This window comes from Triticum urartu, chromosome 6A (assembly GCF_056163025.1).
Source record: "Triticum urartu cultivar PI428250 chromosome 6A, HENAU_Tu73, whole genome shotgun sequence".
Taxonomy (NCBI): domain Eukaryota; kingdom Viridiplantae; phylum Streptophyta; class Magnoliopsida; order Poales; family Poaceae; genus Triticum; species Triticum urartu.
The window spans coordinates 111,213,114-111,285,202 of NC_141878.1; the positions used below are offsets into that span (position 1 = coordinate 111,213,114).

The following is a 72,089-nucleotide window of genomic DNA, read 5'->3' on the forward strand; positions in this document are numbered from 1 at the left end:
TGGCATGGCATGGATGTGAAAGTGGAACCCTCAAAATGCTAAGGACAAAGGATTGGCTCAAGCTCAAAAGCTCAAGACTCTTCATTTTATATTTTAGTGATCCAAGATCACATTGAGTCTTTAGGAAAAGCCAATACTATCAAGGAGGGATGAGGTGTTGCTTAATGAGCCTTTTGCTTCATGTGCTTAGTGATATGCTCCAAAACCCTCAACTACTTTCCCATATCCACATATGACCTAAACCCTAAGCCAAACTCGGTCCTACCGATTCTTTCTATCCGGCGCCACCGAGTTTCACTTGTCATAAGCCACTGCCAAACCCTAGCAATTCGGTTCTACCGATAGGGATCTCGGTCTCACCGAGATGGGATTGCAAACTCTCTGTTTCCCTTTCGTAACTTTTCGGTCTCACCGAAAGAGCGAATCGGTCCCACCGAGATTGCAATGTAAACTCTTTGTTTCGTTTTTGTAACTTTTCGGTCTCACCGAAAGTGCAAATCGGTCCCACCGAGTTTACCTGACCAACTCTCTGGTTAGCTTATTACCAAACTCGGTCTCACCGAGTTTGTGTAATCGGTCTCACCGAGATTACGTTATGCCCAAACCCTGACCATATCGGTCCTACCGAGTTGCATGTCAGTCCCACCGAAAATCTCTAACGGTCACTAGGTTTACCTTTTCGGTCCGACCGAGTTTGTTGATTCGGTCCCACCGAGATTGGAAAACTGTGTGTAACGGTTGGATTTTGTGTGGAGGTTATATATACCCCTCCACCTCCTCTTCATTTGTGGAGAGAGCCATCAGAACACATACACAATTCCAACTCATATGTTCTGAGAGAGAACCACCTACTCATGTGTTGAGACCAAGATATTCCATTCCTACCATATGAATCTTGATCTCTAGCCTTCCCCAAGTTGCTTTCCACTCAAATCTTCTTTCCACAAAATCCAAATCCTATGAGAGAGATTTGAGTGTTGGGGAGACTATAATTTGAAGCACAAGAGCAAGGAGTACATCATCAACACACCATTTGTTACTTCTTGGAGAGTGGTGTCTCCTGGATTGGCTAGGTGTCACTTGGGAGCCTCCGACAAGATTGTGGAGTTGAACCAAGGAGTTTGTAAGGGCAAGGAGATCGCCTACTTCGTGAAGATCTACCGCTAGTGAGGCAAGTCCTTCGTGGGCGATGGCCATGGTGGGATAGACAAGGTTGCTTCTTCGTGGACCCTTCGTGGGTGGTTGCTTCTTCGTGGACCCTTCATGGGTGGAGCCCTCCGTGGACTCGCGCAACCATTACCCTTCGTGGGTGGAGCCCTCCGTGGACTCGCGCAACCGTTACCCTTCGTGGGTTGAAGTCTCCATCAACGTGGATGTAGGATAGCACCACCTATCCGAACCACGGGAAAAACATCCGTGTCTCCAATTGCGTTTGAATTCTCCAAACCCTTCCCTTTACATTCTTGCAAGTTGCATGCTTTACTTTCCGCTTCCAATATACTCTTTGCATGCTTGCTTGAATTGTGTGATGATTGCTTGACTTGTCCTACAATAGCTAAAATCTGCCAAGAACTAAAATTGGGAAAAGGTTAAAGTTTTTATTTGGTCAAGTAGTCTAATCACCCCCCCTCTAGACATACTTTCGATCCTACAAGTGGTATCAGAGCTTTGGTCTCCATTTGCTTTGATCTCCATAGCTTTTGGTGGTCATAGCCTTGGTTTCACAACCTAGGAGAGTATGGCGTCTAGCAAGGGAAATTATCACCGTAGAGGTCCTTACTTTGATGGTACTAATTTTGCTAGTTGGAAGCATAAAATGAAAATGCATATTCTTGGACATAACCCCGCCGTTTGGGCTATTGTGTGTGTTGGTTTGCAAGGTGACTTCTTTGATGGGAAAGAACCAAACCGTGAAGCTACCGCGGATGAGTTGAAGATGTTGCAATAAAATGCTCAAGCTTGTGATATTCTCTTCAACGGATTGTGCCCCGAAGAATTCAACAAAATCAGCCGTCTTGAGAATGCAAAGGAAATTTGGGACACTTTGATATGCACGAAGGTACCGACTCCGTCAAGGAATCCAAGTTGGATGTGCTTCAAAGTCAACTTGACAAGTTCAAAATGAAGGATGGTGAAGGTGTCGCTGAAATGTACTCTAGGCTTGCTCTCATCACAAATGAGGTTGCCGGCTTAGGAAGTGAAGAGATGACCGGTAGATTCATCATCAAGAAGATTCTAAGAGCCTTGGATGGAAAATATGATACCGTGTGCACATTGATCCAAATGATGCCAAATTACAAAGATCTCAAGCCAACAGAGGTGATTGGAAGAATTGTTGCTCATGAGATGTCACTTAAGGATAAAGAGGAACTTCACAACAAATCAAGTGGTGCCTACAAAGCCTCATGTGAAGCCCCTACATCATCAAGTGAGAAACAAAACTTCAATGAAGAATTGAGCTTAATGGTGAAGAACTTCAACAAGTTCTACAAGAGTAGAAGCAAAGATAGAAGCTTCAAGTCAAGGTCCTACAATGACAAAAGATCTTCTAGTCGAGAGCGAAACTGCTACAGTTGTGGAAGACCCGAACACTATTCCAATGAGTGTACGACTCCCTACAAGAGAAGAGAAGATTCTCCAAAAAGAAGAAGCAAAGAATCACCACCAAGAGATAGAAGGAGTAGAGATGATCGTTATGAACGAAGATACTCACGGAGAAGCAAGGATTCGGAAAGGAAGGAAAAATCATCAAGGAGCTACACAAAACGAAGACATCAAGCTCATGTTGGTGAATGGGTATCTGGCTCCGACTCCGACAGCCACTCCAAGAGAAGTTATCACTCCGACTCCGAAGATACTCAAGATGAAGGTGTTGCCGGTCTAGCACTTGTGTCAACCAACTCCTACGACATATTTGACTCACCAAATGAAGGAATTGGAAGATGCTTCATGGCCAAAAGTCCTAAGGTAACACACCCCGAGTATGTTGATTTCAATAGTGATGAAGATGACTTGTTAGGTGATGATTTGCTTGTTGACAACTCTAGTGATAAATACTATGATGAAACGTCAATTAATCATGCTAATCAAGATAAAACGAATGACAATGATAAGGAGAATATTGAGGCTCTAACTAAAGAACTAAACACTCTTAAGTTAGCTCATGAAACTATCTTCGAAGATCATCGAGAACTTTTAAGAGCTCATGAGAAATTACGCTTTGAAAAGCTCAATCTTGAGCAAGAGCATGAGTTCTTAAAAGCAATCAATGATGATCTCCGCAAGAAAAGTTCTTCTTACATTGCCAAGCATTTACTCTTATCCACTTACATGCCTCAAGTCAAGTCTAGTAACAAGAACAAGAAAGATTCTTCCTCTAGCAGTAACAATGATCATGCTAAATCCAATATTGTTGCTTCTAGTAGTTCTCTTGATTCCACTAATGATTCTCTTAGCCAAGTTACACTTGAGCAAGAAAATAGCTTATTGAAGGGAATTATAGAGAAAGGAGTGTACAAAAGCCTTGCCGGGAGTAAGCAATTCGAGGAAATTGTGTGCAAGCAAGGAATGCACCGGAAGAATCAAGGTGTTCGTTTTGAACGAAAGTTCAATGCCAATGGAGTTGAGTGGGAAGAAGATCAATACCCCAAGACAAAGTTTGTTCCTCAACAAGAGAAGTATGATACTTCTTTCAAGGGGACACAAGCTCAAGATGATCTTCCACCACAAGACTACAAGCAAAAAGGCAAGGACAAGCTTCAAGAGGAAATTGATGCATTTGAAGAAGCTCCTAAGACCTTAGTCAAGTGGATTCCCAAGACTACTTCAAGTTCCACTTCATCAAGTACGACTACAACTCCAAGGATTCCCATCAAGATGGTGTGGATCCAAAAGAAGAAGAACTAGAGAGTTCTTGAGGGTGACTCCGCCAACATACTTCACTCTTATCATTTTGGCAAGAACAAGTGCAATCAACTTCCACATCTTGCACTAGTTCAAGGAGTCACAAACCCTCTTGTTGGTAAGACAAGGGACAAGGTAACCTAAAAGTTTTCATGGACATCATCTTGTGTCTGCATCACTCTATGTCTATGGATATCCTTGTTTGTTCCTTGTGGGACTAACCCATGTAGCTATTGAAAGTGCAATTCACTCAAATGGATAGCTCCAAGTGATCTACATCAACATTGAGCATCCACATCTTCAACATCTACATGAAGTCATCATCGACAAAACCCGAGGTTAGTTCATCCCTCTAAGGGGGGATATCACATCTAGGGGGAGCTTTACTCTAAGACTTGAGCTAAAGCAACTCTAAAGGTGTGAACACAACAATGCTTTATGTAAAAGTGGTAACCCCACTTAAGCTTAAACGATGAGTATGACCTATGATCAAGTGTTCTCACTTGACTCCTAAGTCAATATACTCATATATAGATGACCTTGTCATCGCAAATTGCTTGATAGATGCTAGAATTGGTTGTGCATGCCTTGTCACATATTTCATTTGCCATCTTATTGTGTGAGCATGCTGGTTGCATATTTTACTCATTCGAGGACATCCACTTGTTGTTTTGATTTTTTGGTTTTATTTCCTTTTGCCAAGTGGATGGACAAGAATGCCTAAGAACCTCCTCTAGCTATCTATGCTTTTCTCGTCTCAAACTCTATTCATGCTACATCACAAAATTTGATCAAGTCAGATTCGAACCACTCTGTGTGAGGAGCGCTCGGAGTCCCCGATTCGTCATAGACTTAAACTTCCAAAACCTCTTTATGATTCTCGGTCTGACCGATACCCTACTTTTGGTCCTACCGAGATCATTAAGTTGATCTAGGTTTTCGATCTCGGTGCAACCGATTTGAACCATTCGGTCACACCGAGTTGCAACAACTGTATACAGTTTTGCATCTCGGTGCCACCGAGTTGTTCCACTCGGTCACACTGACAGGGTCGGGCTATATACAGTCACGGGAAAAAATTTGGAAATTTCTTCGAACCCCTTCGCCCGCACGATAGCCTGCTCTGCCAACTTGGTCTCCGGATCATCTCCTTGCCGCCAGCTGCCTCCAGTCGCTGGTCTCCGTCGCTGTCAACGGAAATTCAACCCCGCCGTTGCCGCCGTAGCGAGTCTCTGCCGAACTAGGGTATGGACTCGATCTTTGTGCTATTCCCCAATCCGATTCTTAGCACATTGTGATCATCATGATTCTTGCCACGTTTGTTAAACTTCTATCCAGTCAATGAACTCGTAGATTAGGTTTAATTCGAAAATTTTAGGGTTAGGTTTCCGCCGAAACCATCTCGGACCCACCGAGTTGAAAAACTCGGTCCCACCGATTTGGCTTATGCCATTGCACAAGTGAGACTCGGTCTGACCGAGAATTACTTATCGGTGTGACCGATTTTGGAACTCTGTGAAACCCTAGCAGTCTCGATGCCACCGAACTGTGACTCGGTCTGACCGAGTTCACTAGTTTAGGTGCCAAAACTGCTTCAGTATCACCGAGTTTAGAAATCGGTAGATCCGAGATGCTTTCAGTGGGAAACTAAAACTAAGTTTTTGAATTATTCTTTTGCAAAAATCTCTGCATTTTGTGATGCTTATCCACTCTATCTCATCTATAACCTATTCACAGGGTCATCAATCAGAGTTTGCATCATGTCAGACCAAAGTGATAGCCAGAACTTGTCAGAGTAGCAAGTGCAGATGAGTGAGGGCACTAGTCCCTCAAGTTCCTCAGATGATGGCAGCAGGAGCACCCCTAGCAATCTGCCTAAAGCTGCCACAAGACAGAGAAAGAAGAGAACCTCAGACTCAGAAGATGAGGATTATGTGGCAGAAGAGGAAGCAACTTCCAAGAGAGTTGAGCCAGCACATGGCATAAAACCAGGGATGAAGATCAAAAGGCCAGCAGGCAGGCAGCCTATGTCAAAGGCCAGAGCTTCAACTGAGAAGCCCACTTCCATTGAGCCAGTTGCTGCTGAAGGCAAGAAGAGGAAAGAAAGGGTGAAGAAAACTGTAGCCAGAGTGCTTGGCAAGGCTTCCATCATGGAAGATGAGGAGGAAGAAGAAGAGGTAGTTGCACCAGTACCTAAGGCACCCAAGCTAATGGGTGATGCCATAAGAACAGGGGCAGCTGCTTCCAAGGCCAAGCCAGCTCCAAAGCCAAAGAGGAACACAAGAAGCATCCCAGCTACTGAGAAGAACAAGGCCCCAGTGCCTGAAGCTATAGAAGAAGAAGAAGAGAATGTTCTTAGAAAGCTCAAGCCCAAGATCCCAGACCACAACGATGCTCATCCTGTGGCTGAGGATATGAAACTCAGGAGAGATTCAGGGCTCCGGAAGTGGAGAGAAGCAGACCCGTATGCTTCAAGTAGAAGGACTGTAGTTGACTACAGGTTTCACACCAAGGAGCAGCAAGACTTTTATGAGACAGTGCTGCTATACAAGAAGCCAATTGTTTGTGATATGAGATGGGTTGATTGGCAATACATCAAGGACAACGAATAGTACTACCCTGGAGTGCAGGACAGCTTCAAGGCGTGTGGAGTAGAGGACTTTGTTGGGCAGAAGCTCACAAAGTGGAACGAGGAACTCATCATGCAGTTCTACTCCACAGCCCATTTCTATCCAGATGGCAGGATTGTATGGATGTCAGAGGGTACGAGGTACCAGTCTACAGTTGCTGAATGGGCTCAGCTGATTAATGCCCCAGAAGAGCATGACGATGACTTGGACATTTATGCCAAGAAGAAGATGGACCACAACTCAATGTCAAACATGTACAAGGAGATTCCAAATGAAGCACTTGATACGTTCAAGTTTGGCTCAGTACACTATCTTCTGTCAGGGCTGCCAACCATCAACTGGATTCTTAGGCACACCCTATTGCCCAAGTCTGGAGATCACAAGATGATGAGGGGCCACGCGATCAACTTGCTTCATATCTTTGACGTGCCACAGAAATTCAAAGTCATGAGCCTTATGATTGAAACAATCAAGAGGACAGCAGTAGACCAGAAGAGGAGCTGTGGATATGCCCCACAGATTCAGGAGCTCATCAACTCTAAGATGGGCACGGGGATATACTTATTGGACAAGGAACACCTGCCCATCCGTCCAGACTTTGAAGATAATCAAGTGGTCATGACTGAGAATGAGCCATCATCTGCCCAAGCACAAGCCAAGAAGGAGAAGGCAAGGAAGGAGAAAGCTGCCAAGATGCCTACTCAAGAGGAGGCATCTGAATATTTCCTGAAAACCAAACAAGAGCAGATTGGTTACTTGATTGCATCCACCCTGCGGATTGAGCAAGGACTAGCCACCCTAACTCAGAACCAGGCAAGCTTAGAGAGGATCATGGAACAAAAGTTCTATGACTTGGATGTCAAAGTGACAGAGATTCAGACTGCAGTGGAGCGGCTCCAGGATGACATGCAGGAGAGGAGAGGCAAGACTACAACTGATGCCTTTGCCAGAGTGCCACGAGGTCCGAGGTCGTCTGCAGTGCCAGTTGCTGACCCCAGAGCCACCACATCTGCACCAGCTACAGCCTCAGTTCCACCAGCTCCAGCGTCCACTTCAGCCTCGACTCCGACCACGTCTACAGAAGGCTTCGTCCTTGGAGTGCTCCGGACTCCACCACCACCTGAAGATCAAGCCTGAGTGTCGACTTAGCACTATGCATTTTCTAGGAACTTTTTGGTAACTTGTTGCCAAAGGGGGAGAAAATGTATAGATCATAGGCTTCGAGAGAGAGTGTTGCTTTTAGTGTTGCTTTTATTCTCTCTTGTTTTATTTGGTGGTTTTTCGAACTTTGTTTGCTTTTGTGTGAGATACTATGTCATTGCTCGTGAGACATTGATGATCATGTGTTTGATCATAAGCTACACTTAATGTTTGCTTAATATTATCATCTTATCTATCTTATGTGATCATTCACTATTCTTGGTGATGAGCGCATGTATTTCATTCTTATCATTTTAAGCGCTCCACCAAGATGTATGTGACATGGAAGAGTAACCCATGACTCTAACTCTTTGTGCATTTGCAGTCCAAAGCAAATTTTAAATATGCACAAAATTAGGGGGAGCTCTTACTTGTCACATACTTCTCAAAGCGACAATATATTTCATGCTTATTATCATTTCTCGAAGCTTTGATCTATATGTTGTCATCAATTACTAAAAAGGGGGAGATTGAAAGTGCAACTATCCCTAGGTGGTTTTGGTAATTCATAACAACATATAGCTCATTGAGCTTATGCTATTCCAAGATGACTATTTCAGGAAAGCTCAATGATTGGCATGGCATGGATGTGAAAGTGGAACCCTCAAAATGCTAAGGACAAAGGATTGGCTCAAGCTCAAAAGCTCAAGACTCTTCATTTTATATTTTAGTGATCCAAGATCACATTGAGTCTTTAGGAAAAGCCAATACTATCAAGGAGGGATGAGGTGTTGCTTAATGAGCCTTTTGCTTCATGTGCTTAGTGATATGCTCCAAAACCCTCAACAACTTTCCCATATCCACATATGACCTAAACCCTAAGCCAAACTCGGTCCTACCGATTCTTTCTATCCGGCGCCACCGAGTTTCACTTGTCATAAGCCACTGCCAAACCCTAGCAATTCGGTTCTACCGATAGGGATCTCGGTCTCACCGAGATGGGATTGCAAACTCTCTGTTTCCCTTTCGTAACTTTTTGGTCTCACCGAAAGAGCGAATCGGTCCCACCGAGATTGCAATGTAAACTCTTTGTTTCCTTTTTGTAACTTTTCGGTCTCACCGAAAGAGCAAATCGGTCCCACCGAGTTTACCTGACCAACTCTCTGGTTAGCTTATTACCAAACTCGGTCTCACCGAGTTTGTGTAATCGGTCTCACCGAGATTACGTTATGCCCGAACCCTAACCATATCGGTCCTACCGAGTTGCATGTCAGTCCCACCGAAAATCTCTAACGGTCACTAGGTTTACCTTTTCGGTTCGACCGAGTTTGTTGATTCGGTCCCACCGAGATTGGAAAACTGTGTGTAACGGTTGGATTTTGTGTGGAGGCTATATATACCCCTCCACCTCCTCTTCATTCGTGGAGAGAGCCATCACATACACAATTCCAACTCATATGTTCTGAGAGAGAACCACCTACTCATGTGTTGAGACCAAGATATTCCATTCCTACCATATGAATCTTGATCTCTAGCCTTCCCCAAGTTGCTTTCCACTCAAATCTTCTTTCCACAAAATCCAAATCCTATGAGAGAGAGTTGAGTGTTGGGGAGACTATAATTTGAAGCACAAGAGCAAGGAGTTCATCATCAACACACCATTTGTTACTTCTTGGAGAGTGGTGTCTCCTGGATTGGCTAGGTGTCACTTGGGAGCCTCTGACAAGATTGTGGAGTTGAACCAAGGAGTTTGTAAGGGAAAGGAGATCGCCTACTTCGTGAAGATCTACCGCTAGTGAGGCAAGTCCTTCGTGGGCGATGGCCATGGTGGGATAGACAAGGTTGCTTCTTCGTGGACCCTTCGTGGGTGGTTGCTTCTTCGTGGACCCTTCGTGGGTGGAGCCCTCCGTGGACTCGCGCAACCATTACCCTTCGTGGGTGGAGCCCTCGGTGGACTCGCGCAACCGTTACCCTTCGTGGGTTGAAGTCTCCATCAACGTGGATGTAGGATAGCACCACCTATTCGAACCACGGGAAAAACATCCGTGTCTCCAATTGCGTTTGAATTCTCCAAACCCTTCCCTTTACATTCTTGCAAGTTGCATGCTTTACTTTCCGCTGCCAATATACTCTTTGCATGCTTGCTTGAATTGTGTGATGATTGCTTGACTTGTCCTACAATAGCTAAAATCTGCCAAGAACTAAAATTGGGAAAAGGTTAAGTTTTTATTTGGTCAAGTAGTCTAATCACCCCTCCTCTAGACATACTTTCGATCCTACAAAAAGACGAGTCCTGGGCGGCATTGGTGGATCTTTGGTGTGATGAGGCTGGAGCTTGGGCGGCTATGAGAACCAAAAATAAGGCTAACCGAGGGACGGAGGGAGTACATGCTCAGGGAAACCGAAACCACTATCTCCACAAGGTAGTTAATGTATGACTAACCCCATTAAACATTATTCTTCTTCTATTTACCATCACTTTCTTATGTATGACTAACCTCTGTTTGGTGGTGCAGGAGGAGAAACTGAAGCGGCTGCTCTCAGACATGCAGGCGTGGGAGATCGCCCATACACGGAATGACTCCAAGCCTGGCGAGCCCAAGTACTATGACAAGAAGACCGCGGGGAGGAAGAAGGCCTACTCCACAGCGTATCTGAAGTTACATCCTGACACACCTGACCCCATTGCGGCGCCTCTGGACGAGAGGGCGGTGGTGAGCATGGGGCCCAAGGAGCATGGTCGAGAGGCGATTCTCGATGCTGTGATCACTCCTAGTATCTCCTACACACAGCTTCGTCAGATCGACCCGAGCCTGAGCCAGCGCACGAGCCAGCCAGTAACCAGTGCACAGTCCCTCTTTCAGGAGCAACAATCTGTAAGTATTTTCCCTCTTATCTTCATTGCTCACTTTATTTTCCGCATTTAGTAGTTTTATGAGTTCCATCATGTCATACCGTAGGCCTACCTGGAGTACACACGCCAGGAGACCATGGCGTGGCATCAGAGGCTTTATGAACACCAAGTGCAGAGGGATAGCCAGATGCAGCAGGCTTTTCAGAAATGGCGTCCAGCAAGTGTCCTCAGTTCCCTCCAGCACAATGCCCTCCAGCACAACCAGTGATGCTGAGCTTTGAGGAGTTTGTGGCACAGAACGCCGGCCCCTCGCCGGTTAGTTCATCCCCAATCTATTCACCCAAAGCATGTCATGCCTTTCAACACAGTCATATATCCCGTTAATATGTCTTTTCAACATCCAGGGAACAGGTGGATCTACCGTTGGCGGTGGTCTTCGCAGCACTTCGGAGACACGGAGCCCGACCACTCCGATCCACGGAGGCGGAGGCGGAGGTGGAGGCGGTCTTGGCGGTAGCGCTGCCGCTAGCAGTGACGACCTGGGCTTCGGCGCTCTTGGCGGTGACGACCTCCGGGGTGCTCGATTATACTTGAGATGTGATGATGATGCTTGAGATGACTTGTGTGTGGTGATGATCATTTAGATGACTTGTGTGCTTTTCTATATGCTTATGCTTATGTTGGTTGTGATGATGATCATTTAGAGACTTGTGTGTGATGATGCTTATGCAATTATTGTTGTGATGATGCTTATGCTTACGTTCGTTGATATGTGCTGCTGATATGTGCTGGTATATATGTGCTGTTATTTGAATTGAACTGATTTGAAAACAAACAGAAAAAAGAAAAAAAAATCAAAAGCAAACTATGCCGACGGCTATGCCGTCGGCATAGGGCTGGCGTGAGTTCCCAGTAGCTGACACGTGGCACCTATGCCGACGGCATAGCCGTCGGCATAGTTTCAAAGCTATGACGACGGCTATGCCGTCGGCATATGTGCCACGCATCAGCTGCTGGGAACTCTGTATGAAGGGCTATGCCGACGGACTGAAACTAGGCCGACAGCCTAGCCGTCGGCATAGCCCTGGTCCATGCCCAACGACAGGCCGCCACGTGGCACACCTATGCCGACGGCTAGGCCGTCGGCGTAGGTTTTGACTAAGCCGACGGCTAGGCCGACGGCATAGGTGTGCCACGTGGCGGCCTGTCGTTGGCCAAACTTGACGGTGGCCGCCGTTAGGCGCGATAGTTGCCGACGGCCGTGGCCGTCGGCATAGATGTACGGCCCCCGTCGGCGTAGCATATATGCCGACGGCTTTTCTATGCCGACGGCCTCCCTGGCTGTGCCGACGCATATGTTGCCGACGGCCCTATGCCGACGGGGGCCGTCGGCGTAGGCCTATCCCGACGGGACTCGGGGCTATGCCAACGGCCCTGGCCGTCGGCATAGGGGGAGATTCCGGTAGTGTATGGCCGAATTGGTTCAAGCGTCATTTGAAGACTTCTCTGGTGAGGATTATTCCGAATACTCGGGAGAAAGGAAACTCGCCTGCAAGCCGGAGCCTGCAGTCATGGGCCACGGGCGGCCGGCTCCGCCATGGCCGTCGGCTGGTGGAGTTAGCGGTGTGGCCGGATCCGCCATGAAAATCTCACATGATTTTAGCTCCCCCAATCGGACATGAGCGCTTTCGCTCCGCGTGTGTGACCAGAGGAGATATCACCGACGATTTATCTGGGTCGTGTGTGATGGAACCCCCTATCGCCGACCTAGACAAGGCGACAGTTTAAAACTGTGTCACCGAAAGGGGGTAAAAACCGTTTGTATAGACTTGTCTAGACTAGTGTTAAGCAACAAGTTTCAAATGACGTAACTTGAATAAACAAATAAACAATTAGTATGGAAGAAAGAAATTTCAGAAACACCTAGTGTATTGATCGGTGTGGTTGAAAGAATGGGACAATTACATGGTCGGTGAAGCATCAGAAGGATCAGATTGGTGAATTTGAATCTGTGGATTTGTGAAAGAAGTTCCTTCGGAAAGAAAAGCATGTTCCCCACTTGCCGATGCAGAATCATGTGACGAATGAAGTACAATAACATCCAAATCATTTTCACATACTTGAGGCAGAACAGATGGTAAAGGTGACGTTCCATCGGTTGATCTAAAGTCCGCTAATCTGCACGGATAAGATGGCAGGTAGAAAGATAAGACAATGAATGTGGATTAACCAAGAAAGGTAGGAGAAGAGAAAGAGTAAAAGAGGAAATCACCTATGAAACTGTAACTTCAATTCACCAAACTCTGTTCGAAAAGATCCCATGTTGATAGCAGAAACAAAATAGGCAGTACGTCAAGCACGAAGGAAATAAATTATGTGAACAAGAACACAGTAGAAAGGATAGGATTCAAAGAGAAATGGAGAATGTGGAAGAACAATGTGGATAAATACAAATAAGAACAAATTAAGAATGCAAAAATGGAAGTAAGGAGATGAACAGGAAGCACATAAAGTGATAAACATATAAGGTCCACCCGTAGTCAAGAACAGGAAAATACGGCAGTACATACTGTTGAATATATGGTTCGTGCATGTATATTGTATAGTCTGGCCACCTCATAGTTTTTGTATAGTTAAGATTATGGCCCACCTTGTACTCCATATATACGTGTGCTATGCACCGATCAATACATCGTGAAGCATTGCCAAACTCTCGTTTCCAATATGATATCATACCTACGATCCTAACCCTAATCTTGTGCCGCCGCCGCCCAACACCGCCGCCGCCGCCACCCCCCGTCGCCGTCGCCGCCGCAAACCCCACGCCGCCGCAACCGCCGCCCCGTGTGCGCCGTGCCCCGCTTCCGCCCCAACCTGCCGCGCCGCCCTCGTCTCCTCATGGCCTCCCCTGGCTCCTCCGGCACCACCCGCAGCCGCCGCACCAACCCGTTCGACGGCCCTGACCCCGTCGTCATCCGCGACCTCAACATTCTCGCTCGGGTTCCCGTCGTCCTCGACCAACTCACCTCCACCTACTATACGTGGAAGACGTACTTCTCCCTTGTGTTCCAGGAATACAACATCCGGGATCACATCGATGGCACCATGGATTCCCGCTTCATGGAGGACGATGAGGAGTGGATGTCCATCGAAGCCACCCTCATGAAGGACCTCTTCCACACGGTGATCTCCGCCGACGATGATGCTCACGCCGTTTGGACCAAGCTCAACGGCCTCTTCACCGACAATGCGCTCCAACGCAAAGTTTTCTTGCACGACGAGTTTTTTGGGTGCCAGCAGCTTGACTTGTCTGTCGACGATTACTGCATGCACCTTAAGAAGCTTGTTGACGAGCTCCGTGACCTTGGTGAGAAGGTCTCCAACGAACTCATCCTCAGCACCCTCATCACCGGCCTGAGCGACGAGTTCGGGAACGCCTCCTCCAACATCCCCCTCATCACCAACCCGACGTTCCCTAAGATCATCGCCTACCTGAAGTTGGAGGAGAAGCGGATGCGGATGTCACGCGCCCGGGCCACCCACACTGCCCTCACCGCCGGTACTCGCGGCGGTGCGCCGCCCTCCGCCCCGCCAAGGCCCGCCCCGGGCCCCTTCCCGGCGCCGCCGCCACCCAGGTTCCCCTACCCGCAGCCGCAGCCGGCTCCTCCGCCACCTCTTGCCGAGCATTAGCAACAGCAGCGTCGTGGGGGGCGCCGTGGCCGCGGCGGCCGCAAACAGCAGTAGCTGGCTGCGCCCGGCGGGGCGCCGCGCCAGCAGCAGCCGCAGCTCCCCCCGGCACCTTGGCAGGCCGACCAGAACCCCTGGACCAGGGTTGTGCATGCATATTCCATGCCTATCCCGCATGCCCCCGCTCCTGGCCTCTTCGGCGCCTGCCCGGCCGCTCATCAGGCGCTTCACGCGGCCCCTCAAGCATACCATCCCGTGCCGCTCTACGGCCCCTCTGCGGCCTATGGGTTGCCTCCGGCCGGTGGGTTTGTGGCGCCCCCGCCTCAGCCCGCACCGTCCGCCCCGGCTCTCCCACCGGCGCCTTGGGACCCCGCGCTCCTCGCGACCCTCCACACCGCCCCCATGCCGCAGCAATACACTGGCGGTGGCGACTGGTATATGGACACCGGAGCTACGGCTCACATGGCTGCCAACCCCGGTAACCTTCTCGCCGCTCATCCCGTTCACACCGCTGCTCGCATTACCGTGGGTGACGGTTCTTCCATTCCTATTACTCATGTCGGCCATGCTGCTTTTCCTTCTAACTCCATGCCATTATATCTTTCTAATGTGCTTGTTTCTCCTGACATCATTAAAAATCTCGTTTCCGTTCGTTCTCTTACACGTGAAAATCCTATTACCGTTGAATTTGACATGTTTGGCTTTTCTGTTAAGGACGCTCGTACCCGGATGGTGCTCCACCGATGTGACAGCCCCAACGAGCTCTACCCGTTCCACTCCTTTACCTCCTCCATCGCTGCACCCATGGCACTTTCCGCCGGAGTGGACCTTTGGCACGCTCTTCTCGGTCATTCCAACACCGCCACCCTTTGTCATATTCTCCGGAGTTTTTCCTTCACGTGTAATAAGATCGACGATCACACTTGTCATGCATGTCGTCTCGGCAAACATGTCCGTCTTCCTTTTAGCACTTCCTCGCATGTTGCATCATACCCGTTTGAGTTAATTCATAGTGATGTTTGGACCTCTCCTGTTGCAAGTAACACAAGCTATCTTTATTATCTTGTCATACTTGACGATTTTTCGCACTATGTGTGGACCTTCCCATTGCGGTGAAAGTCGGACTCTGTTGCCACTCTCACTGCCTTTTACTCCTATGTCTCCACGCAGTTTGGACGTCCCATTCATGCATTGCAAACAGACAACGGGAAGGAGTTCGATAACCTTGCGATCTGCAACCTTCTCGCCTCACATGGCACGATCTTTCGTCTCACTTGCCTGTACACTTCGCAACAAAACAGCCGTGCTGAGCGTGTGCTTCGCACTCTCAATGATTGCGTTCGCACCCTCCTCTTTCATGACAACGTCCCACCACGTTTTTGGCCAGACGCGCTCGCCACTGCGTCACTACTCATTAACATTCGTCCTTGTCGCCCTCGCGGGAATTTTGCACCTCATCACCTCTTGTTTGGCATGCCACCTTCCTATGTTGAGCTCCGCATTTTCGATTGCCTGTGCTACCCCAGCATCGCTTCCACTGCTCCTCATAAGCTCGCCCCTCGGTCTGTGGCCTGCATCTTTTTTGGCTACCCCCCCAACACCAAAGGCTACAGCTGCTATGATCCTATCTCACATTGGGTGATCACTTCACAACATGTTTACTTTGATGAGATGGTTTTTCCATTTCAGCAGGTACCTTCGGATGTTGCGGCTTTGCCCGCTCCAGGTGACGGCCACTCCCGTGCCTCTCTTGGGACGCCTCCCGGCTTTGAGGGTGCCCCCCGCGCCACGGGTCGAGTTTCTCCCCGGTTGGCTGCCCTAGGGGCCGCACCTCCCTCGGCGCCCGTGACGCCCCTAGCGTCCTCGGCCTCGCCCACTCCGGCGTCCTCGCCCGCAGCGATCTCGCCTGCCGCCTCGCCCGCCATCTCGCCGGCGGCCTCGCCCGCGGCGGTCTCGGAGGAGGCGGACTCTTCTTCGTCGTTGCCCGTCTCCACTCCGGACCCGCTGCCCCGCCCGATGACTAGCTCTCGAGCTGGCACTCTCCGACCGAGCACGCGGTACCCCATCGATGAGTACCTTCTCACTGCTTCCGTCTCTGAGCCGTCTCCTCTCCCATCGTCAACTCGAGCCGCCCTTCGGGATCCTCATTGGCTCGCTGTGATGCAGAAAGAGTTCGACGCTCTCCAGCGGAACCGTACCTGGCAGCTCATCCCTCGGCCGCTCCGTGCCAACATCATCACGGGCAAGTGGGTCTTTCGGCACAAGACTCGTCCGGATGGCACTCTCGAGCGCTATAAAGCTCGCTGGGTGGTTCGGGGATTTCAGCAACGCGCGGGCATGGACTTCACCGACACATTTGCCCCGGTTGTTAAACCGGGCACGATCCGCGTCATGCTCCAGCTAGCCGTGTCCCAAGCTTGGCCTGTGCATCAGTTGGACGTGTCCAACGCCTTCTTGCATGGCCACCTGGCTGAGCAGGTGTTCTATGAGCTTGCTCTCCCGTTCTCTCTACGGGCTGAAGCAGGCGCCTCGGGCCTGGTACCAGCGCATCGCCGCCTTCCTGCAGACGCTCGGATTTACATCGACTTGCTCCGATGCGTCCCTCTTCGTGTATCATCACGGAGTTGACACGGCCTACTTGCTGTTGTACGTCGATAACATCATTCTGACGGCATCCACTGTCGCGCTCCTTCAGCGGCTCACTGCTCGTCTTCGCGATGAGTTTGCCCTGAAGGACTTGGGTCCCCTGCATTACTTCCTTGGCATTGAGGTCGTTCGGCGACCAGATGGGTTCTTCCTGCATCAGCAGCGCTACGCCCATGAGCTTCTCGACCGAGCTGGCATGCTTAACTACAAACCCGCTCCCACGCCCGTCGACACCAAGGCCAAGGTTTCCGCTTTGGAGGGTTCGCCTGCATCTGATGCAACATTCTATCGCTCCATTGTGGGCGCCTTGCAGTACCTGACCCTGACGCACCCCGACTTGCAGTATGCTGTTCAGCAGGTCGGTCTTCACATGCATGCTCCGCGCGACTCTCACTGGACTCTGGTGAAGCGTATCCTCCGATACATACGCGGCACCCAATCTTTGGGACTTACGCTGACGGCCTCCGGCTCCGCCGACCTCGTCGCCTATTCTGATGCGGACTGGGCCGGCTGCCCGGACACACGGCGCTCCACCTCGGGGTACTGTGTCTATCTTGGGCCGTCCCTGATCTCTTGGTCCTCCAAGCGACAGCCCACTGTGTCTCGCTCGAGTACCGAGGCTGAGTATCGAGCAGTGGCTAACGCCGTTGCTGAATGCTCTTGGCTCAGTCAGCTGCCTCAGGAGTTGCTTTGTGATGTTCACAAGGCCACGCTTGTCTACTGCGACAACGTCTCCGCCGTCTACCTCTCCGCCAACCCGGTCCATCATCGTCGAACGAAGCATATTGAGCTCGATATACACTTCGTTCGTGAGCAGGTGGCTCTTGGGCGCATCCGGGTCCTCCACGTCCCGACGGCACAGCAGTTCGCCGACGTCATGACGAAAGGACTGTCTACTTCTGTTTTCGAGGAGTTTAGGTCCAGTCTTTGCGTCTCCGGCGACGCTTTGAGTGCGGGGGGTGTTGAATATATGGTTCGTGCATGTATATTGTATAGCCTGGCCCACCTCCTAGTCTTTGCATAGTTGAGGTTGTGGCCCACCTTGTACTCCATATATACGTGCGCTATGCACCGGTCAATACATCGTGAAGCATTGCCAAACTCTCGTTTCCAACACATACGACATATTTGTATGACAGGCGACCTGTATATCGGAACTTTTTCATGTATTCATACCGTACAAACATTATCTGTCCTTTTACCTATTTTGAGGTCACACAAATGCACGAATCACGGCGCAGACGGGTGACCGGACAGGTGCGTGGCCCTGCGAGTTTGCCCTGCATGACACCTGTGAAAACATTTCTAGCTGATCGGGACTGCTATGGTTTCACATCCAAAGAAAACAGCATGCTCTGTACCCATCCAACGACTTTGGACATTGCCCGTCAAAGACGGCAGCGAAACTTCGTGCCCCATCCATGAGATGTGTAGTCAGTCTCACATGTTGTTGTCGAGAATAGACGAGTATATTGATGAGCAGCAAGGACATGGTAAAAGTTAGACTAAGTGACTCCCTTTGACTAAGGTTCATTTTTCTCTTCTGCTCTAAAAATGGGACATAATACATGAAGAGAACATGTAACAAAGAGCTCTAAAAATGATCTATATGTTTGGTTAAATGAGACATGATACATGCAGAGAACATGTAACAAAGAGCTCCAAAAATGCATAAAATATAGAGCCATCAGCTGTCCTTGCCCTTGGAATCGCCCTTGACATCTTAGAGCATCTCCATCTGTGCCCCCAAGACGCCCCCAGGAGCCTTTTTTTAGCACTGGCGAGTAAAAAACGTCCCAACCGCAATCCCAGAGTCTCGTTTAGCGCCGGATAACGAAAGTTACGGCCGGCGCACGCAATGCAAACCCAGAAAAGCGGGGGGCAGCTGGGGGCGCCGACGCTTTGTTTTAGCCGTGAAAGGCCCACTGCCAGCCTCTCTGTCTCTCTCTCTCCATCTTTTCCTCTCTAGGCCCACCTGATGCATGCAAAAAAAGACAATCTCTGTTCTCTCTCTCCCGCATGCACGCCGCCCTGCTCCTCGCTCCTCGCTCCTCCGCGCTCTCTCCTCTCCCCCTGCTCCTCGCTCCGGCGCCCGTCGCTGGCCCCACGCCGCCGCTGCGGACGAGGCATTTCTCCTCCACGGGTGGCCCCGGCACCGGGCACGCCGGCCATAGGCGGCGCCGGCCCCGAGCATGCGAGCACGGCCGGCCCCCAGCGCGGAGGCCACGAGCGGCCCCGGCCCGGAGCCATGCACCTGGTGCCATGCATGCGCCCTAGACGGGGAGTAGCAGCTGGCCTTCCATGAGGCCGCCGCCGAGGACTCCGCAACCTCGAGCTCCTCGCCGCGTCACTCTCCCCCCACGCCGACTGCGCGTCGCCGCTGCTCGGGGAGATCGCGGACCAAGCATTGTCGGGGTTCTGCCGGGTCATCGACATCCTCGGCCGCACCGGCCATGCACGCTTCCCATCTTCTCCTCCTCGATGCCGGCCCGGCCATCGGCACAGGCAGCCTCGCAGTAGTTGGCGCACCGACACATGCAGCCTCGCAGTAGCAGATGCAGATGCCTTGCGCGAGTGACGCGCACTCCGACGCGACCACCGCCACCGGGGCACGGCTGTGCGGCGTGGGGCGTCGTCGCGGTGGCGGGGCGGGGCGAGGCAGCCGCGTACTTGGCCTCCGCCGCCAGGAACGGACGCGCTTGGGCTCGTCTTCGACGCCGCCGTCAAACGCCCCGACGCCGAGCTCCAGGCCGGCGACGGCCCCAACGGCGCTCACGGCCTCGCCGAGCGTGTCGCGGAGCGCAGCCCGGAGGACGGGCACGGCCTCGCTTGGGGAGTAGGGGGTGGAAACGACTAGGGATATTTTCATTCCCATGCCAAAGTTTTCGCTGGCAGCCCCCCAGGCGGCGAAAAAATGCCTCCTGGGCGGCTCAACGGCTGGAGATGCTCTTAGTCGCAGAAGTGGAGCTCGAAGTCGCAAAATGGATCGAGCCCCATCATCGGAGTTGTCCGACCCATCCCTATTATCCTCCTTCTTTTTGGAGGGTAGTCCAGCCATGCCATGGACCGCCCGGTTATGTTCTCGCGCGGGGAGCGCGTCCTCCTCTTTTTTCACTTCTAGAGGATGTGGAGTTGTGGACACAGATGACTTCCTCGTTCAAGGTCATGTCGGCAACGAGGCAGGCCTCGGCCTCCCGCGCCCATTGCCTCACATGACGGGCACACCCCTCCCTATAACCCTCGTGTGCGTCCACACCAGAGTTTGGGGGAGAGACGAACCTCACCACGTCTGGTGATGCAGAGGGCACACACCTCGAGCCACCAGCCCCGATAGACTCGAGCGCCATTTGTGCCAATGCAATGGATTCCAGCCGGATCAATCTCTAACTACGGGCGGGCGCACTCCTCCTGGGAGTGGCGGAGGGCCATGCGACTGGGTCATGCTTTTATGACCGGTCACTAACCGAGCCATCCCCCCGGACGTATAGGGAGTGTTCGACGAGTCTGGGTGTGGATGCTCTAAGAGCTTTGAGTGTGTGTGTGTGGCTGTTTAACTTGAAAGTAGACCAGGGAGTGTAGTGGTCTAAGTTGTAAAAAAACATTCCATACAAATCCAACTGATTTCATTCTAAACCATGTCCGACAAGAATAGTTTCCAAGTAAACTCGAAACCTTATGCAAGAAAGAATGCACGTAATCTATTTGCCAACATTTACCCACCTCCTATTTCCAAGCAATCATTGAAGTTTGAACTATGATGTGATAGTAAAAATGAAAATGAAAATGAATTTACATAATATCAAAACCAGAATATGTTTGTTAAGGTGCCCTAAATACGGTTAACAAGATCCACTTATCATGTCATATGTCATCCAATATTTTAAGTATCATAATATTATTTAAAGGTGTTAACAACTTGAGCAAGGACATGATATAATATTAAAATCAAACACCATGAGTGTCATCTTCCGCCAGAGAGGTCAGATATGGTGCCGACGGTCATCGCCGTAGATGAGAATGGCCTTGACATGGAATGCAACTCCTTTCTTTCCCTAAGAGCTAACAAGTTAAAGCTCAAGGTTGAGTGTGTCATCTCCGGGAGTGGCAGTTCTCCATCAAGATACTGCAAAACTTGTTGCATCGTGGGCCTTGCAGAGGGAGATGGGTGAGAGCAAAGCAGTCCAATCTTGAGAATTAGGCACACCTCGTCAGAGTTGTACTCGCCTTGCAGCCTTGGATCTGCTGCCTCGACGAGTGACTCACTATGCAAGTGCTCGTGTACCCAGTCTGCCAACAAGATTTGGTTGCCTTGCTCGTCTTGCTTGATCGGCCTTCGTCCGCAAGTGACCTCGAGCATGAATGTTCCGAAGGCGAAACCGTCTATTACAGGGGTGGCTTTCCCCGTTCTCACTAGCTCCGGCGCTAAGTACCCCGTGGTTCCATCCACACGTGTTGTTTGTGGGTTGGTGCCATGCTCATACAGCTTTGCAAGCCCAAAATCTCCTAGCCGTCCATTCATTTCCTTGTTGAGGAGCACGTTGCTTGTCTTGACGTCTCGGTGAATGACGACATTCTCCCACCTCTCGTGCAGGTAGTGTAATCCACAGTCAACCCCTTTGATCACTTGACATCTTTGAGCCCAGTCCAATGTGAGGCCATCTCCATCTCCTTGGTTGTAGAGATACTTGTCTAGGCTACCATTTGGCATACACCAAAATGAGCTCATCTTTACACCGGCAATAGCCAAGTAACTGCACGAGATTGCGGTGTTTGATGCGGCCAATACTTACGATCTCCGTGATGAACTCCTTCACCCCTTTCTTGGATCCATGGGACACCTTCTTCACGGCGATCTCTACCCCGGACACCGGAAGCACCCCCTTGTACACCATGCCGAAGCCTCCTGCACCAAGCAGGTGCTTGTCCTTGAACCCGTTTGTGGCATGTAACAGATCTTTATACGCGAACCGGTGCGGCCCGAACTCCATCTCCCAATCTTCCCGCACCTCGGTGTACCTCAGGCGCCTTCTCACAAGCAGAACCAAGGCGGCGCCGGCGACGAGGACAACAACCGCGCTTGCTATTGGTAGGGTCATCTCCAGAACTCTTGAGCGAGGCTTGGACCCCAGCTGCGGCAATTTCGGCAGCTTGGAGGCGTCAATCGCAGGCGCAGGCCTGTCTATGCCCAGGCTCCAACCGAGAACGTAGTGACAGGAGTGAAGGAAATATGCCCTAGAGGCAATAATAAAGTTATTATTTATTTCCTTATATCATGATAAATGTTTATTATTCATGCTAGAATTGTATTAACCGGAAACATAATACATGTGTGAATACATAGACAAACAGAGTGTCACTACTATGCCTCTACTTGACTAGCTCGTTGATCAAAGATGGTTATATTTCCTAACCATAGACATGAGTTGTCATTTGATTAACGAGATCACATCATTAGGAGAATGATGTGATTGACTTGACCCATTCCATTAGCTTAGCACTTGATCATTTAGTTTGTTGCTATTGCTTTCTTCGTGACTTATACATGTTCCTATGACTATGAGATTATGCAACTCCCGTTTACCGGAGGAACACTTTGTGTGCTACCAAATGTCACAACGTAATTGGGTGATTATAAAGGTGCTCTACAGGTGTCTCCGAAGGTACTTTTTGGGTTGGCGTATTTCGAGATTAGGATTTGTCACTCTGATTGTCGGAGAGGTATCTCTGGGCCCTCTCGGTAATGCACATCACTTAAAGCCTTGCAAGCATTGCAACTAATGAGTTAGTTGCGGGATGATGTGTTACGGAACAAGTAAAGAGACTTGACGGTAACGAGATTGAACTAGGTATTGAGATACCGACGATCGAATCTCGGGCAAGTAACATACCGATGACAAAGGGAACAACATATGTTGTTATGCGGTCTGACTGATAAAGATCTTCGTAGAATATGCGGGAGCCAATATGAGCATCCAGGTTCCGCTATTGGTTATTGACCGAAGACGTGTCTCGGTCATGTCTACATTGTTCTCGAACCCGTAGGGTCCGCACGCTTAAGGTTTCGATGACAGTTATATTATGAGTTTATGAGTTTTTATGTACCGAAGGAGTTCGGAGTCCCGGATGAGATCGGGGACATGACGAGGAGTCTCGAAATGGTCGAGACGTAAAGATCGATATATTGGACGACTATATTCGGACATCGGAAAGGTTCCGAGTGATTCGGGTATTTTTCGGAGTACCGGAAAGTTACGGGAATACGTATTGGGCCTTATTGGGCCATACGGGAAAGAAGGAAAAGGGCCTCAAGGGTGGCCGCACCCCTCCCCTTGGTCTGGTCCGAATTGGACAAGGGAAGGGGGGCGCCCCCTTCCTTCCTTCTCCTTTTCCCTTCCTCTTTTCCTATTCCATATGGGAGGTGGAATCCTACTAGGACTAGGGAGTCCTAGTAGGACTCCACACTTGGCGCGCCCTCTCCTAGGGCCGGCCTCCTCCTCCCTTGCTCCTTTATATACGGGTGCAGGGGGCACCCCAAAGACACAACAATTGATCATTGATCTCTTAGCCGTGTGCGGTGCCCCCTTCCACCATAATCCTCGATAATATTGTAGCGGTGCTTAGGCGAAGCCCTGTGACGGTAGAACATCAAGATCGTCAGCACGCCATCGTGCTGACGGAACTCTTCCCCGACATTCTGCTGGATCGGAGTCCAGGGATCGTCATCGAACTGAACGTGTGCTAGAACTCGGAGGTGCCGTAGTTTCGGTGCTTGATCGGTCGAGCCGTGAAGACGTACGACTACATCAACCGCGTTGTTCTAACGCTTCCGCTTCCGGTCTACGAGGGTACGTAGACAAAACTATCCCCTCTCATTGCGATGCATCACCATGATCTTGCGTGTGCGTAGGAATTTTTTTGAAATTACTACGTTCCCCAACAAGAAGTTCACCGGGCCCGTCGAGGACAATAACCGTTGAGAACGTAGATCCGCGTCACCAGCTTCTACAGAGTGTTGTGTCCCTCTCACGGGACCCTCATAGTCCTCGCCATCCGCATTCGGTCAAGCTCTATGACGACCTCTTCTTCTGACACGCCGAGGACCAGGGCTGGGGTGAGGCGGGGGGGGGGGGGGGGGGGTATCCAGTGCTCCAGCCATGGGGTACTCCCAGTGCTCCAATGTCAAAATACATTTTTAAATGTTTGAAAAATTTCCGGAAAAAATAAATGTTCATAAGGAATGTCACTATATCCCCTAAAAATTTCAGGTCAAAAATTAAAACGTACTCCCTCCGTCCCATAATGTAAGATGTTTTTTGCCACTAGTGTACTGGCAAAAAACACTAGTGGCAAAAAACGTCTTACATTATGGGACGGAGGGAGTACATTCAAAAACAAAAACGACAAATCCAGATCTGCATAGTATCAATGTTGCTTTTGTCTCTTCTTTACACTATTCATGCTAGATTTCACTTTTTTGTTTCTCAATGTGCGTTCCGAGTTTAGACCTGAAATTTTTAGGGCTTGTAGTCACATTCATTGTGAACACTCACAATATTTTTTGGAATTTTTTGAAACATTTAAAAATGCTTTTTTGACATTGGAGCACTGGGAGTACCCCAAGGCTGGGAGCACCGGGTACTTTCCCGGGGGCGGCGGGGGGGGTGGGGTACGCTGAACCTGGTTTTGTAGAAGTAGTAGGTGTGGTGGACAGCCGAGCAACTATGGAAGAAGTGGTGGTGGCGGTGCTAGTTGGAGAGGAGGTGAATGACAGTCGCTCTCATGAGTGGCTTCTCTCTCGAATGTTTGTATCATATGCTTCTGAATCCCATGTGTATGTACACTGCATTGAAGAGCTAGAGGATATTGTTTGGTTACAAGTACAAGTGATTGGCATGGAGATGATGACACTGATGAGGAGGAATAAGAGCTTAGGGGAGGCCATGGTGTATGAGTGTGCATAATTTGCTCTGAGCTGGAACTTGGAAGTAGACCAGGGAATGTAGTGGTCTTAACTTGTAACCATATTAAAAGTAAAATTGCAACTTCCTGTTCATTTAAAATACATTTCATACAAATCCAACTGATTTCGTTCTAAATCCTGTCTGATAAGAATAGTTGTCATGTAAAGTCGAAACATTATGTGAAAAATAATGCATGGAATGGATTTGCTCATATTTATCCACCTCTTACTTCCTTGCAATCATTGAAATCTGAACTATGAAGTGACAAGGAAAATGAAAATTAATTTATAGAAGATCAAACCAGAATATGTTGTTAAGGAACTCTAAACACGGTTAACAAGGTCCTCCTATCATAATATCGTATGCCACCTGATAATTTGATCGGCGTAATACTATTTTAAAGAAGGTGCTAAGGATTCGAGATACAATACTAAAATCAAACATCATATGTGTCATCTTCCGCCAGAAAGGTCAGATATGGTGCCAACGGTCATCGCCGTCGATGAGAATGGGCTTGACATGGAATGCAACTCCTTTCTTTCCTTAAGAGCTAACAAATTGAAGTTCAAGGTTGCGCGTGTCATCTCCGGGAGTGGCAATTCTCCATCAAGATACTACAAAACTTGATGCATCGTGGGCCTTGCAGAGGGAGACAGGTGTGAGCAGAGTAGTCCAATCTTGAGAATTAGGCACACCTCATCGGAGTTGTACTCGTGTTGCAGCCTTGGATCCGCTGCCTCGACGAGTGACTCTCTATGCAAGTGCTCGAGTACCCAATCCGGCAACAAGATTTGGTTGCCTTGCTCATCTTTCTTGATTGGTCGTCGTCCGCAAGCGACCTCGAGCATGAAAGTTCCGAAGGCGAAAGCGTCTGTCAGAGGGGTGGCTTTCCCCGTTCTCACTAGCTCCGGTGCTAGGTACCCCGTGGTTCCAACCACACGTGTTGTTTGTGGGTTGGTGCCATGCTCATACAACTTTGCAAGCCCAAAATCGCCTATCCGTCCATTCATTTCCTTGTCAAGAAGCACATTGCTTGACTTCACGTCTCGGTGGATGACGATTTTCTCCCACCTCTCATGCAGGTAGTGTAAGCCACAAGCGACCCCTTTGATGACTTGCAATCTTTGAGCCCAGTCCAAAGTGAGACCATCTCCATCTCCTTGGTTGTACAGATACTTGTCCAGGCTACCGTTCGGCATGTAATCATTCACCAAGATGAGCTCATCTTTTCGCCGGCAATAGCCAAGTAACTGCACGAGGTTACGGTGCTTGATGCGGCCAATACTTACGATCTCGCCGATGAACTCCTTCATTCCTTGCTTGGATCCATGGGACACCTTCTTCACCGCGATCTCCACTCCGGACGCCGGAAGCACCCCCTTGTACACCATGCCGAAGCCTCCTGCGCCAAGCAGGTGCTTGTCCTTGGACCCGTTTGTGGCATGTAACAGATCTTTATACGCGAACCGGTGCGGCCCGAACTCCATCTTCCAATCTTCCCGCACCTCGGTGTACCTCAGGCGCCTTCTCACAAGAAGACCTAAGGCGGCACCGGCGACGAGGACGACAATCGCGCTTGCTATTGGCAGGGTCATCTCCAGAACTCTTGAGCGAGGCTTGGACCCCAGCTACGGCAATTTCGGCAGCTTGGAGGCGTCAATCGCAGGCACAGGCCTATCTATGCCCAGGCTCCAGCCGAGAACGTAGTGACAGGAGTTCACCGGGCCCATTGAGGACAATAACCATTGAGAACGTAGATCCGCGTCACCAGCTTCTACACAGTGTTGTGTCCCTCTCATCGGACCCTCATAGTCCTCGCCATCCGCATTCGGTGAAGCTCTATGACGACCTCTTCTTCTGACACGCCGAGGACCAGGGCTGGGGTGAGGGGGGGGGGGGGGGGGAGTATCCAGTGCTCCAGCCATGGGGTACTCCCAGTGCTCCAATGTCAAAATACATTTTTAAATGTTTGAAAAATTTCCGGAAAAAAATAAATGTTCATAAGGAATGTCACTATATCCCCTAAAAATTTCAGGTCAAAAATTAAAACGTACTCCCTCCGTCCCATAATGTAAGACGTTTTTTGCCACTAGTGTAGTGGCAAAAAACGTCTTACATTATGGGACGGAGGGAGTACATTCAGAAACAAAAACGACAAATCCAGATCTGCATAGTATCAATGTTGCTTTTGTCTCTTCTTTACACTATTCATACTAGATTTCACTTTTTTGTTTCTCAATGTGCGTTCCGAGTTTAGACCTGAAATTTTTAGGGCTTGTAGTCACATTCATTGTGAACACTCACAATATTTTTTGGAATTTTTTGAAACATTTAAAAATGCTTTTTTGACATTGGAGCACTGGGAGTACCCCAAGGCTGGGAGCACCGGGTACTTTCCCGGGGGCGGCAGGGGGGGGGGGGTACGCTGAACCTGGTTTTGTAGAAGTAGTAGGTGTGGTGGACAGCCGAGCAACTATGGAAGAAGTGGTGGTGGCGGTGCTAGTTGGAGAGGAGGTGAATGACAGTCGCTCTCATGAGTGGCTTCTCTCTCGAATGTTTGTATCATATGCTTCTGAATCCCATGTGTATGTACACTGCATTGAAGAGCTAGAGGATATTGTTTGGTTACAAGTACAAGTGATTGGCATGGAGATGATGACACTGATGAGGAGGAATAAGAGCTTAGGGGAGGCCATGGTGTATGAGTGTGCATAATTTGCTCTGAGCTGGAACTTGGAAGTAGACCAGGGAATGTAGTGGTCTTAACTTGTAACCATACTAAAAGTAAAATTGCAACTTCCTGTTCATTTAAAATACATTTCATACAAATCCAACTGATTTCGTTCTAAATCCTATCTGACAAGAATAGTTGTCATGTAAAGTCGAAACATTATATGAAAAATAATGCATGGAATGGATTTGCTCATATTTATCCACCTCTTACTTCCTTGCAATCATTGAAATCTGAACTATGAAGTGACAAGGAAAATGAAAATTAATTTATAGAAGATCAAACCAGAATATGTTGTTAAGGAACTCTAAACACGGTTAACAAGGTCCTCCTATCATAATATCGTATGCCACCTGATAATTTGATCGGCGTAATACTATTTTAAAGAAGGTGCTAAGGATTCGAGATACAATACTAAAATCAAACATCATATGTGTCATCTTCCGCCAGAAAGGTCAGATATGGTGCCAACGGTCATCGCCGTCGATGAGAATGGGCTTGACATGGAATGCAACTCCTTTCTTTCCTTAAGAGCTAACAAATTGAAGTTCAAGGTTGCGCGTGCCATCTCCGGGAGTGGCAATTCTCCATCAAGATACTGCAAAACTTGCTGCATCGTGGGCCTTGCAGAGGGAGACGGGTGTGAGCAGAGTAGTCCAATCTTGAGACTTAGGCACACCTCATCGGAGTTGTACTCGTGTTGCAGCCTTGGATCTGCTGCCTCGACGAGTGACTCTCTATGCAAGTGCTCGAGTACCCAATCTGCCAACAAGATTTGGTTGCCTTTCTCGTCTTGCTTGATTGGTCGTCGTCCGCAAGCGACCTCGAGCATGAAAGTTCCGAAGGCGAAAGCGTCTGTCAGAGGGGTGGCTTTCCCCGTTCTCACTAGCTCCGGTGCTAGGTACCCCGTGGTTCCAACCACACGTGTTGTTTGTGGGTTGGTGCCATGCTCGTACAGCTTTGCAAGCCCAAAATCGCCTAGCCGTCCATTCATTTCCTTGTCAAGAAGCACATTGCTTGTCTTGACGTCTCGGTGGATGACGACTTTCTCCCACCTCTCGTGCAGGTAGTGTAATCCACAAGCGACCCCTTTGATGACTTGCAATCTTTGAGCCCAGTCCAAAGTGAGACCATCTCCATCTCCTTGGCCGTACAGATACTTGTCCAGGCTACCGTTCGGCATGTAATCGTACACCAGGATGAGCTCATCTTTCCGCCGGCAATAGCCAAGTAGCTGCACCAGGTTACGGTGCTTGATGCGGCCAATACTTACGATCTCGGCGATGAACTCCTTCATTCCTTGGTTGGATCCATGGGACACCTTCTTCACGGCGATCTCCACCCCGGACGCCTGAAGCACTCCCTTGTACACCATGCCGAAGCCTCCTGCGCCAAGCAGGTGCTTCTCCTTGAACCCATTGGTGGCATGGAACAGGTCTTTGTACGCGAACCGGTGCGGCCCGAACTCCACCTCCCAATCTTCCCGCACCTCCGTGTACCTCAGGCGCCTTCTCACAAGCAGAACCAAGGCGGCGCCGGCGACGAGGACGACCACCGCGCTTGCTATCGGCAGGGTTATCTCCAGAACCCTTGAGCGAGGCTTGGGTCCCAGCTGCGGCAGCTTTGGCAGCTTGGCCGCGTCGATCGCCGGGGCAGGTCTGTCTATGCCCAGGCTCCAGCCAAGAACGTAGTGCCGGGAGTTCACCGGGCCCGTCGACGACGAGAAGCCGATGTACGACGGCTCCGTCAGCACCGTCGACAGGTTGCGGATCGCGCTGACCAATGGCCTGCTGGGTCTCGCCATCCCAAGGGGAGCCATGGTGACATCAATCCGGGTGGTCACCCTGTCGTAGTCCACCCACACTTGGAGCGCATCGCGGCTGATGAGGCTTACATTCCGGAAGCCGCCGCCGTTACCGTCGTCGTAGTAGCCAGCCTCGTGGGACTGGACAGAGCTGAGGCCGTTGATGTCGATGCCGACGTGGTTGGCGTTGATGTCGCGGAACTCGATGTTCTGCACGGTGTCGAGCTCCACGGCGAACAGGTGGTTGGCCTGGCTGCCGTCGTTCTGGACGTTGGTGACGCCGAGGTACTGGTCCGTTAGCCCGTCCGACAGGCTCTTGACGCCGGGCGCGAAGACGAGGGCCATGCCGTGGGTGCTGAAGTCCGTGTAGCTGGAGACGATGCCGCAGACGAAGGCGACCGAGAAGGACCGCACCGCGCCGTCCGGGGACCCGCGGAGGCGCAGGGGGGCCGGGTGGAACGCGTGGCCCTTCTGGTGGGTGGTGGCGTTGGTCAGCTCCACGAGGCCGCCCGCCGTGATGGTGGCGGCGCCGTCGAGGGCGAGGCTCGAGCCGGTGAAGCCGGTGTAGACGAACTGCTCGCCGTCGTCGGCGTCAGCGGCGGCAGCGACGGGTAGAAGTGGAAGTGGAAGGATGATTCCGGCGGAGAGGAAGGGGATCAGGAGGAGGAAGGACATGCGCACCATCGCCATTCTGAAGAAGTGACGAGGCACCTTTGTGAAGAGTTGTAGAATGCGTCTCCGCGAGGTTGTGTGAAAGTCACGTCATCAATGGCGGACTGATTTCATTGGACAAGGACTACCTAGCTCACACGCACGCAGACGCAGCAGTGTGAACCGACGACCACACCGGCCGGCGGGCGGCGGCTAGTCCGGAGGGAGACGGCGACGTGTATGTTTGGACGTCGATCAGAAGGAAGGTGAACCACATGCAGGCCTGCTGCCCGCGGGAGAAAAACGCAGGAAACGACCAATGGAGTCAGCCAATCAGTCCAAGTCAAACAAGGACGCAGCTACCATGACGACGCCGACTACGAACAGTGTACCCCCGAGCCGTCGCTGTGTGGGTGTGATAAAAGTCCAGTGTTCATCGATCACCTTGGATCGTCTGAAAGATGAGTACCGCCAACTCTTCTTATCTTATCATTTCCAACATACAGTATGTTTTCTCAGGTTACTACATTCCACTATACTTGCTGCTACGTCCCAGCCTTGCACAAGTGGCATGATGTTGATTGATTAATTAACAATGCCGTCTGGAATAGGGTTGCCTAATGCCACACCAGCATGCTCACCTCAGGTCAGGCCCACGGTGACAACTGGTGTTTTGGACCCAAGGAAAATTTAGTTTCGATGATCCAAACAATGGTGTCGCATCAGCTGGGCAACTTGCCATGTTCTATGCAAAACAATGTGCAACGGCACTTTAAAAAAAATGTCTAAGGTTGATTTATTACATATGCATTGATGTACATGTAGCTGATTTATTTTACATTTTGCTAAAGCACATCAAGCGAGAAGAGATTAAGCATGAAAGTCGGAAATTAACTACTCCCTCCGTTTCCCAAATATAAGTCTTTTAGATATTCCAACAAATGACTACATACAAAACAAAATGAATGAATCTACATTTTAAAATATGTCTACATACATCCGTATATTGTAGTTCATTTGAATCTCTAAAAAGACTTATATTTACGAACGGAGGGAGTATTGCCTCTCTATAAATGGATTTGTGTGGTTAAAAATTTCAACGAAATTAACTGTTGCACTTAAAAAACGGTCAAAGGTTGATTTGTTTCGGATGCATTGATGTATATGTACCTGATTTATTTTACAGTTTTGCTAAAATACATCAAGCGAGAAGAGATTAAGCATGAAAATATGAAATAACCTATTGCCTCTCTATGAATGGATTTGTGTCTACCGCAAAAGAAAAAGAATGAACTTATGTAAGGAAGAAAAACTGATTCTCCCTCTTCTTCTCGTATACTACTCATCATGCCAAGAAAAAAACAAATGTATGTAGGGCACAATTTCCCCCTAAAAGAGCTTAAAATCTCCCGCATTAGCACACCACCATTCAGGCAACGCATATATATTGGTGAGAAAATATACCATACAAAGTATGAGCTTAATTGCCCATATACAAGAGACAAGGAATACATGCAAAGAAACCAATGTTAACATCATATCTTATCTCTCGTGCACAAGGCTAGTGAGGCTGTTAATGCTCTCCACCGACGAAGGATACGACATGATGTACGAATCGAACCCTTCATTCTGCATGAACGCCAGCATCTGGAGGCTCAGGTGCGCCGGAACTAGTTCCGGCACCGGCATATCACCATTCACGTACTGCAAGACCTGCCGCATAGTAGGCCTTGCTTCAGGAAATGGGTGGGAGCATAACAACCCCACCTTCAGCACCACACACGCCTCATCGACATCGTATTCACCTTGGAGCTTGGTGTCAACCGTCTCAACCAGTGAGCCTCTGTTCCAGTGCTCCACCACCCAGTCTGCCAGCATGAGCTGATCATCCTTCGAACCTTGCATGATGGGCTTCTGCCCACAGGTGACCTCCAGCACGAATATGCCGAAGGCAAACACGTCGGTCAGGATGGTTGCTTTGCTGGTGCGGCCGATCTCCGGGGCTAGGTACCCTATGGTTCCAACAACATGCGAGGTCTCCGGGTCGGCACTGTGGTCATACAGCATCGCGAGCCCGAAGTCGCCGAGCCGGCCATTCATGCCCTTGTCGAGCAACACGTTGCTGGCCTTGATGTCCCGATGGACGACGACCTTCTCCCACTCCTCGTGGAGGTAGATCAATCCCGACGCAATCCCTTTGATGATACCAAGCCTCTGAACCCAGTTTAGATTCAGAGTACCATTGTGCTTGTCGGCCTCTTGAGGTTGGGAATACAGGTACTTGTCGAGGCTCCCGTTTGGCATGTACTCGTACACCAGAAGCAGCTCACCTCGCCGGCGGCAGTAGCCGAGCAGCTGGACGAGGTTGGGGTGCTGCATCCGCCCTATGCTCACGATCTCGGCGACGAACTCCTTCATGCCCTGCTTCGAGCTGTGCGACACCCTCTTCACGGCGATCTCGCATTTGGACGCCGGAAGAACTCCTCGGTACACCTTCCCGAACCCTCCTACCCCGAGCAGGTTCTTCTTCTTGAACCCTTCCGTGGCGCGGAAGAGATCCTTGTAGGAGAAGCGGTGCGGCCCGAACTCCACCTCCCACTCCTCCCTCAGCTCACCGTACTTCAGCTGCCTTCTCCTGAGGAGGACGAGGGCCGTCCCCACCAAGAGGACCAACGCCGCGGTGGCTATGGGCAGGATGACCTCCATGGCCTTGGACCTTGGCTTCGGGAATTCACGGGGCAGCTTCGGCAGCTTGGCGATGTCGATGGCGGGCGCGGGGCCGTCCACGGCGAAGCTCCATCCGAGGATGTAGTGCCGGGAGCTGACCAGCCCCGTCGAGGACGAGAAGCCGATGTACGCGGTGTCCGGGATCACCGCCGAGAGGTCGTGCACCACCGAGAGCAGCGGCCTCGCCGGCCTGCGCGTCTTGAGGGGGGCCAGGGTGACGTTGATCCTTCCGGTCCCGCCCTCGTAGTCCACCCACACCTGCATCGCCTCGTGGCTGATGAGCGTCAGGTTGCGGAACCCGCCGCCGCTGCCGCCGCCGTCGTCGTCGTAGTAGCCGGCGACGGTGGAGTTGGCGGAGACGAGGCTGTTGATGTCGATCCCGACGTGGTTGTCGCTGAGGTCCCTGAACTCGTTGTTCTGCATGGTGTCCAGCTCCACCGCGAAGACGCGGTTGGTGGCGTTGCCGTTGTTGCTGGTGTTGAGGAGGCCGAGGTACTGCGCCGCCATGGCGCCCGAGAAGTTGGTGGTCGGCGCGACGAAGAGCGCGATGCCGTTGGCGCTCACGTCGGGGTAGGCCGACAGGATGCCGAACACGAAGGAGGCCGAGAAGGAGCGGCCGCGGAGGCGCAGCGGGGTCGGGTAGATGGCGTGCCCTTTCTGGCGGAGCGTGCCGTTGGTGAGCTCCAGGAGGCCGCTCCCAGTCACGGACGCCGCGCCGTCGAGGAGCAGGTTGCTGCTGCCGGCGAAGCCGGAGTAGACGAACTGGTGGCCGTCGTCACCGGCGCCGGCGGTGCGGGTTACATGGTTTATTATGAACCCCACGAGCAGGAGGCGTAGGAGCACGAGCTTCTTGGCAGGCATGGTTGCCACTTGTTCACTTCGTGTTTCGCCTTTCATGGACGTGCAAAGCGAAGCAAAAGTTGTGTGCTTTCCTTTCTGCTTCAGACTCGCCGAGAGTTGCCCAAATCATCAATCAAGCAACAGAAGGGAATACTTCCTTGGTCAAAGGGAGTCGCTTTAGTCTAACTTTTACCATGTCCTTGCTGCTCATCAATATAGTCGTCTACTCGACAACATCATGTGAGACTGACTACTCGTCTCATGGATGGGGCAGGAAGTTTCGCTGCCGTCTTTGACGGGCAATGTCCAAAGTCGTTGGATGGGTACAGAGCATGCTGTTTTCTTTGGGTGTGAAACCATAGCAGTCCCGATCAGCTAGAAACGTTTTCATAGGTGTCATGCTCACTCCGCGGTTTTGGATACGATTGCGCCGTGATTCGTGCATTTGTGTGCTCTCAAAATAGGTAAAAAGACAGGTAATGTTTCTACGTTATGAATACGTGAAATAGTTCCAATATACAGTACATGTTGGTGTTGTACAGATACATCGTATGTACTGCCGTATTTTCCTCTTCTTCACTATGGGTGGATCTTATATGTTTATCACTTCGTGTGCTTCCTGTTCATCTCCTTACTTCAGTGTCTACATTCTTAATTTGTTCTTCTTTGTATTCCTCCACATTGTTCTTCCACATTCTCCATTTCGCTTCGAGTCCTATCCTTTCTACTGCGTTCTTGTTCACATAATTTCTTTCCGCCACGACTGTAAGATCAGGCTTCGCCCGGCTGCGCTCGCTGGCGGCGGCGAGGGAGGGAAGAGGGGATCCCCCGCGGCGGCTAGATGTACCGAAAAAGGCTTTCGCCCCGCTTTATATTATAAAGCATACCGCCCAAGCGAAGCATCCAACAAGATTCAACAAAGCACACACAGACGCACACTGAGGTCCACAAGAACACATAGAAGACATAAGGGTCAATGCTGAGGGCACAACACAACAAGCTCTAAACACAAAAACACACACGCCGCAGATCTACTGGACGGCCTAGTCCGGCTCTGGGGGAGGGGGCGACAGCAGGGGTGCCACGCGGAGCGCCATCGAGCGGAGGTCGGTGAGGAGGGTGGTGATGACGTCCCTGTCTTGAGGGCGGCTAAGCGGCCGCCAAAGCGTTTCGCGGAAGCAAGCCCACAGGAACAGGGCAGTAGAGCACGAGAAGAAGATGTGGTTAGCATCCTCGATTGTGCCACAGATGGGACACATCCCATCGCCCGGGCCATTACACTTGAGGACTTCAACCCCAGAGGGGAGGCGTCCATGGATCCATTGCCACGGGAAAATCCTGATTTTCAGAGCTAGGCGGATGCCCCAGATCAGGCTAAAGGGCTCCGGGGCCGCCGAGGGCGCAATGGCGGCGTACAACGACTTCGTGGAGAAGCGGTCAGACGGCTCAAGGCGCCAGGAAAGGGCATCCAGGTCCTCCTCGACGTTCATCGGCATAAGGGTGATGTCTTGTAGGAGGGAGTCCCAAGCAGCCACCTCGAGGGGGCCGAAGGGGCGCCGGAAAGCGAGACGCCCTAAGTCAATAAGGGCCGTCTCGACAGAGACCCGAGGGTCGGCCGCAATGGCAAAGAGTTCTGGGAATCGCGCAGCCAGGGGGAGTCCCCTAACCAGCGATCGAACCAGAACAGGGTCGAGGACCCGGATCCAATTGAGATGGACGTGCCGATGCGAAGGACTGGCAGAAACTGGATCACGGACTGCCAGAACTGGGATCCACCCATACGCTGGCAAAAGGCAAGAGGCTGGCCCCGAAGATACTTATTACGGATGATGGTAAGCCAGAGGCTCCCCATTGGCGATACGTCACAGCCAACGGGTCGGGAGAGCAATGTTCATGCGCCGAGATGACAAGATCCCAAGGCCACCCTGGTCTTTGGGTTTGCAAATGTCGGGCCAGCTCACCATATGGTACTTCTGCTTGTCGCCGTCACCAGCCCAAAAAAACCTCGACTGGTATTTGGCAACCTCCTGATGGAGGGTCTCATGGAGGCCGTAGAAGCTCATGAGAAACCAGAGAAGGCTAGCAAGCGAAGAGTTGATTAGGATGACCCTGGCTGCTTTAGACAACCACCTCCCCCTCCAGGGTTCAACTCGGTGCTGCATCCTAGTCACCGTTGGGCGGAGATCAGCAACGGTGAGCCTGGAATCACTAATGGATATCCCCAAGTAAGTCGTGGGGAAGGAACCCATGCGGCAGTTCAGCCGGTCCGCAATGGATAAAGCCTCCTCCGAAGGATAGCCAAGGACCATCACTTCGCTCTTATCAAAGTTGATGGTGAGCCCAGACATCTGTTGGAAACACAGGAGGAGGAACTTCAGGTTGGCGATGTCGGACGCGGAGCCCTCTACCATAACTATGGTGTCGTCCGCATATTGGATGAGGGAGACCCCTCCCCCACCCACTAGGTGGGGGTCTATGCCGCAGATATGGCCGCAAGCTTTGGCCTTATCAAGGATGACCGCGAGGGCATCGACAACCATGTTGAACAGAAACGGGGAGAATGAGTCACCCTGGCGGACCCCACATAAGGTGGGGAAGTAAGGCCCGATCTCACCGTTGATGTTGACCGCCGTCCGACCGCAGGTGACGAGTAGCATAATGCGGGTCACCCAGCGGTCGTCGAAGCCCTTTCGAAGCAAAACTTCCCGAAGGAAGGGCCAATGGACAGTGTCGTAGGCTTTGTGAAAGTCGAGCTTTAGGAAGACTGCGCGGTGGTTCTTGGCTTGGACTTCATGGAGGACTTCGTGAAAGACCAGCACCCCATCCAAAATAAACCGGCCTTGGATGAAGGCGGATTGGTTGGGGTGGGTGACAGAGTCCGCTAGAAGGGTCACCCTATTGGCGTACCCTTTAGCCAAGATCCTGAAGATCACGGTGATCATCGTGATCGGGTGGAATTGGCGAATGTCCGAGGCCCCCGGGACCTTGGGGATGAGGGTAATGATCCCATAGTTTAGGCGCCCAAGGTCCTTGGTCCCAGAGAAGAACTCGTCGAAGAGGGCCATGACTTCCGGTTTGATGGTTTGCCAGAATGTTTTGAAGAACGAGACTGGCAATCCATCCGGGCCCGGAGCCGAGGAGGGGTTCATTCCTTTGATCGCCGCTAGGACCTCCTCCTCCGAGAAAGGTGCCACCAGGGCGACATTGGCCTCGTCGAAAACTAGCTGGGCACCCGACCAGGTGTCGGGGGCCAGCGCAGCCCCACCCAAAGGGGTAGGGAGAAAAGGGCTTTATAGAAGCCGTCTACGTGGGCTCGGATGTCCGAGGGGCGAACAAGCTGAGTATCGCCGTCCCACAAGGAGTGAATGGAGTTCCCTCGACATCGGCCATTGGCGATCGCCTGGAAGTAAGCCGTTTTAGCGTCACCACGGAGCACCCACTGTTGGGTGCCACGCAGCCGCCAGTATGCCTCCTCATCCGAGTAGATGACCGAGAGCTAGTCCTCGAGATCATATCTCAGCATCCACTCGTCCGGGGAGATCCCAGAAGTGTCAGCGCAGGCGTCCAGGACTTGGATGGCACTCAGAAGGGCCTTCTTGCGGTTACGGAGATCACGGCCGAGGTTCGCGCCCCAACCCTTCATAAATTGGCGTGAAAGCTTGGCGCAGAACTGCCAGGAGTCCACGGCGGAGATGGCATAGTGAGGAGAATCGCGCGCGGCGGTCCACTTAGTCGCAACGGCCTCGCAGAATCCGGCCTGGTTGATCCATAAGAGCTCAAACCGGAACCGAGGAGGGATGGAGGGGGTGTTCATCTATGGAGGAGAGGAGGAGGGGGACATGATCAGAACTGATCTGGGTGATAGCCTGTAGCGAGGCCAGGGGACATCTGAGTTCCCACTCCGGAGAGACTAGGACGCGGTCCAGAACGGACTGCGTCGGGTTCGCCTGGCGGTTAGTCCAGGTGAACCGGGCCACCATTCGCTCAAGCTCGCGGATGCCAAGCTCCGCGATGCAATCGTTGAACATCTGCATCCGGGGCGGTTAACCCGGTGCTACCTCTTGAGCACTGCGTTGGTTTTCCCTTGAAGAGGAAAGGGTGATGTAGCAAAGTAGCGTAAGTATTTCCCTCAGTTTTTGAGAACCAAGGTATCAATCCAATAGGAGGCCACGCACGAGTCCCTCGCACCTACACAAATAAATAAAATCCTTGCAACCAAAGCAATAAAGGGGTTGTCAATCCCTTCACGGTCACTTACGAAAGTGAGATCTCATAGATATGATAAGATAATATTTTTGGTATTTTTATGATAAAGATGCAAAGTAAATAAAGAAAAATAAAAAAGGCAAAAGAAATAGCTTGTTAACGGAAGATTAATATGATGGAAAATAGACCCGGGGGCCATAGGTTTCACTAGTTGCTTCTCTCGAGAGCATAAGTATTACGGTGGGTAAACAAATTACTGTTGAGAAATTGACACAATTGAGCATAGTTATGAGAATATCTAGGTATGATCATGTATATAGGCATCACGTCCGAGACAAGTAGACCGACTCCTGCATGCATCTACTACTATTACTCCACACATCGACCGCTATCTAGCATGCATCTAGAGTATTAAGTTCAAAAGAACAGAGTAACGCTTTAAGTAAGATGACATGATGTAGAGGGATAAACTCATGCAATATGATATAAACCCCATCTTGTTATCCTCGATGGCAACAATACAATACATGCCTTGCTGCCCCTACTGTCACTGGGAAAGGACACCGCAAGTTTGAATCCAAAGCTAAGCACTTCTCCCATTGCAAGAAAGATCAATCTAGTAGGCCAAACCAAACTGATAATTCGAAGAGACTTGCAAAGATAACCAATCATACATAAAAGAATTCAGAGAAGATTCAAATATTGTTCATAGATAAACTTGATCATAAACCCACAATTCATCAGTCTCAACAAACACACCGCAAAAGAAGATTACATCGAATAGATCTCCACAAGAGAGGAGGAGAACATTGTATTGAGATCCAAAAAGAGAGAAGCAGCCATCTAGCTAATAACTATGGACCCGAAGGTCTGAAGTAAACTACTCACACATCATCGGAGAGGCTATGGTATTGATGTAGAAGCCCTCCGTGATCGATGCCCCCTCCGGTGGAGCTTCGGAAAAGGCCCCAAGATGGGATCTCGCGGGTACAGAAGGTTGCGGCGGTGGAATTAGGGTTTTTGCTCTGTATCTGGTAGTTTGGGGGTACGTAGGTATATATAGGAAGAAGGAGTACGTCGGTGGAGCAACGTGGGCCCCATGAGGGTGGAGGGTGCACCTGGGGGTAGGCGCGCCCCCTACCTCGTGCCTTCCTGGTTGCTTTCTTGACATAGGGTCCAAGTCCTCTGGATCACGTTCATTCCAAAAATCACGTTCCCGAAGGTTTCAGTCTGTTTGGACTCCGTTTGATATTCTTTTTCTACGAAACTCTGAAATAGGCAAAAGACAGCAATTCTGGGCTGGGCCTGAGGTTAATAGGTTAGTCCAAAAATAATATAGAAGTGTATAATAAATCCCATTATGTCCAAAACAGAATATAATATAGCATGGAACAATAAAAAATTATACATACGTTGGAGACGTATCACCCGGTCATTGTTCTTCTCATCCGGGGAGCGGATGAGGTTAAAGTCCCTCCCACGACCACTGGGAGGGAGGAAGCGGAGATCTTCCGTTGCAGCTCAGCGAGGAAGTTCGGGGAGCGGCGGTGGTCCGCCGGTCCTTATACAATGATCACCTCCCCCTTAAAGTTTAGCGCCCGCTCGAAGATCTCCATACTAACGAAGAACTCGCCCCAGTCCATACCGCCCACCTCAAAGGTGGCATCCTTCACACCTAACAGGATGCCACCCGAGTGGCCATTGTTCCCACTAGAAGGGAGCCAATGTCAGGCAAACAAATAGGAGCTAAGGCCATCGAGTTCAGGGAGACAAAACTCTGTGCGCATGGTTTCTTGAATGGCAATGATGTCGATGTGTTCGTCACGGATGTACTCAACTAGCCGGCGGCGGCGGCCGTCATGGCCGAAGCCGCGGATGTTCCAGAAGAGGGCGCACATCTAAACCGCCATTGAGGGGCTGCTTGACCCCAGAACGGTGGAAGCGATGTGGGATCTGAGAGCGGCAGTGCGGGAGCGGGTGCGGGTGCGGCCACGGATTTCCTCGACTGGCATCCCTGCGGGAGGCTGGGGCGCCGGTGTGCGGAGGATACGGGCCCGGGTCTCGGTGAGTTTCCCATCAAGGATCTCGCGGGTCTGGATAGCCGCAATCTGCTCTAAGGGGGGACCAACTTCCCCCCTGAAAACTACAGCCGAGTCTAGGGCCACCTTGGCAAGACGGCCGAGCAGGATCGCTTCGAGTGCAGAGAACGAACAACTGGAAGAACTGGAGAGGATGTCGGTCACACCTGTCTCGAGGTTCTGGGTCACAGCCCAGATCTCAGCCCGCTCGGAGATGGACGGCGCCGGGAAGCCAGCCGGGTGGTCCGCGTCGAGATGGGCACTGCGGCGGGAGTCAGTCACCGGAGTCGACGAAGCCCGAGTCTGATGGGCGTATGACACCGACCAAGGCGGGTGGGGGCGACGGGGGTGACCACCGTGTCGGTGGCCACGAGGAGCAGATGAGTCGGGGACGCAGGCACCGGAGGCTCCATTAGGGCACCAGACACCGCCCGGGCAAGAGAGGGCGGGTCTAGGGCTGGCGCGACGTCCTCCAGGACGGGAGGAGGAGCCGGGGGAGAGGCAGGGGACGGCGGCGCAGCCTCCCCAGGGGGTCCGCTGGGGGAGACCCGAAGGGGGGAGGCTCCGACATCGGCGAGGCCGACAGCAGCGGAGACGGCACCGCCGGGGACGGAGGTGGCGGGAGGGCCGCGGAGAAGGAGTGCTATCTCTTGAGCTTGCGTTGGATTTCCCCGAAGAGGAAGGGATGATGCAGCAGAGTAGCGTAAGTATTTCCCTCAGTTTTTGAGAACCAAGGTATCAATACAGTAGGAGGCCACGCTCAAGTCCCTCGTACCTGCACAAAACGATAGCTACTCGCAACCAACGCGATTAGGGGTTGTCAATCCCTTCACGGTCACTTACGAGAGTGAGATCTGATAGATATAATATTTTTGGTATTTTTGGTACAGAGATGCAAAGTGAAAAGTAAAAGGCAAAGTAAAAAGCAAAGCAAGATTAAAGTGATGGAGATTGATATGATGAGAATAGACCCGGGGGCCATAGGTTTCACTAGTGGCTTCTCTCAAGAGCATAAGTATTCTACGGTGGGTGAACAAATTACTGTTGAGCAATTGACAGAATTGAGCATAGTTATGAGAATATCTAGGAATGATCATGTATATAGGCATCACGTCCGTGACAAGTAGATCGAAAGGATTCTGCATCTACTACTATTACTCCACTCATCGACCGCTATCCAGCATGCATCTAGAGTATTAAGTTAAAAACAGAGTAACGCTTTAAGCAAGATGACATGATGTAGAGAGATAAATTCATGCAATATGAAATAAACCCCATCTTGTTATCCTCGATGGAAACGATGCAATACGTGCCTTGCTTCCCCTTCTGTCATTGGGAAAGGACACCGCAAGATCGAACCCAAAGCTAAGCACTTCTCCCATGGCAAGAACTACCAATCTAGTTGGCCAAACCAAACGGATAATTCGAAGAGACTTGCAAACATAACCAATCATACATAAAAGAATTCAGAGAAGATTCAAATATTATTCATAGATAGACTTGATCATAAACCCACAATTCATCGATCTCAAGAAACACACCACAAAAAGAAGATTACATCGAATAGATCTCCACAAGAGAGGGGGAGAACTTTGTATTGAGATCCAAAAAGAGAGAAGAAGCCATCTAGCTACTAATATGGACCCGAAGGTCTGAGGTAAACTACTAACACTTCATCGGAGAGGCTATGATGATGTAGAAGCCCTCCGTGATGACGGCCCTCTCCAGCGGAGCTCCAGAACAGGCCCCAAGATGGGATCTCGTGGATACAGAAAGTTGCGGCAGTGGAATTAGGTTTTTGGCTCCTGTTCTGATCGTTTGGGGGTACGTAGGTATATATAGGACGAAGGAGTACGTCGGTGGAGCACCGAGGGGCCCACGAGGCAGGGGGCGCGCCCTAGGGGGGTGGGCGTGCCCCCACCCTCATGACCGCCTCTTTGACTCCTTGGAGTAGGGTCCAAGTCTCCTGGATCACGTTCGGTGAGAAAATCACGTTCCCGAAGGTTTTATTCCGTTTGGACTCCGTTTGATATTCTGTTTCTCCGAAATACTGAAATAGGCAAAAAAAACAGCAATTCTAGGCTGGGCCTTCGGTTAATAGGTTAGTCCCAAAAATAATATAAAAGTGGAAAATAAAGCCCAATATAGTCCAAAACAGTAGATAATATAGCATGGAGCAATAAAAAATTATAGACACGTTGGAGACGTATCAGGCATCCCCATGCTTAATTCCTGCTCGTCCTCGAGTAGGTAAATGATAAAAAGAGAATTTTTGATGCAGAGTGCTACTTGGCATAATTTCAATGCAAATCTTCTTAATTGTGATATGAATATTCATATTCGAAAGATTCAAGATAAAAGTTTATATTGACATAAAAATAATAATACTTCAAGCATACTAACAAAGCAATTATGTCTTCTCAAAATAACATGGCCAAAGAAAGTTATCCCTACAAAATCATATAGTCTGGCTATGCTCTATCTTCACCACACAAAGTATTTAAATCATTCACAACCCCGATGACAAGCCAAGCAATTGCTTCATACTCTAACTTTTTCAATCTTCACGCAATACATGAGCGTGAGCCATGGATATAGCACTATAGGTGGAATAGAATGGTGGTTGTGGAGAAGACAAAAAGAGGGGAAGATAGTCTCACGTCAACTAGGCGTATCACCGGGCTATGGAGATGCCCATCAATATATATCAATGTGAGTGAGTAGGGATTGCCATGCAACGGATGCACTAGACCTATAAGTATATGAAAGCTCATCAAAAGAAACTAAGTGGGTGTGCATCCAACTTGCTTGCTCACGAAGACCTAGGTCATTTTGAGGAAGCCCATCATTGGAATATACAAGCCAAGTTCTATAATGTAAAATTCCCACTAGTATATGAAAGTGATAACATGAGAGACTCTCTACTATGAAGATCATGGTGCTACTTTGAAGCACAAGTGTGGTAAAAGGATAGTAACATTGTCCCTTCTCTCTTTTTCTCTCATTTTTTGGGCCTTTTCTCTCTTTTTTTATGGCCTCTTTTTTTGGGCTTCTTTGGCCTCTTTTATTTATTTTTCGTCCGGAGTCTCATCCCGACTTGTGGGGGAATCATAGTCTCCATCATCCTTTCCTCACTGGGACAATGCTCTAATAATGATGATCATCACACTTTTATTTTTCTTACAACTCAACGATACTTAGAACAAAATATGACTCTATATGAATGCCTCCGGCGGTGTACCGGGATGTGCAATATGACAATGATGGAGTGTGTCATAATAAACGGAATGGTGGAAAGTTGCATGGCAATATATCTCGGAATGGCTATGGAAATGCCATCATAGGTAGGTATGGTGGCTGTTTTGAGGAAGGTATATGGTAGGTGTATGATACCGGCGAAGGGTGCGCGGTATTAGAGAGGCTAGCAAAGGTGGAAAGATGGGAAAAGTGCATATAATCCATGGACTCAACATTAGTCATAAAGAACTCATATACTTGTTGCAAAAATCTAGAAGTTATCAAAGCAAAGTATTACGTGCATGCTCCTAGGGGGATAGATTGGTAGGAAAAGACCATCGCTCGTCCCCGACCGCCACTCATAAGGAAGACAATCAATAAATAAATCATGCTCCGACTTCATCACATAATGGTTCACCATACGTGCATGCTACGGGAATCACAAACTTCAATACAAGTATTCTTTAAATTCACAACCACTCAACTAGCATGACTCTAATATTATCACCTCCATATCTCAAAACAATTATCATGCTTCAATCTTTTCTTAGTATTCAACACACTCAAAAGAAAGTTTCACAAATCTTGAATACCAAGCATATTATTATTAAGCAAATTACCATGCTATTAAGACTCTCAAAATGATTTAAGTGAAGCATGAGAGATCAATAGTTTCTTTAAAACAAATCTACCACCGTGCTCTAAAAGATCTAAGTGAAGCACATAGAGCAAAATTATAACGCTCAAAAGATATAAGTGAAGCACATAGAGCAAAATTACATAGCTCAAAAGATATAAGTGAAGCACATAGAGTATTCTATCAAATTCTAATTCATGTATGGCTCTCTCAAAAGGTGTGTACAGAAAGGATGATTGTGGCACACTAAAACACAAAGACACAAATAATACAAGACGCTCCAAGCAAAACACATATCATGTTGGTGAATAAAAATATAGCTCCAAGTAAATTACCGATGGAAGTGGACGAAAGAGGGGATGCCTTCCGGGGCATCCCCAAGCTTTGAATTTTTGGTGTCCTAGGATTATCTTGGGGGTGCCATGGGCATCCCCAATCTTAGGCTCTTGCCGCTCCTTGTTCCATAATCCATCACAAGAATTCACCCAAAACTTGAAAACTTCACAACACAAAACTTAAAATAGAAAACTCGCGAGCTCCGTTAGCGAAAGAAAACAAAATACCACTTCAAGGTACTGTAATGAACTCATTCTTTATTTATATTGGTGTTAAACCTACTTTATTCCAACTTCTCTATGGATTATAAACTATTTTACTAACCATAGATTCATCAAAATAAGCAAACAACACACGAAAAACAGAATCTGTCAAAAACAGAACAGTCTGTAGTAATCTGTAGCTAGCGGAAGATATGGAACCCCAAAAATTCTAAAATAAATTTATGTACGTGAGGAATTTATCTATTAATCATATGCAAAAAGAATTAACTAAATAGAACTCTCCAAATAAAAATGACAGCAGTTCTCGTAAGCGCTAAAGTTTCTGTTTTTTTACAGCAAGTTCAACAAGACTTTCCCCGAGTCTTCCCAACGGTTCTACTTGGCACAAACACTAATTAAACACAAAAAACACAACCAAAACAGAGGCTAAATAATTTATTTATTACTAAACAAGAGAAAAAAAGCAAGGAATAAAAATAAAATTGGGTTGCCTCCCAACAAGCGCTATCGTTTAACGCCCCTAGCTAGGCATAAAAGCGAGGATAGATCTAGGTATTGCCATCTTTGGTAGGCAATCCATAAGTGGCTCTCATGATAGTTTCATATGGAAATTTTATTTTGTTTCTTGGAAAGTGTTCCATGCCCTTTTTTAATGGAAATTGAAATCTAATATTCCCTTCCTTCATATCAATAATCGCACCAACCGTTCTAAGGAAAGGTCTACCAAGAATAATAGGGCAAGAAGGATTGCAATCTATATCAAGAACAATGAAATCTACGGGCACATAATTTATATTTGCAACAATAAGAACATCATTAATCCTTCCCATAGGTTTCTTAATAGTAGAATCCGCAAGATGCAAGTTTAGAGAGCAATCATCAAAATCGCGGAAATCTAGCAAATCACACAAAGTTTTGGGGATAGTGGAAACACTAGCACCCAAATCACACAAAGCATAAAACTCATGATCTTTAATTTTAATTTTAATAGTTGGTTCCCACTCATCATAGATTTTTCTAGGGATAGAAACTTTCAACTCAAGTTTTTCTTCATAAGATTGCATCAAGGCATCAACAATATGTTCGGTGAAGGCTTTCTTTTGACTATAAGCATGTGGAGAATTTAGCACGGATTGCAACAAGGAAATACAATCAATTAAAGAGAAACTTTCATAATTAAATTCCTTGAAATCCAATATAGTGGGTTTAGCAACATCTAGATTTTTATTTCTTTCAATCCCACTTTCATCAATTTCATCATAAAGATCTAAATACTCCGAATTTTTAGAACGCCTTCTAGGTAAAGGAAGATCATATTCAGTTTCATCAAGATTCGTGTTGCAAAACAGAGATTTAATAGGAGACACATCAATAAATTTTAGATCTTCATCTTGATTTTCATAGGAATTGGAAGAACACGCTTTAATAAAGGCATCTTTGGAAGCACGCATCCTAGCGGTTCTTTCCTTGCACTCATCAATGGAAATTCTCATGGCTTTGAGAGACTCATTGATATCATGCTTAGGAGGAATAGATCTAAGCTTTAAAGAATCAACCTCAAGAGAAATTCTATCAACGGTCCTAGCCAAATCATCAACTTTAAGCAATTTCTCTTCAAGCAAAGCATTAAAATTCTTTTGTGAATTCATAAACTCTTTAACACTATTCTCAAATTCAGAGGGCATCTTATTATAATTTCCATAAGAGTTGTTGTAGGAATTCCCATAATTATTAGAAGGATTACTAGGATATGACCTAGGATTAAAATTCCCTCTATAAGCGTTGTTACCAAAATTATTCCTACCAACAAAATTCACATCCATAGATTCATTGTTATTCTCAATCAAAGTAGACAAAGGCATATCATTAGGATCAGAAGAAACACTCTCAGTAGCAAATAATTTCATAAGTTCATCCATCTTTCCACTCAAAACATTGATTTCTTCTATCGCATGCACTTTTTTATTAGAAGATCTTTCAGTATGCCATTGAGAATAATTAACCATAATATTATCTAGGAGTTTAGTAGCATCTCCTAAAGTGATTTCCACAAAAGTGCCTCCCGCGGCCGAATCTAAAAGATTTCTAGAAGCAAAATTCAATCCGGCATAAAAAATTTGTATAATCATCCACAAATTCAAACCATGAGTAGGGCAATTATGTATCATTAATTTCATTCTCTCCCAAGCTTGTGCAACATGTTCATGATCAAGTTGCTTAAAGTTCATAATATCGTTTCTAAGAGAGATGATCTTAGCGGGAGGGAAATACTTAGAGATAAAAGCATCTTTGCACTTGTTCCAAGAATCAATACTATTTTTAGGCAAAGACGAAAACCAAGCTTTAGCACGATCTCTAAGAGAAAAAGGAAATAGCTTCAATTTAACGACATCATTATCAAAATCTTTTTTCTTTTGCATATCACATAAATCAACGAAGCTATTCAGATGAGTAGCGGCATCTTCACTAGGAAGGCCGGCGAATTGATCTTTCATAACAAGATTCAACAAAGCAGTATTGATTTCACAAGATTCAGTATTGGCAAGAGGAGCAATCGGAGTGCTAAGGAAATCATTATTATTGGTATTGGTGAAGTCACACAATTTGGTAGTATCTTGAGCCATCGCGACAAACAAGCAATCCGACACACGAGCAAACAAAAGGCAAGCGGGCAAAAAGAGGCAAATAGAGAGGGAGGATAGAGAGAGAGGGAGAGGGCGAATAAAACGGCAAGGGTGAAGTGGGGGAGAGGAAAATGAGAGGCAAATGGCAAATAATGTAATGCGAGAGATAGGGATTGTGATGGGTACTTGGTATGTTGACTTTTTGCGTAGACTCCCCGGCAACGGCACCAGAAATTCTTCTTGCTATGTCCTAAGCTTGCGTTGGATTTCCCTGAAGAGGAAGGGGTGATGCAGCAGAGTAGCGTAAGTATTTCCCTCAGTTTTTGAGAACCAAGGTATCAATCCAGTAGGAGGCCACACTCAAGTCCCTCGTACCTGCACAAAACGATAGCTACTCGCAACCAACGCGACTAGGGGTTGTCAATCCCTTCACGGTCACTTATGAGAGTGAGATCTGATAGATATAATATTTTTGGTACAGAGATGCAAAGTGAAAAGTAAAAGGCAAAGTAAAAAGCAAAGCAAGATTAAAGTGATGGAGATTGATATGATGAGAATAGACCCGGGGGCCATAGGTTTCACTAGTGGCTTCTCTCAAGAGCATAAGTATTCTACGGTGGGTGAACAAATTACTGTTGAGCAATTGACAGAATTGAGCATAGTTATGAGAATATCTAGGAATGATCATGTATATAGGCATCACGTCCGTGACAAGTAGATCGAAAGGATTCTGCATCTACTACTATTACTCCACTCATCGACCGCTATCCAGCATGCATCTAGAGTATTAAGTTAAAAACAGAGTAACGCTTTAAGCAAGATGACATGATGTAGAGAGATAAATTCATGCAATATGAAATAAACCCCATCTTGTTATCCTCGATGGAAACGATGCAATACGTGCCTTGCTGCCCCTTCTGTCACTGGGAAAGGACACCGCAAGATCGAACCCAAAGCTAAGCACTTCTCCCATGGCAAGAACTACCAATCTAGTTGGCCAAACCAAACGGATAATTCGAAGAGACTTGCAAAGATAACCAATCATACATAAAAGAATTCAGAGAAGATTCAAATATTATTCATAGATAGACTTGATCATAAACCCACAATTCATCGGTCTCAACAAACACACCGCAAAAAGAAGATTACATCGAATAGATCTCCACAAGAGAGGGGGAGAACTTTGTATTGAGATCCAAAAAGAGAGAAGAAGCCATCTAGCTACTAACTATGGACCCGAAGGTCTAAGGTAAACTACTCACACTTCATCGGAGAGGCTATGATGATGTAGAAGCCCACCGTGATGACGGCCCTCTCCAGCGGAGCTCCGGAACAGGCCCCAAGATGGGATCTCGTGGATACAGAAAGATGCGGTGGTGGAATTAGGTTTTTGGCTCCTGTTCTGATCGTTTGGGGGTATGTAGGTATATATAGGAGGAAGGAGTACGTCGGTGGAGCACCGAGGGGCTCACGAGGCAGGGGGGCGCGCCCTAGGGGGGTGGGCGCGCCCCCACCCTCGTGAACGCCTCTTTGACTCCTTGGAGTAGGGTCCAAGTCTCCTGGATCACGTTCGGTGAGAAAATCACATTCCTGAAGGTTTTATTCCATTTGGACTCCGTTTGATATTTTGTTTCTCCGAAATACTGAAATAGGCAAGAAAACAGCAATTCTGCGTTGGGCCTCCGGTTAATAGGTTAGTCCCAAAATTAATATAAAAGTGGAAAATAAAGCTCAATACAGTCCAAAACAGTAGATAATATAGCATGGAGCAATCAAAAATTATAGATACGTTGGAGACGTATCAAGGAGCAGGGCAAACGCGGCGAAGATGTCGGGAGGACGAGGAGGCTGACGCTGGAGATGTCACTGAGCTCGACCGAAGAGGAGGGAGAGGAGACATGCAGCGCGGCGGGGGGGGGCACCTTGGCTGAGGAGGCCAAACCACGCGACCGACCCGCACCCGCACCCCCGCGCCCCAGAGGAGGGTCTCGCGAGGGGGAGCGGCTGCGGCTAGAGCGCTCATCGTCGTCCTCCGGGTCCTCATGATGGGAGGGGCGCGGACGGCGGTAGTGGGAGTCGTCGCGGTTGTCCGCGCCGCCCCCATCAAAGTGGCCATCAGCGAGGAGTCGAGGGCGACCAATGTGGTTGGGAGGCTTGGGGTAGATCATGAGGTCGAATCCCTGGTCGTTGAAGAAAACCCGGACGGTGACACGGAGAGTGGAGGAGTCGAGGCACTTGACCTTGACACAGACCTCCTCCTCTTTGCGGAGGGAGAGCTCATCCACCGCCACCACCTTGCCCAAGATCTTGGACATACTGCGGATCACCTTCTCAGAGCGGGTGATGTCGGGGAGGCCAGCTATGAGGATCCATGCAGTGTCCAGCACGGCAACTACCTTAGGGTCCATACGGGTGCAGAGGCCCAGGCTTAGGGCATCGGGGAAGACCACGGTGAAGGAGCTGTCCGAGGTCGGGGTCACCTGCCAATCCAAGACGCGACGGCAGAGGTGATTGAGTTCTACCTCGATCATCTCCGGCCAAGCGACCCCGGCCCCTGATACGTCTCCAACGTATCTATAATTTTTGATTGCTCCATGCTATTATATTATCTATTTTGGATGTTAATGGGCTTTATTTTACACTTTTATATCATTTTTGGGACTAACCTTGTCGGTGTACAAAAATAGGGGCGCATCTTTGTACCCCTTTTTCTATGCACGGGCAGTCAGAGCCGCGCCCACGACCACACCAAGCAGAACAGGGAGGTGAGCCAAAGTAAGATCGAAGCCCAAGACGATCAAAGCAACGCCAAGGCCAAGACCACAAAGAGCAGAGGGACGAAGCGAGTTCCCTCGGCAAGACCCTTGCCGGGTGGCCTCAGCAGCCCCGACAAGACTCTTGCCGGGGCATCTTGCCCCGCACCAACAGAGCGAGCCACCCTTGAGCCCACGGCCCCCAGTGCCATCATCAGCATGGGGCCAGGGCTCGGGAAGGCACCCCTGTGGTGGCATGAAGATCTTTGTGAAGACATATTCAACATCAGATTAGAAGACGACGATTCTCGGCAAGATCCTTGCTGAGGAAGGCCACCAGACCCCCGGCAAGATCCTTGCCGGGGACGAAAATACGCCACGGCGAGGCCCTTGCCAGGCTACCCGGCAAGGCCCTCGCCAAAGACGCCAGCAAGGCCACCGCCAAGCCCACGTCAACCAAGCTTCCACCGTCGTTCACATGCAGCTGCCAGCCCAACCAGATGGGTGGGCACCTGCGTGGCAACATGCAGCTCCCAGGCCAACTCATCAAGCGCCTGCGTGGCGGCATGCAGATCTTCGTGAAGGCTCCACCACCGTGCCAACACAGCTGCCTGCCTGCCTACATGGCACCACATGCATCCCTGGCCGAGGCGCGTGTCGAAGCAAGGAGGAGCGGTGACGGACGGGACGGGCCTCACCCCCGTCCCCGGTAAAGCAAGAGGACACCTAAGCGATGCATTAAATGCACCTTGTCCTGTAATACAAGGGATAACCTCGTGCCACTGTAGACCTTTCCACCTCCTGTGTGCCACTGTGGCAACCCCTTTTTCCTATAAAAGGAGGCCCGAGGCGACCAGGAGAGCGATTCGGCTCTTTGGAACCACACGCTGACTACAGCTAGTTCGAGAGCTCAAGAACTCTCAGAAATACACCCACCAAAGCAGGACTAGGGTTTTACGCATCCTCGCGGCCCGAACCAGGGTAAACGATCCTTGTGCTGTCTACTAGCCCTGCTCTCCTCGCAACCCTGCGCCCCAGCAACCGTAGTAGGGATTCTTGTGATCCCATAGGTGTCGTTCTTAACCCCGACAAACCTATTAACCGGAGGCCCATCTCAAATTGTCGTTTTTTTGCCTATTTCAGTGTTTCGCAGAAAAGGAATATCAAACGAAGTCCAAACGGAATGAAACCTTCGGGAACATGATTTTCTCAACAAACGTGATCCAAGAGACTTGGAGTGGGAGTCAAGAAACAATCGATGAGGCCACGAGGTAGGGGGCGCGCCTACCCTCCGGGGCGCGCCCTCCACCCTCGTGGGCCCCTCGTTGCTCCACCGACCTACTTCTTCCTCCTATATATATATATCCATGTACCCCCCAAACATCCAGGAGAACCACGAAAACCTAATTCCACCGCCGCAACCTTCTGTACCCGAGAGATCCCATCTGGGGGCCTTTTCCGGAGCTCCGCCGGAGGGGGCATTGATCACGGAGGGCCTCTACATCAACTCCATGGCCTCTCCGGTGATGTGTGAGTAGTTTACTTCAGACCTACGGGTCCATAGTTATCTCTTTGGATCTCAATACAAAGTTCTCCTCGGTCTTCTTGGAGATCTATTCGATGTAATCTTCTTTTGCGGTGTGTTTGTCGAGATCCGATGAATTGTGGGTTTATGATCAAGTTTATCTATGAACAATATTTGAATCTCCTCTGAATTCTTTTATGTATGATTGGTTTATCTTTGCAAGTCTCTTCGAATCATCAGTTTGGTTTGGCCTACTAGATTGATCTTTCTTGCAATGGGAGAAGTGCTTAGCTTTGGGTTCAATCTTGCGGTGTCCTTTCCCAGTGACAGCAGGGGCAGCAAGGCACGTATTGTATTGTTGCCATCAAGGATAAAAGATGGGGTTTATATCATATTGCATGAGTTTATCCCTCTACATCATGTCATCTTACTTAAAGCATTACTCTGTTCTTATGAACTTAATACTCTAGATGCATGCTGGATAGCGGTCGATGTGTGGAGTAATAGTAGTAGATGCAGAATCGTTTCGGTCTACTTGTCGCGGACGTGATGCCTATATACATGATCATACCTAGATATTCTCATAACTATGCTCAATTCTATCAATTGCTCGACAGTAATTCGTTTACCCACCGTAATACTTATGCTCTTGAGAGAAGCCACTAGTGAAACCTATGGCCCCCAGGTCTATCTTCCATCATATTAATCTTCCAACACTTAGCTATTTCTATTGCCGTTTATTTACTTTGCATCTTTATTTCTCTTTATCATAAAAATACCAAAAATATTATCTTATTGATAACCCACAAGTATAGGGGGTTGCAACAATTTTCGAGGGTAGAGTATTCAACCCAAATTTATTGATTCGACACAAGGGGAGCCAAAGAATATTCTCAAGTATTAGCAGCTGAGTTGTCAATTCAACCACACCTGGAAACTTAATATCTGCAGCACAGTGTTTAGTAGCAAAGTAATATGATAGTAGTGGTAACGGTAGCAAAAGGTAATGATAGCAATAGCAACGGAAAAGTAAATAAGCGAAGAACAATATATGGAAATCTCGTAGGCAATGGATCGGTGATAGAGAATTATGCCAGATGAGGTTCATCATGTAACAATCATAACCTAGGGTGACATAGAACTAGCTCCAGTTCATCAATGTAATGTAGGCATGTATTCCGAATATAGTCATACGTGCTTATGGAAAAGAACTTGCATGACATCTTTTGTCCTCCCTCCCGTGGCAGCGGGGTCCTTATGGAAACTAAGGGATATTAAGGCCTCCTTTTAATAGAGTACCGGAACAAAGCATTAACACATAGTGAATACATGAACTCCTCAAACTACGGTCATCACCGGTAAGTATCCCGATTATTTTCACTTCGGGGTTAACGGATCATAACACATAATAGGTGACTATAGACTTGCAAGATAGGTGTAACACCCTCTATGCGACTATATCTCCCACGTGTCGAGGCACGACTTAGAGGCATAATCGCATTGAAGGCATATGTCGCAAGTTAGGCAATCTTCACAACATCCCATGTAATATAAATAAATAAAGGGGAGATAACATAGTTGGCTTACACTCGCCACGACAATCAAGTACATAAATAACATTACATCATCCAAACACTCATGGCCCGACTACGGCGCCAAAATAAAAGAGAACCCAACATGCGACACGGTCCCAATCACCCCCAACTGGGCCCACTACTGATCATCGGGAAAGGGAACATAGTAACGTTGAGAGTCCTCGTCGAACTCCCACTTGAGCTCATACGCGTCTCCTGGAGCGGAATCATCAGGCCCTGCATCTGGTGTAATAGTAATCTGTGAGCCACAGGGACTCAGCAATCTCGCACCCTCGCGATCAAGACTATTTAAGCTTGTAGGTAAGGCTAGGTAAATATAGGTGGAGCTGCAGCAAGCGACTAGCAAAATATGATGGCTAACTTATTCGCAAAAGAGAGCGAGAAGAGGAGGCAAAGCACGAGCGAGAAACTAGAGAACAACCTACGCAAACATTACTCCGACACCGTGTCCACTTCCCGGACTCCGCCGAGAAGAGGCCATCACGGTAACACACTCAGTTGATTCATTTTAATTAATTAAGGTTCAAGTTATCTACAACCGGACATTAACAAATTCCCATCTGCCCATAACCGCGGGCACGGCTTTCGAAAGTTCAATCCCTGCAGGGAGTCCCAACTTAGCCCATGACAAGCTCTCACGGTCAACGAAGGAATAGACCTCCTCCCAAGATGTTCCGATCAGACTTGGTATCTCGGTAATTCAAGACAACTCCGACAATGGTAAAACAAGTCCAGCAACACCGCCCGCTGTGCCGACAAATCCCGATAGGAGCTGCACATATCTCGTTCTCAGGGCACACCGGATAAGCTAAGCGTACGGGATCCAACGTAACCCAAGTTGCCAAGGGACGGCCCCGCACGGTGCTCTAGGTTGGACCAACACTCAGAGGAGCACTGGCCCGGGGGGTTAAAATAAGATGACCCTTGAGTCCGCGAAACCCAAGGGAAAAGGCTAGGTGGCAAATGGTAAAAACCAAGGTTGGGCATTGCTGGAGAAGTTTTATTCAAGGAGGACTGTCAAGGGGTTCCCATTATAAACCCACCGCGTAAGGAACACAAAATCCGGGAACATAACACCGATATGACGGAAACTAGGGCGGCAAGAGTGGAACAAAACACTAGGTGAGAGGCCGAGCCTTCCACCCTTTACCAAGTATGTAGATGCATTAAGATAACAAAGTAATATAATGATATCCCAACAAGTAAATAAATGTTCCAACAAGGAACGGCCTCCAATCTTCACCTGCAACTAGCAACGCTATAAGAGGGGCTAAGCAAAGCGGTAACATAGCCAATCAACGGTTTGCTAGGACATGATGGGTTAGAGGTTTGACATGGCAATTTGGGAGGCTTGCAAGCAAGTGGTAGGCATCGTAGCAATGGCATAGCAAAAGAGCGAGCAAACTAGCATAGCAAAGATAGTAGTGATTTCGAGGGTATGATCATCTTGCCTGCACAGTTGTCAGAATTGACTGGATCCTCGAAAGCAAACTCAACGGGCTCCTCGTTAGCAAACTCATCTCCCGGATCTACCCAAACAAGACAAACAAGCAACAAGGATACAATCAACCACGTGCAAACTCAAACAACACGATGCAAAGATGATATGCTATGCGGGATGCGATGCGGGATGCAAAATGCAAGATATGACAGGAAATGCATGAACCTAGCCTCAACTTGGAATTCCAAGTGTGCCACTGGAAAGATGAGATGAAATCACTTGAAAACGATATAAAGAACGCCAGAATCGGAGTTACGGTTTGGAAATGGCAAGCGATTCAAAATGACACCGGTCTGCGATTTACAGCAAGTAGGCATCTAAATGCAATGAGATGAACATGCTACAGCACCCAAACATGACAACAAAATACATGGCAGGGATGCACACAAGATGCTTAACAAAAGTCTAGCACTGATCTACGGCCAATTCATCCATTAACAGGTTCAAACAAACATGGCAAAAATGCAAATGGCAAACAGATCTCAGACTTAGTGAAATTAACACTTGTCTGGAATTTCAGATTAGGTAGCCCTCTTCGGAGCAACAAAACTACATGCTACAGGATCTGAACATGGCAAAGTAAAGCATGGCATGGAGCTACTCAAAGAGCTTAACAAAAGTCCCTTAGTGACCTTGAGCCAAAAGGGACCAGAAAATACAATTGCAAGCATGTGAACATAGCAAAAACATAATCAGTTTTCAGACTTAGTGAAAACTGACACATGCTGAAATATAACTCAAGTAGGCATGTTTACAAGCTCGATGCACTCACTACGGTGCAAGTCATGGCAATACAAGCATACATCCATCAAGAAGGCACAAAATGCAAGCTAGACATGGCAAGAACAATAGCATAGCATGCACGGATCAACTACAACATCACCGGCAAAATTGCAAACAAGTTGACAATCTGCCCAGATTCACAAAGTAGCAAAAGTAGAGCTCGATTGACTCAAGCTAGGGTGCTCCATAATTGCAAACAAAGACATGGATGGATGGAGCACTACAAGATTAACAAAACTCCCTTACTGATCATCCTCAAAAGAGGCACGGATCACTAGGAAACAACATGAACATATGGCATCATGAGATGAACAGCTCCAGGACTTAGTGAAAACGCTAAGTCCCTGAAAACAGAATTAGTAAGTGCACCACTTTGCAAGCTTGCACAAGTCACCACACACATCCTAAAAATACATGTGTTGCACCTCTGGAAAGATGACAAAACCCTTAACAAAACATATGTAGAGCATCAGGGCATAACATGCACACATTAATCATGGCAAAAAATGACAAAAACCTAAACGGAGTAGCAGATTTGACAATTATCTCAAGTAGCCATCTTCTAACAGTATTTCGGGCATCAAGATGAACTCAAAAGGAAATGATGCAATCGGATGAAATGATGTACTCTCTGAGATGAACATTTCGATATGCTATATGCCCAAATCGGAGCTACGAATGCAAAGTTATAGCATGATGAAGATGGGCACATGAACTAGGGTTTCGGGCAAAAAGTCAACCGAGATATTTTCAGATCTGAGATCTGCGCGGATTACGAGGTCGCCGGAGTTACTGTTCACCGCCGGAAGTCGAGGTCGCCGGAGAAGCTCGTGGCGGCCGGAGCTCGCCGAGGCGGCGCGGGAGAGGAGGGTGGCGGCGCCAGGCGCGGCGGCCGGCGGCAAGGGCGCGCGGGGCGGCCGGAGCGGGCGGCGAAGGCGGGCGGCGGCGGTCGGCGGTGATGGCGCAGGGCGGCGCGGGCTGCCGGAGTAGGAGGCGAGGGCGGCGGGGCGTCACGTGGGGCGGCGCGGTGGAACCGGGCCGCGGGGGGGCCGGTCGCGGGCCGCGCGGGCCGGAGGTGGGAGAGAGGCGGCGATGTGGGGCGCCGCCACGTGGCGCAACGGGAGTGGGCGGCGGCGATGTCCGGCGCGCGGGCGGACGTGTCCGGCGCGCGGATGAGCGGGGAGCTAGGGTTAGGGTGCGAATGACCCGGGATTTTCGGGGAAGATGCCTTTTTATAGGTAGGAGGAGCTAGGAAGCTCCAAATGGGGTGCGGTTTTCGGCCACGCGATCGTGATCGAACGTTCTAGATTATGGAGCAGAGTTAGGTGGGTTTTGGGCCAAATTGGAGGGGTGTTGGGCTGCAACACACACGAGGCCTTTTCGGTCCCTCGGTTAACCGTTGGAGTATCAAACGAAGTCCAAATGATACGAAACTTGATAGGTGGTCTACCGGTAGTAAACCAAGGCCGCTTGGCAAGTCTCGGTCCAATCCGGAAATGTTTAATCCCCACACACGAACGAAAGGTAGAATTGGCCACCGGAGGAGAACGAAGCGCCGGAATGCAAAACGGACAACGGGGAAAATGCTCGAATGCATGAGATGAACACGTATGCAAATGCAATGCACATGATGACATGATATGAGATGCATGACAACGACAACAACACACGGAGACAAAAACCCGAACCCGAGGAAATAAATATAACTTAACGCTGGAAACGGCAAGAGTTGGAGTACAAATTGGGAAAGTTACATCCGGGGTGTTACAATAGGATCAAGAACTCTCATATATTGATGAAAACATAATAGGTTCAGATCTGAAATCATGGCACTCAGGCCCTAGTGACAAGCATTAAGCATAGCAAAGTCATAGCAACATCAATCTCAGAACATAGTGGATACTAGGGATCAAACCCTAACAAAACTAACTCGATTACATGATAAATCTCATCCAACCCATCACTGTCCAGCAAGCCTACGATGGAATTACTCACGCACGGCGGTGAGCATCATGAAATTGGTGATGGAGGATGGTTGATGATGACGATGGCGACGGATTCCCCTCTCCAGAGCCCCGAACAGACTCCAGATCAGCCCTCCCGAGAGGTTTTAGGGCTTGGCGGTGGCTCTGTATCATAGAACGCGATGAATCCTTCTCTCTGATTTTTTTTCTCCCTGAAACACAATATATAGAGTTGGAGTTGGAGTCGGAGGAGCACCAGGGGGCCCACGAGGTAGGGGGCGCGCCCTAGGGGGGCAGACGCACCCCCCACCCTCGTGGACAGGTGGTGGGCCCCCTGGCCTTCATCTTTTGCAGGTATTTTTTATATTTTCCAAAAGTTGCTCCGTGAAGTTTCAGGTCATTCTGAGAATGTTTGTTTCTGCACATAAATAACACCATGGTAATTCCGCTGAAAACAGCGTCAGTCTGGGTTAGTTCCATTCAAATCATGCAAGTTAGAGTCTAAAACAAGGGCAAAAGTGTTTGGAAAAGTAGATACGATGGAGACGTATCAACTCCCCCAAGCTTAAACCTTTGCTTGTCCTCAAGCAATTCAGTTGATAAACTGAAAGTGATAAAGAAAAACTTTTACAAACTCTGTTTGCTCTTGTTGTTATAAATATGTAAAGCCAGCATTCAAGTTTTCAGCAAAGATTATAACTAACCACATTCACAATAATGCATAGGTCTCAAATTTACTCATATCAATGGCATAATCAACTAGCAAGCCATAATAATAAATCTCGGATGACAACACTTTCTCAAAACAATCATAATATGATATGACAAGATGGTATCTCGCTAGCCCTTTCTGAGATCGCAAAACATAAATGCAGAGCACCTTTAAAGATCAAGGGCTGACTAGACATTGTAATTCATGGTAAAAGAGATCCTGTCAAGTCATACTCAATGTAAACTAACAGTAATGAATGCAAATGACAGAGGTGCTCTCCAATTGGTGCTTTTTAATAAGAGGATGATGACTCAGCATAAAAGTAAAATAGATAGGCCCTTCGCAGAGGGAAGCATGGATTTGTAGAGGTGCCAGTGCTCGATTTTGAAACAAAGGTGAATAATATTTTGAGCGGTATACTTTCATTGTAAACATAACAACCAAGGGATGGCAATATCTTCCATGCTACACACATTATAGGTGGTTCCCAAACAGAATGGTAAAGTTTATACTCCCCCTTCCACCAACAAGCATCAATCCATGGCTTGCTCGAAACAACGAGTGCCTCCAACTAACAAGAGTCCCAGGGGGAGTTTTGTTTGCAATTATTTGATTTAGTTTGCATAAAGCATGGGACTGGGCATCCCGGTGACCAGCCATTTATCTCGTGAGTGAGGAGCGGAGTCCACTCCTCTTGAGAATAACCCGCCTAACATGGAAGATACGGACAGCCCTAGTTGATACATGAGCTATTCGAGCATACAATACAGGATATTTATTTGAAGGTTTAGAGTTTGGCATATACAAATTTACTTGAAATGGTAGGTAGATACCGTATATAGGTAGGTATAGTGGACTCATTAGGAATAACTTTGGGGTTTATGGAGTTGGATGCACAAGCAGTATTCCCACTTAGTACAGGTGAAGGCTAGCAAAAGACTGGGAAGCGACCAGCTAGAGAGCGACAACAGTCATGAAAATGCATTAAAATTAATTGACACCGAATGTAAGCATGAGTAGGATATAATCCACCATGAACATAAATATCGTGGAGGCTATGTTGATTTTGTTTCAACTACATGCGTAAACATGTGCCAAGTCAAGTCACTTAAATCATTCAGAGGAGGATACCACCCTATCATACCACATCATAACCATTTTAATAGCATGTTGGCACGCAAGGTAAACCATTATTACTCATAGCTAATCAAGCATGGCACAAGAAACTATGCTCTGTAGTTGTCATTGCAAACATGTTTATTCATAATAGGCTGAATCAGCAACGATGAACTAATCATATTTACAAAAACAAGAGAGGTCGAGTTCATACCAGCTTTTCTCATCTCAGTCAGTCCATCATATATCATCATAATTGCCTTTCACTTGCACGACCGAATGATGTGAATAATAATAATAGTGCACGTGCATTGGACTAAGCTGGAATCTGCAAGCATTCAATAAACAGGAGAAGACAAGGCAATATGGGCACTTTTGTCAGATCAACAATAATGCATATAAGAGCCACTTCAACAATTTAATTATGGCCTTCTCCTATCGACCCCGAAAGAAAAGAAAAGAAATAAAACTATTTACACGGGAAAGCTCCCAACAAGCAAAATAAGAACATGAAATATTTTTGGATTTTCTTTTTAATTACTACTACAAGCATGGAAAGTAAACTAATTAAAAGCTACAAGTAAATTTTTTGGTTTTTCTTAAGGTTAATCAAACACACAAGAAGAAGGCATAAAAAGGAAAATAAACTAGTATGGATGATACAATGAAAAAGTATGAGCACCGACATCTAGCAGTGAGTGTGTGAACATGAATGTAATGTCGGTGGGAAATACGTACTCCCCAAGCTTAGGCTTTTGTCCTAAGTTGGTCTATGGCCACGGCTGGCCTGGCGGATATCCATAATAATAGTTGGGGTCGTACTGAGATGCAGTGGCTATCGCCTCCTGAGCTGCAGCGTGGCGGCGAGCGGCCTCCGCCCTCCTCTCATACTCATCTGCCTCCTCTCTGGTAATAACATATCTTCCTTTTGCCTGATAATCAAAGAAGGCAGGAGCGGGGAGAGTAATATGGATAGCACGACGTCTGTCAAAGATTAAACGATACTAGAGAGGTGATTCATTCCTCTTGACAAACTAGTGGTGAACCATAGCATTAAAGTCTAGGTAAGTAGGGGTAATTCAATATCATCTTCGCGTATGGCTACACCAAGAAAATTAGCTATGCGGGTTGCATAAACTCCACCAAAGAAATCTCCATTAAATCTATTAAGATGCAACCTAAGTGCAACAATGGCTCCCAAATTATAAGATTTGTCTTCTAACACAGCACTCCTAAGAATACTGAGGTCAGGGACACACATGTGACATGCCTCATCTTTACCATTAATGCATCTACCTATGAAGAGAGCAAAATAATGTATAGCAGGAAAGTGAATGCTCCCTATGGTAGCTTGTGTTATATCTCTAGATTCTCCCACAGTTATACTAGCAAGAAAATCTCTAAATTCAGATTTGCGAGGATCCCTTATACTACCCCATTGTGGAAGTTTGCAAGCAGTGGTAAAATCCTCTAAGTCCATAGTGTAAGAATTATCATAAAGATCAAACAGGACAGCTGGAGAATTACGTGAAGATGAAAATTCAAACCTCCTCACAAAGGAACTAGTGAGATAGTGATACTGGCTGCACTTTTCTTCCTCGAAGCTCACAAGATCGGCGTTACACAAATATGCGTTAAATTCTTCTTTAATTCCCGCTCGATCCATAAAATTTTCCAAAGGCCATTCACAAGGACGCACCGGAGCGTCTCTTGGTGGCTCTTCATCAGCATCACGCATTGCAAACATGGGTCCTTGCTTCCTTGGAGAACCACCTTGGAACATTTTCCTAAGCATATTTCTTCCTCTGAAAAATTTCTGAAATTTTTAGTAACTTCAAAATAAAAGTAAATCAAACTCAATAATATTGATAGCAACTACTCATACAAGTGCCTAGGGCCTATATCATGCATCAAAACTACTTTTGACCATATAAATTTGACATGCAAGATCAAGAACAGGGTCACCTAAGCAGCAAAAATTTGCAATGAATAAAGCACTAGAACAAAAACTAATTGGACCAATGGAGGAGTCACATACCAAGGAACAATCTCCCCAAGTAGTTTTGTGAGAGGTGCTTTGAGCAAGGAGATCAAAAATGGAGTTTGGACTCGGGTTTGAGCTGGTTATTCGTGTTTGGGGGAGGAAGAAGAAGTGTATGGGTGAAAGGATAAGTGGAGGAGGGCCACGTCGGCCCACGAGGCAAGGGAGCACGCCCAGGGGGTAGGGCGCGCCCTCCACCCTCGTGGGCAGGTGTTGACCCCCCCTGTTGTGTTCTCAGTGCCAAATATTCTCAAATATTCTAGAAAAAATCATATTTAAATTTCAGGGCATTTGGAGAACTTTTATTTTTGGGGTATTTTTATATTGCATGGATAATCAGATAACAGATAGAAAAATATTATTTTTATTTTATTTAATATAAATAACAGAAAGTAAAAGTGGGGTACAAAAGGTTGTGCCTTCTAGTTTCATCCATCTCATGATCATCAAAAGGAATCCACTAGCAAGGTTGATCAAGTCTTGTTAACGAACTCATGCCGAATAACATGGAACCGGAGAAATTTCGAATAACACTATGTTACCTCAACAGGGATATGCACATCCCCAATAATAAGAATATCATATTTCTTCTTGACAGTAGGAAGAGGAAATTCAAAACCTCCAAATATAATCGACGAAATTTTTCCAATAGAGTTGATACTATGAACTTGAGGTTGTTTCCTCAAAAATAGAAATATCATTTGGATTCTCAGGTGTTTCAGTAATAGGTTCACTAGAAGCATGCAAAGTCCTATCATTTTTCTTTTTCTTCTTTTTAGAAGAACTAGGTGCATCTATATTATTTCTCTGAGAATCTTGCTCAATTCTTTTAGGATGGCCTTCAGGATACAAAGGTTCCTGAGTCATTCTACCACCTCTAGTCATAACTCTAGCAGGATTATCATTATACTTACTATTCAATTCATTGAGCAAATCATTTTGAGCCTTAAGTACTTGTTCTACTTGAGTGGTAACCATAGAAGCATGTTTACTAATAAGTTTAAGTTCACCTTTAAAATTAGCCATATAATCACCCAAGTGTTCAAGCATATTTGAATTGTATTTCAATTGTCTACCAAAATAAGCATTAAAATCTTCTTTCTTAGCCATAAATCTATCAAACTCATCTAAACATGGGCTAGCAAATTTAGTAAATGGGATTTCAGCTTTATCATATCTATAGAGAGAATTTACCTTTACTACCTATGTTGGGTTATCAAGGCCATGAGTTTCTTCAATAGGTAATGGATTAAGATCATATGTTTCCTCAACAGGCGGTAAATTAAGACCGTGTATTTCTTCAATAGGAGGTAAATTCTTACATCTTCAACTTTCATACCTTTTCTTTCATAGATTTCTTTGCCTCTTGCATATCTTCAGGACTAAGAAATAGAATACCCCTATTCTTCGGAGTTGGTTTAGGAATAGGCTCAGGAACTGGCTCCGGAGGTGTCCAATTATTTTGATTTGTCAGCATATTATTCAATAGAATTTCAGCTTCATATGGTGTTCTTTCCCTGAAAACAGAACCAGCACAACTATCCAGGTAATCTCTGGAGGCATCGGTTAGTCCATTATAAAAGATATCAAGTATTTCATTTTTCTTAAGAGGATGATCAGGCAAAGCATTAAGTAATTGGAGAAGCCTCCCCCAAGCTTGTGGGAGACTCTCTTCTTCAATTTGCACAAAATTATATATATCCCTTAAAGCAGCTTGTTTCTTATGAGCAGGGAAATATTTAGCAGAGAAGTAATAAATCATATCCTGGGGACTACGCACACAACCAGGATCAAGAGAATTAAACCATATCTTAGCATCACCCTTTAATGAGAATGGAAATATTTTAAGGATATAAAAGTAACGAGTTCTCTCATCTTTAGTGAACAGGGTGGCTATATCATTCAGTTTAGTAAGATGTGCCACAATAGTTTCAGATTCATAACCATGAAAAGGATCAGATTCAACCAAAGTAAATTATATCAGGATCAATGATACGTCTCCGTCGTATCTACTTTTCCAAACACTTTTGTCATTGTTTTGGACTCTAACTTGTATGATTTGAATGGAACTAACCTGGACTGACGCTGTTTTCAGCAGAATTGCCATGATGTTGTTTTATGTGCAGAAAACAAAAGTTCTCGGAATGACCTGAAACTCCACGGAATATCTTACAACAAATAATAAAAAAATCCTCGCCAAAGATGAAGACCAGGGGCCCACACCCTGTCCACGAGGGTGGGGGGCGCCCCCCTAGGGCGCGCCCCCTACCTCGTGGGCCCCCTAGAGACCTCCCGACTCCAACTCCAACTCTATATATCTGCTTTCGGGGAGAAAACAATAGGAGAGAAGGATTCATCGCGTTTTACGATACGGAGCCGCCGCCAAGCCCTAAAACCTCTCGGGAGGGTTGATCTGGAGTCCGTTCGGGGCTCCGGAGAGGGGGATTCGTCGTCGTCGTCATCATCAACCATCCTCCATCACCAATTTCATGATGCTCACCGTCGTGCGTGAGTAATTCCATCGTAGGCTTGCTGGACGGTGATGGGTTGGATGAGATTTACCATGTAATCGAGTTAGTTTTGTTAGGGTTTGATCCCTAGTATCCACTATGTTCTGAGATTGATGTTGCTATGACTTTGCTATGCTTAATGCTTGTCACTAGGGCCCGAGTGCCATGATTTCAGATCTGAACCTATTATGTTTTCATCAATATATGAGAGTTCTTGATCCTATCTTGCAAGTCTATAGTCACCTATTATGTGTTATGACCCGTTAACCCCGAAGTGACAATAATCGGGATACTTACCGGTGATGACCGTAGTTTGAGGAGTTCATGTATTCACTATGTGCTAATGCTTTGTTCTGGTTCTCTATTAAAAGGAGGCCTTAATATCCCTTAGTTTCCATTAGGACCCCACTGCCACGGGAGGGTAGGACAAAAGATGTCATGCAAGTTCTTTTCCATAAGCACGTATGACTATATTCGGAATACATGCCTACATTATATCAATGAACTGGAGCTAGTTCTATGTCACCCTAGGTTATGACTGTTACATGATGAACCACATCCGGCATAATTCTCCATCACCGATCCATTGCCTACGAGCTTTCCATATACTGGTTTACGCTTATTTACTTTCCCGTTGCTATTGTTACAATCACTACATAATACCAAAAATATTACTTTGCTTTCATTACTCTTTTGTTACCGTTACCACCACTATCGTATTACTTTGCTACTAAACACTCTGCTGCAGATACTAAGTTTCCAGGTGTGGTTGAATTGACAACTCAGCTGCTAATACTTGAGAATATTCTTTGGCTCCCCTTGTGTCGAATCAATAAATTTGGGTTGAATACTCTACCCTCGAAAGTTGTTGCAATCCTCTATACTTGTGGGTTATCAGGACTAATTTCTGGCGCCGTTGCCGGGGAGCATAGCTCTATTCTTTGAGTCACTTGGGATTTATATCTGCTGGACACTATGAAGAATTTTAAAGACGCTAAGACAACAATTTATCCATCAACTACAGGGGAGGTAAGGAACTGCCATCTAGCTGTGCACTTGATTCACCTTTTGTTATGAGTAAGCTTGCGACACCTAAACCTTCTTCTGCTATTCGTTCTGATATGTCACATGTTATTGATGATTCTACTTCTACTATACATGATACTTATGATGAAACTACTTCTATGCTTGATACTACTGTGCCACTTGGTGATTTTCTCGAGGTACGACTTGCTAGGGCTAGAGAGATTGAAAATATTGAATCTAATTATGATGATGAAAGTGATGATGAAGAATCACTTGTTATTCCTGAGGGTTATTTATTTGATCAAGAAGCTTCTTTAGCTATTTTAGCTTGCAAAGATAGATATGAACTCAAAAGGTTATTAGCTAAATGGAATAAGCAATCTCTAAATGCTAGGATGAAACCTGACCCTGCTTTTGCTACTTCACCTATCTGTGTTACTGATAAGGATTATGAATTCTCTGTTGATCCTAATATAATTACTTTGGTTGAATCTGATCCTTTTCATGGCTATGAATCTGAAACTGTTGTGGCACATCTTACTAAATTAAATGATATAGCCACCCTATTCAGTAATGATGAGAGATCTCGCTACTTTTATATCCTTAAAATATTTCCGTTCTCATTAAAGGGTGATGCTAAGATATGGTTTAATTCTCTTGATCCTGGTTGTGTGCGTAGCCCCCAGGATATGATTTACTATTTCTCTGCTAAATATTTCCCTGCTCATTAGAAACAAGCTGCTTTAAAGGAAATATACAACTTTGTGCAAATTAAAGAAGAGAGTCTCCCACAAGCTTGGGGGAGGCTTCTCAAGTTACTTAATGTTTTGCCTGATCATCCTCTTAAGAAAAATGAAATACTTGATATCTTTTATAATGGACTAACCGATGCTTCCAGAGATTACCTGGATAGTTGTGCTGGTTCTCTTTTCAGGGAAAAAACATGGAATGAAGCTGAAATCTTATTGAACAATATGTTGACAAATGAAAATAACTAGGCACCTCCTGAGCCAGCTCCTGCTCCAATTAATGATCCTATTCCTAAACCAACTCCGAAGAAGAGAGGTGTTCTATTTCTCAGTCCCGAAGATATGCAAGAGGCAAAGAAATCTATGAAAGAAAAAGGTATTAAAGCTGAAGATGTTAAGAATTTACCTCCTATTGAAGAAATACATGGTCTTAATTTACCGCCTGCCGAAGAAACATATGATCTTGATCCTTTACTTATTGAAGAACCTCCAGACCTCGATAACCCGACACAAGTAGTAAAGGTAAATTCTCTCTATAGATATGATAAAGCTGAAATCCCTCCTACTAAAATTGCTAGTCAGTGCTTGGATGAGTTTGATAATTTTATGTTTAAGCAAGAAGACTTCAATGCTTATTTTGGTAGACAATTAAAACAAGATGCTGATATGATTAAATACTTGGGTGATTATATGGCTAATATTAGAGGTGAACTTAAACTTGTTAGCAAACATGCTTCTATGGTTACCACTCAAGTAGAACAAGTACTTAAAGTTCAAAAGGAATTGCTCAATCAGATGAATAGTAAGAAAAATAATTATGATGTAAAGTGGCTACTAGAACTGGTAGAATGACTCAGGAATCTTTGTATCCTGAAGGACACCCTAAGAGAATTGAGCAAGATTCTCAGAGAAATAATATTGATGCACCTAGTTCTTCTAAAAGGAATAAAAATAAAAATGATAGAACTGTGCAAACTTCTAGTGAACCTATTGCTGAACCACCTGATAATCCAAATGATATCTCTATGTCTGATGCCGAAACACAATCTGGAAATGAACATGAACCTAATGAAAATGTTAATGATGATGTTCATAATAATGCTCAACCTAGTAATGATAATGATGTAGAAATTGAACCTGCTGTTGATCTTGATAACCCATGATCAAAGAATGAACGTTATGATAAGAAAGATTTTGTTGCTAGGAAACATGGTAAAGAAAGAGAGCCATGGGTTCAGAAACCCATGCCTTTTCCTCCCAAACCATCCCAGAAAAAGGATGATGAGGATTTTGAGCGCTTTGCTGAAATGATTAGACCTATCTTTTTGCGTATGCGATTAACTGATATGCTCAAAACCAATCCTTATGCTAAGTACATGAACGATATTATTACAAATAAAAGAAAGATACCAGAAGCTGAAATTTCCACCATGCTTTCTAATTATACTTTTAAGGGTGGAATACCAAAGAAACTTGGAGATCCAGGAGTACGTACTATACCATGCTCCATTAAAAGAAACTATGTTAAAACTGCTTTATGTGATCTTGGAGCTGGTGTTAGTGTTATGCCTCTCTCTTTATATCGTAGACTTGACTTGAATAAGTTGACACCTACTGAAATATCTTTGCAAATGGCTGATAAATCAACTGCTATACATGTCGGTATTTGTGAGGATGTGCCTGTTGTGGTTGCAAACGTTACTATTTTAACGGACTTTGTTATTATTGATATTCCCGAGGACGATAGTATGTCTATTATTCTTGGAAGACCTTTTCTTAATACTGTAGGGCCTGTTATTGATTGCAACAAAGGCAATGTCACTTTTCATGTTAATGGTAATGAGCATACAGTACATTTTCTGAGGAAACAACCTCAAGTTCATAGTATCAATTCTATCGGATAAATTCCATCGATTATATTTGGAGGTTTTGAATTTCCTCCTCCTACTGTCAAGAAGAAATATGATATACTTATTATTGGGGATGTTCATATCCCCATTGAGGTAACCTAGTGTTATTCGAAATTTCTCCGGTTTCATGTTAATCGGAATGAGTTTGTTAACAAGACTTGATCAACCTTGTTAGTGGATTCCTTTTGATGAGCGTGGGATGGATGAAACTAGAAGCACAACCTTCTGTACCCTCTCTATACTTTTTGTATTTAGTTGAAAAATAAATAATTTTCTGTCTGTTATCTGATTATCCGTGCAATATAAAAATACCTCGAAAATAAAAGTTCTCCAAATGCCCTGAAAATTAAATATGATTTTTCTAGAATATTTGAGGATTTATGGAACAAAGAACACACCAGGGGGGCCAACCACCTTGCCACGAGGGTGGAGGGCGCGCCCACCCCCCTAGGGCGCGCCCCCTGCCTCGTGGGCCCACGGTGGCCCTCCTCCACTTATTCCTGCACCCATCCTCTTCTTCTTCCTCCCACAAACACAAAAAACCAACTCAAGCACGAGGTTCCAGCCCTCTTTGCTGCCATTTTCGATCTCCTTGCTCAAAGCACCTATCACAAAACTGCTTGGGGAGATTGTTCCTTGGTATGTGACTCCTCCATTGGTCCAATTAGTTTTTGTTCTAGTGCTTTATTCATTCCAAATTTTTTCTGCTTAGGTGACCCTGTTCTTGAGCTTGCATGTCAAATTTATATGGTTAAAAGTAGTTTTGATGCATGATATAGGCCCTAGGCACTTGTAGGAGTGGTTGCTATCAATATTATTGAGTTTGGTTTACTTTTATTTTGAAGTTACTAAAAATCTCAGAATTTTTCAGAAAATGATGAGGAGATTATTGAGGGGCTCATCGAGCCAAAGCTCGAAGGAAAAGGCACCGAAGAATAAGTATAATTTGCCGCGCACCACGGAGGTTCGGGCGTGTGAATGGCCTTCCGAGGATTTATTGAGAGCAGTCGGGATTTATGAAGATTTTCATGAATTGGCTCATAATGCAGGCCTCACCGCTTTCCTCCACGACCAATGCGATCAGTATCTCTTACTCACAAATACCTTTGTGCAAAACTTTCATTTTCTTCTAGGAACTCACCACCTATGGTGGAGTTTCATTTATATGTTGATCATAAGGAGATGTCACTTTATTGTTTTTTGTCGGATTTGTTTAGTCCCTTTTGAGGGCAAGACAGAAGAACCACATCGTGATGATGTGGAGGGATTTATTGATACTATCACTGTAGGGGAAACTAGGAAGGTTTTCGATGCATGAATCACTAGCATACATTTTCCTGTCTTACGTTACTTTGCATTATTTGCTAGTCGTTGCTTAATTGGTCACGAAAACTGTGAAAACCTTAGTATCCCTGATATTATTATTTTTCTCCAAGGTTTATACAGTGATAACACTTTTAGTATGGGCGGTATTATTGCTAAACGGTTAAGTCTGAACCGTACAAGGGCCCCATCTTTGGAGGCATCTATGCCACATGCCTAGCTGCATATTTTAACATACCTATTAGGCATGCTGAGAAGGAAGAACAAGTGTTGCCTCGTGTTTATCTAGATTATAAAAGTATGGTGGCACATGATTTTATTATTAAGAATAGGGCAGGAGAGCTTAAATATCAATTGTTCTTTAATAAACATCATCATGAGACTATTACCTTGCCTGCTCCTTCTTTGTTTGATTTGACTGTAGGCACGTACCTTGTTCCGTTGACAGCTATTCACGCCTACCGGAACCCTGCACCAGCCAAGGAGCCAGAACCGGAACCACAATTTGATCATTCACTACAGTCTAACTATTAGTGGGATCCAGAGATGATTGCCAGCCAGTGGCAATCGGAGCCTTCTTCTTCCTCATCGCAGTACGACCCCAACTATTATTATGGATATCCGCTAGGCCAGCCGTGGCCATAGACCAACTTAGGCCAAAAGCCTAAGCTTGGGGGAGTACATATTTCTCACCGACATTACATTTATGCTCACACACTCATTGCTAGATGTTGGTGCTCATACTTTTTCATTGTATCATCCATGCTAGTTTATTTCCTTTTATGCTTTCTTCCTGTGTGTTTAATAAACCTTAAGAAAAACCAAAAAAAATTAGTTGTAGCTTTTAATCAGTTTAATTTCCATGCTTGTAGTAGTAATTAAAAAGAAAACCCAAAAAGATGTCATGTTCTTCTTTTGCTTGTTGGGAGCTTTCCCGTGTAAATAATTTTATTTCTTTTCTTTTCTTTGGGGGTCAGTAGGAGAAGACCATGATTAAATTGTTGAAGTGGCTCTTATATGCTTAATTGTTGATTTAACCAAGAGCCCATATTGCTTTGTCTTCTTCTGTTTATTGAATGCTCGCAGATTCCAGCTTAGTCCAATGCACGTGCACTCTTATTATTATTCACATCGTTCGGTCGTGCAAGTGAAAGGAAATTATGATGATATATGATGGACTGACTGAGATGAGAAAAGCTGGTACGAACTCGACCTCTTTTGTTTTTGTAAATATGATGAGTTCATCATTCTTGATTCAGCTTGTTACGAATAAACATGTTCGCAATGACAATTAGAGATCATAGTTGCTTGTGTCATGCTTGATTAGCTATGAGTTATAATGGTTTATCTTGCGTGCCAACATGCTATTGAGATGGTTATGATGTTGTATGATGGGGTGGTATCCTCCTTTGAATGATTTAAGTGACTTGACTTGGCACATGTTCACGCATGTAGTTGAAACAAATCAACATAGCCTTCACGATATGTATGTTCATGGTGGATTATATCCAACTCATGCTTGCATCCAATGTTTATTAATTTTAATGCATGTACATGGTTGTTGTCGCTCTCTAGTTGGTCGCTTCCCAGTCTTTTGCTAGCCTTCACCTGTACTAAGCGGGAATACTGCTTGTGCATTCAATCCTTTAAACCCCAAAGTTATTCCATATGAGTCCACTATACCTTCCTATATGCGGTATCTACCTGCCGTTCCAAGTAAATTTGTATGTGCCAAACTCTAAACCATCAAATAATCATCCTGTTTTGTATGCTCGAATAGCTCATGTATCAACTAGGGCTGTCTGTATCTTCCACGCTAGGCGGGTTATTCTCAAGAGGAGTGGACTCCGCTCCTCACTCACGAGAAAATGGCTGGTCACCGGGATGCCCAGTCCCATGCTTTATGCAAACTAAATCAAAATAATTGCAAAACAAAACTCCCCCTGGGACTGTTGTTAGTTGGAGGCACTCGTTGTTTCGAGCAAGCCATGGATTGATGTTTGTTGGTGGAGGGGGAGTATAAACTTTACCATTGTGTTTGGGAACCGCCTATAATGTGTGTAGCATGGAAGATATCGCCATCTCTTGGTTGTTATGTTGACAATGAAAGTACACCGCTAAAAATATTATTCACCTCTATTTCAAAACCGAGCTCCGGCACCTCTACAAATCCCTGCTTCCCTTTGCGAAGGGCCTATCTATTTACTTTTATGTTGAGGCATCACCCTCTTATTGAAAGCACTAGCTGGAGAGCGCAGCTGTCATTTGCATTCATCACTTTTAATTTATATTGGGTGTGACTATGATTGGATCTCTTTTACCATGAATTACAATGTCTAGTCAGTCCTTGATCTTTAAAGGTGCTCTGCATTTATGTTTTGCGGTCTCAGAAAGGGCTAGCGAGATACCATCTTGTTATATCATATTATGATTGTTTTGAGAAAGTGTTGTCATCTGAGATTTATTATTATGGCTTGCTAGTTGATTATGCTATTGATATGGGTAATCATGAGACCTGAGAATTATTGCAAATGTGGTTAGTTATAATCTTTGCTAAAAACTTGAATGCTAGCTCGACATATTTATAACAACAAGAGCAAACAGAGTTTGTAAAAGTTTTTCTTTATTTCTTTCAGTTTGTCAACTGAATTGCTTGAGGACAAGCAAGGGTTTAAGCTCGGGGGAGTTGATACGTCTCCGTCGTATCTACTTTTCCAAACACTTTTGCCCTTGTTTTGGACTCTAACTTGTATGATTTGAATGGAACTAACCCGGACTGACGCTATTTTCAGCAGAATTGCCATGATGTTCTTTTATGTGCATAAAACAAAAGTTCTCGGAATGACCTGAAACTCCACGGAATATCTTACAATAAATAATAAAAAATCCTCGCCAAAGATGAAGACTAGGGGTCCCACACCCTGTCCACGAGGGTGGGGGGCGCGCCCCCTACCTCGTGGGCCCCCGGAGACCTCCCGACTCCAACTCCAACTCTATATATGTGACGCCCCGAGACCGATGTGCCAGGTGTCTTCCAGTTATTCGTTGTTGTTTGCCTTGTATTTGCTTGTGTGTCATGCATTGCATATCATGTCATCATGTGCATTGCATCATCATGTTTTGAAACTTGCATTCGTTCGGGTTCTCCGAGTTCTCTCCGTTGTCTGTTCTGAGCCCAACCACACTTGCACGCGCCCGCGGCATGTCCGAAATAGTATTTTATAAGTGGCCAGAAAATGTTCTCGGAATGGGATGAGAGTTGACGTGTGGTCTTATTATAGTGTAGATAGACCGCCTGCCAAGTTTCATCGCATTCGGAGTTCGTTTGATAGCCCAACCGTTAAACTATAGCGGCATTATAGCCGGTCTAACATCGGACGTTTTCGGTCTCCGGAAACAGTCGCCGGGCCTCTCCTCTTCTCTCTTCTCAGCCCTTTTCCTTCTGCACTACCTCTCACCGCCAAGCCCGGCCTAACCTCTCTCGTCAGCCCGCGGACCTCCTCCCGCACGCGTCCGAAATCTGTCCCGGACCCGACCCGGACAGTCGTTACCGCTGTGTCCGGATCAACCCCAAACATCTACAAAACGTCTCCGTTTTGTTAATTGGACTTCCTAACATATTTTTTTCCGTCTGTCTAATTACGATCGGAGGGACGAGATAGCCC

At 47.1% G+C, this 72,089-nt stretch overlaps 1 protein-coding gene and 3 pseudogenes across 1 annotated transcript; 1 reads left to right on the forward strand and 3 right to left on the reverse strand.

The window, feature by feature from the left end:
* The first annotated feature begins 13,425 nt into the window (after nucleotides 1–13,425).
* On the forward strand, nucleotides 13,426–14,217 carry LOC147964334 (uncharacterized). Its single transcript, XM_087529926.1, has one exon. It carries the CDS (start codon nucleotides 13,426–13,428, stop codon nucleotides 14,215–14,217), a length of 792 nt encoding a protein of 263 aa, XP_087386052.1.
* Nucleotides 14,218–20,821: 6,604 nt separating this feature from the next.
* Nucleotides 20,822–26,620, reverse strand: LOC147964335 (uncharacterized; annotated as a pseudogene).
* A 1,272-nt stretch (nucleotides 26,621–27,892) lies between these two features.
* Nucleotides 27,893–30,593, reverse strand: LOC125531251 (L-type lectin-domain containing receptor kinase SIT2 pseudogene; annotated as a pseudogene).
* Nucleotides 30,594–31,435: 842 nt separating this feature from the next.
* On the reverse strand, nucleotides 31,436–33,881 carry LOC147964336 (L-type lectin-domain containing receptor kinase SIT2 pseudogene; annotated as a pseudogene).
* Nucleotides 33,882–72,089: the final 38,208 nt, after the last annotated feature.

Bases quoted from the DNA above. Each gene is read 5' to 3' on its own strand.
- LOC147964334 (XM_087529926.1), top strand. From the start codon at position 13,426: ATGGCCTCCCCTGGCTCCTCCGGCACCACCCGCAGCCGCCGCACCAAC.